The sequence below is a fragment of the Puma concolor genome, chromosome D2 (genome assembly GCF_028749965.1).
Source record: "Puma concolor isolate L17-30 chromosome D2, mPumCon1.1.hap2, whole genome shotgun sequence".
NCBI lineage: Eukaryota > Metazoa > Chordata > Mammalia > Carnivora > Felidae > Puma > Puma concolor.
Window position 1 is genome coordinate 76,975,623 of NC_141677.1, and position 71,144 is coordinate 77,046,766.

Sequence of the window (71,144 nt, forward strand, 5' to 3'; positions counted from 1 at the left end):
GTACGTATATCCTATGGAACTTGTTTCTCTGGAGAACCCTGACTGATACCCATCCCAGATGTCCTTAAACTTCTGAATGGATACACAAACTGGTGCATGATACAGTGGAATAATGCTTAGCAATGAAGAAGAAGTAGCTGGGCAGGCAACAACAGGAAGGAACCTCAAATGCATCTCGCTAAATGAAATACACCAGGTTCAAAAAGCCATATGCTATATGACTCCATCTGTATGAAATTCTGAAAAAGGCAAAACTATAGGAACGAAAAGCAGATCAGTGGTTGCCAGAGGCTAAGAAGGGCTGGTGGACGAGTACAGGGAGATTTTGAGGTGTGATTGAATTATTTTATAGCTTGATTCTGTGATGGTTACATGACTAAATTATACCTTCATAAAAATGTGCTAAAGAATGAATAGGAGGCAATCATGTAAAGAAAATTATTCTATTGAAAAGAAACTATATGACAACATGAAATTGCCTGCTTAACTACATTAAAGATACATAGAGATTGACAATAATTCTACAATATAGAATGTTATCTTTTTTTATTACGTTTTTTTATTTTAATTCCAGTACAGTTAACATAGAGTGTTATATTTGTTTTGGGTGCACAATATAGTAGTTATCTTTTTTTTAATGTTTATTTTTGAAGAGAGAGTGCACGCACACACAAATGGGGGAGGGGCAGAGAAAGAGAGGGAGACACAGAATCTGAAGCAGGCCCTAGGCTCCAAGCTGTCAGCACAGAGCCTGACACGGTGCTTGAACCCGTGAACGGTGAGATCATGACCTGAGCTAAAGTCAGACGCCCAACCGACTGAGCCACCCAGGTGCTCCCAATATAGTAGTTATCTTAAAAAATGATACGTCCATTAAATTTAGTTAAGATATGTATCCTACATAAAGTAAATATGCTTTGATTTTGTAATGTAAACACTGTTATTTAAGAAATCTATACAAAGAAACACTAATAAACTGAGACTGATAAAAACAACAAAAATCCCTGTTGTTGTGTGTGATTATAGTTGATTTTTTAATGCTGTATAACGTTCCCTGGTGTGACCATTACAATTTATTTATTCCTCTTGTAATGTGCATTTTATGCTACCATGTATAGTGTTGATATGAATATTAACTAAAGAATTATTTAATAAAATATTTGTCCTTTTCCTGAAAATCTTTTATTTCTGTTGCCTACAAAATAAAACTTAATAGGGACCTTTGTGGCTGCATCAGTAGATTGCTCTGGGTCCTGGCTTCTGTCTGGGTTTAGCCAAAGGGGGTACCGGCTAGGCTTGCCAGGTATAATTTGAGTTTCAGATAAGCAACAATACTTTTTTAGCTAAAGATTTCTCATGTAATCTGGCAACCCTTGTACCGGCAGGAAGGGGAAAAGAGAAATAGAATTGCATTTATCCCCCCAAATTTCCCACCTGCTGGGTCACTGCAGTGGGCTGGCTATATTCCCCAAATCATAACTCTTTGGCCGCCCTCATCACACAGCTCACCAGGTTCTAGTAATCGGTCCTTCCTCTTGCTTCGTCAGGCCTAAGGGTGGTAGTTAATAGCTCCTAGCTATTATTAGTACCAGGATACTATACCAATGTCTCCTTGCTATTACTAAATCCTGCCCACACTTTTGTAAGTAGATCCTGATTCAGTTCTTTTCAATTCTGCACTTTGAGTATGTTGTCTGTGCCCTGCTGGATGTAGACAAGACTGTTCCTAGCTTTTTGAGACCGAATACACAGATCTTTACCTTTTTTGGCACTCCCTCAGCAATTTGTGTATAACTCCTGGAAGAAATCGGCGTATGGGACCTCTCTCTCGGGCCAAACACACCAGATCCAGTTACCCCCCTCTGATTCTTTCTTCCCTGCTAGCTGGTCACTGTTATCTCCTTTGGGGTCGAGAAAAAAACTTCCTTTCCTCTCTGCACTTAAAAAAAAATTTTTTTTTAACTTTAAATTTTATTTTTATTTTAAAAGAATGTATCTTTTTATGTTTATTGATTTTTGAGAGAGAGAGAGAGAGAGCATGAGCAGGGGAGGGGCAGAGAGACAAGGGGACAGAGGATCCAAAGCAGGCTCTGTGCTGACAGCAGAGAGCTCTATGTGGGGCTTGAACTCACAAACCGTGAGGCCATGACATGAGCCAAAGTTGGACACTTAATTGATTGAGCCACCCAGGTGCCCCCTAATTTTATTTGAGAGAGAGCGCACCCATGAGCAGGGGAGGGGGCAGAGAGAGAGAGAATCTTAAGCAGGCTCAACAAAGCCGGGGGGGGGGGGGGGTGGGAGGGGGAAAGGGAGAGAGAGAGAGAGAGAGAGAGAGAGAGAGAGAGAGAGGATCTTAAGCAGGCTCCACACTCAGCATGGAGCCCAACCCCACAATGCTGGGATCATGACCTGAGCTGAAATCAAGAGCCAGTTGCTTAACCAACTGAGCCACCCAGGCACCCTCTCTTTGCACCTTTGGTATGAGCTCTGTACTCTGAGCTCTCCAGGGCCCCAGTCTCTAAGATCTCAAGAAACCTTTTCTGTCTGAATAAACCCAGATCTTGCAATGCAAAGGTGTGGCTTTCAAGGCCACTCTCTTGGTTAAAAGTTGGAAAAATCCACTCAGAAGCCCTATGAACTTCTATGACCTTCTAGGCCTTCAATGCCAGGCCCTGACACATTCTCCCCCTGAGATGAGAAACGTTACTCTCTTTATGGATGATGGCCACAGGGCAGTAAGAAAATACCAGTTATCTCCAAATGTTATGCCAGGTTGGGGCACCTGGGTGGCTCAGTCATTTGTGCATCCGACTTCGGCTCAGGTCATGATCTCACGGCTCGTGAGTTCGAGCCCTGTGTTGGGCTCTGTGCTGACAGCTGGGAGCCTGGAGCCTGCTTCAGATTCTGTGTCTCCCTCTCTCTCTGCCACTCCCCCACTTGTGCTCTGTCTCTCTCTGTCTCTCAAAAATGAATAAATGTAAAAAAAAAACTAAAACAAAAACATAAAACACAAATGTTATGCCAGGGCAATGTACCAAGTATAGTGATAGGTCAGCGCCATTGTGCTTAAGAAAGATTTTTAAAGAGGTAATAGAGAAACCTGGCTGACTGAGTTGATGGAGCCTGTGAATCTTGATCTCAGGGTCGTGGGTTCTAGCCCCACACTGGGTGTAGAGACGACTTAAAAATACAATCTTAAAAGAAAAGAGTTAATACAAATAGTTCCCCCTTATTGAACATTGCGTCTGGGCTGAGCACTGTGCCCGCACTAGCAGTTTTCAAAGAGCCTGCAACGCGGTGAAGTTGCGTTTCCGCTCGCAGCCTCTACCCTGCGCCCTGGGATGCCAGGGCTGGGGGTCGGCAAGCCACATTTCTCTTTTGTCCGCTGTCCCAAAGGGGGCCTTGGAGGGAGTTTGGAAGGGGCAGGAAGAGAGACTTGTTCCTTCCTATTTGCTTGCTGATCCCTCTGAAGCAGCAAACGGTTCCGGTTTCCGACGTTCGCATTCCCAGCATAGCCAGGGCGGGCCCAGCTCCATGAGACCCCTCCTCCAAGATCCCGAGGTAGCAGTTGCGGCTACACCACCCCCCCAACCCCTCCCCAACGCCCCCCCCCCCCGCCCCCGCCACAATCTCGTGGTCCATTTTTACACCAGTGACACCTGATGGATCCTACCTCCTGAAATCCAGGCCTTCGAGGAGTCCCCTCCGAGCGGGACTCAGGCTAGGTCAGGGAATCTGCTTGGGCGGATGGGAGCAGACAGGAAGCAGAGGGTGGATGAGAACGTGTGCCCTGAGATGACCTCTCGCGGACTGTTGCTGCCACTGTCCCATGAGGGAGTCTGGGGTGGCTTCCTTGAGGGTGAAGGACACAGAGTGAGCGAGGCCAACCCACACAGATGTCCCAGCCTACCTTCCAGCGCAAGACTGCAGCAGGAAGGAGTCCAGGTGGGACCAGTGGAAAAACTGTCAACCCCAGGATCGGTAAGTCTCTAAGCTTCGGGGTGATTTGTTGAGCAGCAACAGGTGACTGAAGCAGGACCGCCTGGGGGGCCCCATCAGTTAAGCGTCTGACTCTTGATTTCACTTCAGGTGATGGTCTCACGGTTTGTGAGTTCGAGCCCCGCATCGGGCTCTGTGCTGATAGCGCAGAACCTACTTGGGATTCTCTCTCTGCCCCTCCCCTGCTCTCACTCTCCCTCTCTCAAAATAAATAATCTTGTTTAAAAAGTATGAAAAAAACATTAAAAAAATGTTTTAAATGTTTTAAAATAGACAACTAAAGCAGTTCTGGTAATCCAAGCCTCTTCCCTCCACCAAAGGGATGGTCACTCCCCTTCTGCAGTTATTCCCCGTGACCTCTAAATACCTGCCTTATTCTTTTGGCCCTCTCACACACATTTAACAATTTCCTTGTGTTCTTTCTGTGATCTCCACTAGTGTTAATTACTGTTTTCCTGCCTGGACCCCAAATGACACAGTACTATTCTACCCATTTTACAGATGAGAAAACTGAGGTTCAGGGAAATTAAGAAATAGGCTACTCACGGCCCCAGCCTGACTCCAGAGCCCTTGCAATACTTCCTGTTAATGCTATTCATCTACAGCGATCGATGATTGTACTGCATAATAAACAGATTGTTTTAGATTATTGCGATGACAATTGAAGTTGGTGTCACTGTTCAAACATCCGGAAGGCTCCAGCTCGTGAGCCAGCAGAGGGAGCTCTGTCCCTAAGGACCCAGCCAGCTGCCCACAGACCCAGCAGGGAAGATGGGGGACATCCCTGTCGCAGTCACAAGGTTTGAAGGAGCACTTCACCATAGGAGGCTATAGGCTCCTTGAGGGGAAGGGACAAGAAGCAATGTGTCAGTTACAAAGCCCCAAGAACTGTGTCGATGTAAATTCTACAGTATTAAACTGGGGCTGCCAGAGGACTGTCCTCCAGGAGAAGGAGTTCAGGGTCCTTCCTGTCCTCGCTCCTGTGCCTGATTCCACACCAGAGTTCAGGGGACTTTCTCTGGGGGCGGCTGCATTTGCCAGTGACAGAGTAACTGAGTGAAAGGGACTTTGTCCTGGTCCCCATGTGACTCTTTCTTAAGTCTCTTCCTGCAAAATAACAGGAGTAAACAAAGGACAGGACTGCTCCCTCCTGGGAGCCGCTGCCTGTCCAGTCTCTCCTCCCTGCTCCCTCCTCTCCAGACCTGCACCAGTTCTGTGCTTGACTCTGGGGGTCTCCTCGCTCTCGCTCTCTGGGAATGTTCTCCCTGATGGCGATGCGTCCTTTGAACAGAGCCTTTCCTCCCATCACAGTGGCAAAATCTGTGACTCAAGTCTGAGCTCTGGGGTAATAAATTCTAGACCCCAAAACCTGTAAGCAGGCCTCACAGCCCAACCAACCTGGGAAAAGGGGGCAGCACTGGGCCAGCCCAGCTTACCTCCTCTCCCCGCACCGAGGTCTGCAGTGAGCAATGACTAAGTCCTTGGCCTCCCAGCTACCTGTCATTGCCTCCTGTTTTGGAACCAGGTCTAGGTAGAATAGGGTATTCTTGGCTTCCCCTAGACAAAATGTCATTTAAAAACATGATGTCACATGTAACACCTAGTAAGGAAATTTATCTTCTCACAATGCTGGAGGCTAGATGTCTGAGACCAAGGAATCAGCAGAATTGGTTTCTTCTGAACCTCACTCCTTGGCTTGCAGATAGCTTCTCCCTGTGTTTTCACATGGTCTTTCCCTGGGTGTACATGTGTCCTAATCCCCTCTCTCATAAGGATATCACAACCCACCCTAATGACCCCATTGAACTTAATCACTTCTTTAAAGATCCTATCCCCAAATCCAGTCATATTCTAAGACACTGGGGCTGAGGATTTCTTCAACACATGTGCTTTGTGGGAGGGATGCAATTCAGCTCTTAACAAGAGGAATAACAGGGTCTACCAGGTATGACAAATGAAAAGAAATCAACATCCCAACACAGTATCGGGAAATTGCCGAATGTCAAAGACAAGGAGAAGGTCTTAAAAGCAACCAGAGAGAAAAGCCACACCTTGCTACACTGGAGGATGGCTCCCCATCAGGCATCCTCAGATCCAGCTTCCAAAAGCTGTTTAAAGCTCAGCCACTGGCCTGTCTCTCAAGTGGTCTTGCCCTCCTGAGGTTTGCCTTCTCTGAACTTCCGTAGCATTCCACGTCTGTAATGAGGCTGTTCTGTTCACCCACAGCAGAAGGCTGCTGGCAAGGCCACCTGCTAGAACCAAACCTTAAATCTGTCTCCCACACAGTCCAAAACTTAAAAATCTATTTGGGTGGGGTACCTGGGTGGCTCAGTCGGTTAAGTGTTTGACGTCGGCTCAGGTCATGATCTCACGGTCCGTGAATTTTAGCCCCGCGTTGGGCTCTGTGCTGACAGCTCAGAGCCTGGAGCCTGCTTCTGATTCTGTGTCTCCCTCCCCCACTCATGCTCTGCCTCTTTCAAAAATAAGTATATAAAAAATAAAATAACAAAAATCCATTTGCGTTATAGGACTGCTTTAAAATCAGGTGTGTGTGTGGGGTGCCTGGGTGGCGCAGTCGGTTAAGCGTCCGACTTCAGCCAGGTCACGATCTCATGGTCCGGGAGTTCGAGCCCCGCATCAGGCTCTGGGCTGATGGCTCAGAGCCTGGAGCCTGTTTCCGATTCTGTGTCTCCCTCTCTCTCTGCCCCTCCCCCGTTCATGCTCTGTCTCTCTCTGTCCCAAAAATAAATAAACGTTGAAAAAAAAATCATTAAAATCAGGTGTGTGTAGGAGTAGCTAGAGTTGGCACATGGGGTCTGGATAATTGTCAGTGTGGGGGATGGGGTCAGTTGGTATTCCTGGTTGGAAAAAAGGAAGGCGGGGGGAGGGGGTGCCTGGGTGGCTCAGTCTGTTAAGTGTCGACTATGGCTCAGGTCATGATCTCAGGGTTCATGGGTTCAAGCCCTGTGTAGGGCTCTGTGCTGACAGCTCAGAACCTGGAGACTGCTTCGAATTCTGTGTCTCCTTCTCTCTCTGCCCCTCCCCTGCTCACTTGCGTGCGTGCACGCAAGCACGCACTCTTTCTCTCAAAAAATAAACATTAAAACAATTTAAAAAAAAATTAAAAAAAAAAAGAAAAAGAAAAGGAGGCATCATAGACAGTATATAGTTCACATTTTTGCCAAAGATCCCCCTATGGCGCGGGCGAAATGTTCCCTGGTGTCCCTGACCCTAGTGCTCATGGTCACCAGTGTCTGAGGCCTGGCATCTTACGATGTAGTTTGTCTTGGGGGTTTTTGGTCTTCCCAGTGAGACAGTGTCAGCCTTAACCCCTCTATTGCACCAATCATTTGTCTTCATGGTAGGCAAGTGCATCGGAGATGGTTGATGAGCTGGCTGATGGGAACCCCTGGAGAATCTTGGTCTCCCAGAGCCTACAGTGGACTCTGACCTACTGGAGGGGATTGAGAACGAAGCCATCCACCTACTGCTGTGGCCGCTGCCTCCGCCACTATCCCCTCTCGAGTGGCAAAAAGCCTCTGCCTTCTCCACTGGCTTCCTTGATTTTCCACATAGCAGGCAAACAATCTTTTTGAAAAGATAGAAATCAGACTACGTCACTGTTTTGCTTAAAATCTTCTGTGGCCTCTCATGGCACCAAGAATGAAATCTAAGCTCTTTGCTGTGGTCTGTGTGATCCTGCAAGATAATGGGCCCCCGGTGGTATGGTTTCTTCTCTTTCTCCTCCTATGATCCAGCCATCTGGACTTTCCTCAGTTCATCAAACATAGCCAACTCTTTCCCACCCCAGGGCCTTTGCCTTCTTTCTTCCTTTTGCTGCGAATGGTCTTTCTCAGCTCTTCCTGGTGCCATGCCCTTGTCATCTATCAAATCCTAGCTCATATATCCCCTCCCTCACCTCCTATGGGAAATGGATTCCCCCAGTTACTATTTCATCCCTGTTTCTTTCCTTCTTCGTGCCAGTAATAAGCTCTATTTATTTTGTTTGCTTCCTTATTTTTTTTTTAATGTTCCTTTATTTTTGAGAGACAGAGCATGAGTGGGGGAGGGACAGACAGTGACAGAGACACAGAATCTGAAGGAGGCTCCAGGCTCTGAGTTGTCAGCACGAGCCCGGCATGGGGCTTGAACCCACAAACTGTGAGATCATGACCTGAACTGAAGTCGGACACTCAACCGACTGAGCCACCTAGGCGCCCCTGCTTCCTTATTTTTTTTTAAGTGTGTTATTTTGGGAGAGAGAGCAAGAGCATGAAAGAGAAAGAGAGAGAGAGAGAGCACAAGCAGGGGAGGGACAGAGAGAGAGAGAAAGTGAGAGAATCCCAAGCAGGTTCTGAGCCATCAGCACAGAGCCCAACACGGGCTCCATCTCACCAACCATGAGATCATGACCTCAGCCGAAATCAAGAGTCGGAAGCTCAACTGACTAAGCCACCCAGGCGGACCTGCTTGCTTATTTTATATCCGTCTCCTTATCTGGAATCTGATGGGACAAGGGCCATCTCACCAGCACAGGGCTGGTGCATTCAATAGACTTCACATGCTAGGTGCTGTCCAGCTGGGGTCCCTGGACCCTTGTAGCAGAATTCTTACACTCCAAGGTAACCCAAAGCCCAGCAGAATGCCCAGAGCTGCACCTTGGTCCAGTCCAGCTCTCTTCCCAACCATCAGGTCTACTCTCAAAATTTAGATCGGCCCCAGGAGCCAAAAGTAATTGAAACACAGAGCCAACAACAGTTTACCTCCATAAATTCGACTCCCTGTTGCTCATGGTATTAACTCTTGTTTCAGGCACTTCCACTTCAATTAAGACTTGGCACACTTCAAAATACCTCTGAACAGCAGGACACTGATTGAATTTGAGGTGCCAGGAAACCAAATGAAAAAATAATAGTAAAACCACTGGTCCTTTCACATTGTAGTTTAAAGCTGGAACACACAACTATCACACCTCCCTTAATGTTCTGTTCTGTTCCAAATTGATCTGGAATAAGTACAGTAACTTGCACTGTTTTTAACCTGCCCCACCAGGCTTGACCAGTCTGGTCCACGCTGCCCTCACTGTGAGGCTCCATTTTGTCGTTCGGCAACGCTGTTGGCATGCAATGTGGGTCAAGTTTCTAAGATGTGTAAATGTTGAAAAGAGCGTTTACTTATTCCAATGACTTTTTGCATGTATTGCCAAATAAAACTTCTTAACAGATATGTAATTATGTAATTTAAATGTTTCTCCTTTGGTCATATACATAATGGTACATCCATTCAATGACCTACTGCCCAGTTATTTAAAAAGAATGTGGGAAATCAGTAGGCATTAAAATGGAAGCATGCCCAAGATTATTAAGTGAAAACAGCAAGTTGCAGAGCAATAAACGTAACATCTCTCTGTGTGCATGAATATGTAAATATATTTTCTTGTAAGCATAGGATAATTCCAGAAAGAGACCCTAAGTCATCTCTGGAAGTAGAATGGGGATAGTGATAATCGTTAGCATATGACAGGTGCTTGCTCTACGCCCGACGTTGCACGAAGCATTTTCCAAATGCCTACATTAATCTCCTCTACAGTGACCCTATCTCTCATTTACAGATGAAGAAGCTGGGCCAGAAGGAAAGTAACTTCAGCGTCCTATATTATTTGAGGTTGTGGTTTGTTTTTTTAACCTTCAATATGCATTATTACTTTTCCATCATAAAAAACAAACTCATTAATAATTTAAAATCTTTCCCTTTTGGATTCTTAAACTGGGAGGGACAGTGAAAACGCTCAGTTCTCCACGAGTTCTATAATGACAGCAAATGAAAACCCAGATCGCGTCATTCCTGGCCGGGTGCCCTTGTAGGGAGAAGGTGATGAGAAGCCGCTGGAGTCATAGGCAGGGCTCTGCAGAAGCAGGAGCGCAGGGATGAGGAAAGGCAGGCAGAGACCCTTTGGGAACAACCCACTCTGGTTTCCTAAGTGTGTGATTATGGAAGAGCTCATCTCACTGCTCACCATGGTGTCATTAAGGGAGGCCCCCAGACTGAAGGGTAGCACTGTCCCCCAAGTAGCCTAAACAATTCAAGATTAGCCACTAGCTGCAACCTTTTATCCAGCGGCACCTGGATAAAACCCATCATTGTTAAACACCCGTTGTGATGCCAGACCTCACAAGAACACTTCATCTGACACCCACGACAACCCAGAGCTCTGTTATCCCCACTTTAACAGCAAAGAATCTGGCACTTTGTGAAACTCAAAATGTCAGTCCCACATTAAACCGCAAGGTCAAGACTTGAATGCGGGTCTGTCTGACTCCCTGTTAACTCCCGCACTGGGGTTCCCACGGGAGAGCTGATGGCGGGCAGGTCTCATATGTCCAGTCCTCCCTTACCAAGCATTTTCACCCAATCATGTAGGATACAAAGTAATAAAGAAGCCAAGGCTCCTGCCTCGTGAGCCAGTCTGTCTGCTCCCAGGTCTCCCACATTGGAGGCCCATGGATAAAACAGCATCTGCTCTCAGATTGTCCTGTTGCCACCTGCCTGACAACCTCCCAAACTTTCCTGTTCTGCCACCCACCAAACCCTAATTCCAATCAATACTCAGCCCCACCACCTTCTGAAGATGGTGTCCGAAACCTCCAGGGCTTGGTCTCTGCTGAGAGAAGACCCATCATGCTCTGCATCTCACGTTCTAGAAATCTGATGTCTTGAAGGCAAGATCGTGGGGTGGGTCTTAAAGGAGTTTCTAATGCTAAAAATCACGGTGACGGACAAAGGTGTACCCGGCCGTCTCCTGCCACTCCCTTGCTTGCGCCTGAACGCTGGGCTGCCTGGAGTCACATGCACACACACGCACGCGTACGCACACACACGCACGCGCACGCACGCGCGCACAAGCCTTGTTTCAGACCTGCGGGTCTTGGCTCTTCGATTTGCCTGAAATGCCCTTACCATCTTCCTTCACACGACTGACTGGAGACTCAGGTTGGATATCCTAGCCTCAGCCCCAAGCTGGGCTGATGCTCACACACCGCCAGGGTTTGCTGCCCATCACAGGTTCCTAGCCTATTACACTGAACTGTGGCTCCCACTTTGGACTGCAAGTCTAAAGACGGGGCCCCGATCACTCAGGGTCTTAGATGACATCTGGCATGAGACGGGCGCTCAGAGCAGGTATGCCGCTCTGTCCACTGGTTGCGCTCTCAGCCTCCAGGTGGCCTCTTTGTTACGGCATGGCAAGGTTCCCATGGTGCAGCCTCCTTACATAACGCCAAGGCTTGTAAGTTTGCTGCTTATCCGAGGTTCATCTGCAAGAAGCTGTAATTGAAATAGCTTCCAGGATGGAAAAAATCACTTCTAGAATTTAATTTCCAAGCTTGTGGCCTGGATCGTTCAAGCTGATTACAGGAGGCGGTTGGAGCACTAAATGCTCCCTGTGCTGAATCCAGATGGGCGTGTTTCCTAGGCTGAGAAATGTTAATCCTGTCTTTGGCCCCAGAAATGTCTGGCATTCACTTTGGAGGAGAATAGGAAAATAGGGTAGTGCAGCCAGCTAGCCTCCATTATATTTCTCTGAAAGAATGTTTATCGAAAACAAAGTCGGGGGGTCGGGGATGGCCTGCCAGTTCGAACCCAGAGCTGCTGGGGACCTTTTGCCATTCGGAAGATGGAGTGTAACTCTCGTTGATTTTAAAAGTTCAGAAAAAAGAGTTCTGAATGGTTGTTCTTGAGCTCTGTTGAAAGCCTGGCAGGTGTCAGGAGGGCTGAACGTTGACAGATGGAGCACACCAGGAGAAAGGGGCAGAGATGTGAATCTGCTGTCCACCGAGGGCTGTAGGTAAGACTGTGCACGTGGTCCGATGCCAAGATGAATACTAGCTCCACATTTACTGAACCCTTGGCTTTTTGCCAAGGATTATGCTAAAAACTTCATTCTTTTTTTTTAATTTTTAAAAAGTTTATTTATTTATTTTGAGAGAGAGCGCGTGCGTGCAATCACGAGTGGGGGAGGCTCAGAGAGAAGGAGAGAGAGAATCCCAAGCAGACTGGGTACCATTGGTGCAGAGCCCCACGCAGGGCTTGAACTCCTGAAGCTCCCGATCGTGACCTGAGCCGAGATCAAGAGTTGGACGCTTAACTGACTGCGCCACCCAGGCCCTCCTGAAATCTTCACATTTTTCTTTTTATGTCAGTTCATCCAATAACTCTTTGAGACAGACATCGATGTTATTATCCCCATCCACAGGTGGGGAAACTGAGTTTCAGAAGGTGAGCGGTCCAAATGGTTCTTTGCAAACACTTTTACAACAATTGTTAAACTAGTTGCAGCGCAACTAGCCATGCCTCTGGTGGCCGCCCCTGTCTTGTGTAGTGGCAATTCTGGTTCCTGCAGCTGGAGGCTCAGCAGGTGTTCCCCAGGCAGTGGAACAGCAGGTGCCCTGTTGCCCCTAGCCAACATTCTTCCACACAGCACTCAAGATGATGAAGAGGACAGATTCATTAACTAAATGAGTTACCGGCCACCTGCCTGCCCAGTCCAAGCCCTCTTCGAGTCTGTCTTGGGTTACAAGTGCAGAGAGCAACCAGGGAGAGGAGTAGAGCTTTGTGATGCCCTGTGGGTCACCCAGGCGTGGGGCCATTTCTGGGCCTCCCAAGCATCTTCCCATTAACGCTTAGGGAGACAGCAAGAGAGGGAGGAGTCCCTCTGCATCAGTCAGCAATGCCTCCTGATGCTGGCGCCAGAGAGAGCAGTGAACCCACCCCCCCCTCCTCCGGCCCCAGAGCTCAGCCCTGTGACTCATCCCCACAGCCCCTGCCTTGCATGCGCTGTTTGTGGAGTGCTGTAATTAGTTAATGAACTAACTGAATGATATTCCTCTAGTCATTCAACCGGCCCCATCCTCAGGGTGCTAATTGTATTTGAGGTTATTTAAAAACATTATTGTATCCAAATAGAGTTTACATCAGCCGACAGCGTGATTAGTAATCCTGCTATCCCTGGTGTATCTAAATTGTGCTATAAACCGCCTGGTGAGTCGTGCAAACACGGCTGCCCCAAGGAGTTCCTCTCTCCCATCCCGGCGGGGCTCCTGTGCTAGAAACAACCCACCGACTAAGAGGGGAAGTGTAGCAACCTGCGGCCAGAATCCAATCGCCCTTGGCGTAGAACAGACTATTTTCAGAGGCGGTTCTCCCCTAATGTGATCCTTGCCTTTAGACGTGAACCAATTCTTCCTTATCTTTACAAGAAAATATTCTGACACTAATCTTGGTCTGCCTTCCTTTACCACCTTTTTGGGAAATATTTGAGGGGTACAGTTAAAAGCATGAGCGTGGCTTGCTAAGCATCTCTAAGCCCATTTCTTTGTCTGAAAAATAAGGATCATCACAGGAATGAGAGGTGATGTTTTAGTGCTTATCTCCCAAATGTTTTGCCCGAATTATTTCATATGATCCTCAGGATAACTCTGTGAGACATTATTAGGCACTGTAACTAGGTACTATTATTATCCTTACTTTTCATGGCAGGAAACTGAGTCACTAACTTCGCCTAGATCACTTCGACTAATGGCGCCGGGATCCAAATGGCAGAAGACTTATTCTAGAACCTATGGTGTAACCACTCTGTGCCTCTGCTTTTTTTTTTTTTTTAATAAGATTGTGAGGATTCAGTGAGATTCACTAAATAAATATTTAGTGTGTGCCAAGTTCTAACTGTGGGAGTTGAGGACAAAGCCCTGCCCTCAGGGATGTCACATCCTAGTAGGGAAAGATTATCCATGTAAAGGTTAGTGCAACACTCAGGACAAAGCCAGTACTCAGTTCCGGCTGTTAGGGCTTTACAAGTTTCTGCATATTTTAGGTATTTATGGACATGTTTTAATGCTCCTACTAGATTATAAATTCTCTGAAGGCAAATTAATTTCTGCTCCTTTTCTATGTCTTCCAACTCCTATTCCTCACACACGGTAGGAAGTCAGTAAACATTTGTTGAATAAGCAAACCTCCTGATCTTCTACATACTTGAGAGAATTGCAAAAAATGCTTTCTCCATGGATTAATGTGAAAGTTCCCAATATGAAGTCAATGTGGAACTGTAAGTGTATCTGAGATGTAGAATTACCTATCCATGTCAATTGCTAAGAGGATCAAATGAGATGTGTATGAAAAGCTCTTTGAAAACTGTAACGCACCAAACATTGATAATGTGTTATTGGGATATATAATACAGAGAGGGAGAGAAGGAGAAGGAGAGAGGCAGACAGAGAGAGAGGGGAGAGAGAGAGAGACTCTTCTATACTTCCATGGAGCAGATGTTCATCTCAGGGCAGAAATTGCCCCTCGTATGTGGATGGGAACCCACCAACCACACAAGGCAGCAGTGAGTAAATAGCCAGCGTTTACACACAAGCCAACACAAGGGATTTTTATTGTAAAGAAACAAAAAGGTTTATTAGTTGGCTTTTTGTTGCATAACTTATTACCCCCAAATTTAATGGCTCAAACCAACAGCAAACATTTATTATTTCACATGGTTTCTGTGGATTAAAAATTTGGGAACAATTTAGCTGGGTGGTGTTGGCTCAGGGTTTCATGCAGTCATTGGAAGGCTTGGCTGGGGCGGATGGAGCCACTTCCCAGGTGACTCACAAGTCGGTGCGAGGTGTTGACGGGAGGCCTCAGCTGCTCCCCATATGGGCCTCTCTACAAGGCTGCTTGTCTTCAAACAATGTCTTCAAACATGGCAAGTGGTTTCCTCCAGAGGGAGTGATTCAAGAGAATAAGGCAGAATGTACAATGTCTTTTTTTAATGTTTATTTATTTTTGAGAGAGAGAGAGAGGGAGAGGGAGAAAGGGAGAGGGAGAGGAAGAGAGAGATGGAGACAGGAGAATCCCAAGTAGGCTTTACGCTGTCAGCACAGAGCCCAGTGCAGGGCTTGAATTCACAAACCGCGAGATCATGACCCGAGCCGAAATCAAGAGTCTGATGCTCAACCGACTGAGCCATCCCCAGGTGCCCCTACAATGTCTTTTACGTTCTATCTTGGGAGTCACACACCCTCTCTTCTGCAGTATCCTATTGGTCCCACAAGTCAGCCTCATGCAATGTGGGAGGGGACTGTATATGGGAAGTACCAGGAGGTGCTGACCAGGGGGGTCATCTTGGAGGCTGGCTACCAAAAGGGGATCTGGGGCTCAGGAGTCCAGAATAGTGGCCACAGTTGGGCTTCTTAGAAACAGGATCTGGAGGGCACCCCGGAGCCAAGGCAGTTCTGGGCACTTTAGTGGCAGACATCCCTGTCTTCTTGTTCTCTCTCCTTCATGTCACACTCCTCCTGTCATCCGTCAGTTATTTCCATGTTTCTGCTCTCCATTCCTAAAAGCAGAGCCTGATGGCTCAGTTTATCTTTTACCCAGGTCATCACAGGTTACATGGCAGCCTATGGGTTAAAGTCTGGGGATCTGCTTCTACCCCAGACATTTTGGTGAGGGGGTCAGGGTTCACATGGCCCAAAACATGGACACTTGAGCACAGTGGCCAGGACAGTCTCTCTAAGATGACATAGTGAGGTGGGGGCTGGAGACAGAGGAAGCCCAGTCTGCCCAGCATGACTATTGCCCCACAGACATGGTGCCAGACAGAGGGGCAACAGCTGGGGAGAAGGAAGAAAAACGAGGACAAATGCGTTGATCCCTGGCCTCTCTGTTTAAAGAGGAAGATGCCCATAACCAGATTTATAATTTGTTTATGATAAGGCTGTACTAGAAGTACCTGGGGCAGGTGGGGAAGACTTTTTTTTTTTAATTTTTTAATGTTCATTTATTTTTGAGAGAGAGTGAGTGTGTGAGCAAGTGGGGGAGGGGAAGAGAGAGAGGGAGACACAGAATCCAAAGCAGGCTCCAGGCTCTGAGCTGTCAGCATAGAGCCTGATGCAGGGCTTGAACTCATGAACCGTGATATCATGACCTGAGCCAAGGTCAGACGCTTAATCGATTGAGCCACCCAGTCATCCCAGCTGGGGAAGACTTCTTAAGAAGACTCCTGCCAGGGTCTTGAAGGATGAGATGGAGAGGATCCAGACGAAGAGAAGGGAGGATGGCATTTCCGGCAGGAAGGAACCGCAGAGGTGATTTGGAGGGAATGTGGGACTCTAGGGTGAAATTGGAAGGCAGGGTGGGGTGGGAGAAAAGCAGGCAAGGTGGATGACACCGAGACAGAGTGAGGACTGCAGGTGGCTCAGGGCCCACCCGGCAGCAACCTTAGAAGGAAAGCCAGGTCCAAGGCTTCCTTTGAAGATTTGTTGAAACATGCACGCATCCTCCCCTTGAAGTTCTAGTTCACCAGGGGCTGTGTATGATTTGAGGAAGGTTGTAGTCTCCATTTAAAAAAGACCTCCATGTTTATGAAGAACTAATGACTTCTCCCCCTGATGACTGGTTCCCTTTAAAGTTTATTTGAGAGAAAAAAAAGAAAAGAAAAAACAAAAACAAAATGACAAGAAAAAAAGTTTATTTGAGAGAGAAAGGGAAGGGCAGAGAGAGAATCCCAAGCAAGTTCTATGCTGTCAGCACAAAACCTGATGCAGGGCTCGAACCCACGCACCATGGGATCATGACCTGAACCCAAACCAAGAGTCAGACACTTAACCAATGGAGCCACCCAGGCGCCCCTAACTGGTTCCCTTTAATAGCAACCCCTCCGAATATAATTCTGCAGGCATCCCAATTAAGCAAGGCTTTATTCAGCACCAAGAAGGCTACATCTGCATAACAAAAAGATTTCATCAGAAGTCCTAGAAAAGTCTCCCTGTAGGCTCCTCATCAAATAACTCCTCATCTTCCTACAAACAACCTCCTTAACTGATTCAGAAAATAATGTCTGGACAAGAAATCCCTTTTAGCAGTTCAGGTCCTGCCAATAAGCAGCTTACAGGGGACTCAAGATTCCTATACCAGTGAGCAAACTCCAGGCACACGAGTTGCAGGTTTTATCATTTAAATGGCCTAGGGTCAATTTTATGTCTCACGGACCATGTTCATAGTGTGACTTAAGAGGCAAAAGCAAGCTCCTGGGCTTTCACTCCGAGGAATGTGTTGCTTTGGTGAAGCCTGGCCTTGGGTCGGGGGACTGTTATGGTGCTGAAATTCCCGGAAGCTGCATGGCTCATGACTAAGAACCTGTCCCTCTGCAGCCAGTCCGCCTGGGCTTGTATCCCAGCTCTGACACTTTCTACTGTGTGACCTTGGCTACTTTGCTTGTGCTCTCTGCACCTCTATTTCTCATTTGTGAAGTAAGGATTGTCTTAGTCTGTTCAAGCTGCTGTAACAAGATAGCCACACGGGGTTGCTTATAATGAACAGAATTTTACTTCTCACAGTTCTGGAGCCTGCAAATCCAAGACCGAGGTGCCCACGCAGTCTCATTCTGGTAGAAGCCCTCTTTCTGGTTCACAACCAGAACCCTCCAGCCGTGTCCTCATGTCGTGGAAGAGGGCTAGGGAGCTCTCTGGAGTCTCTTATTGGGCAATTCATGAATTGATCACATCCCAAAGGCCCCATCTACTATTACCATCATCTCTGGGGGTTAAGATTTCAATATTATGAATTTTAGGGGGACACAAACATTCAGCAGACCATAGCAGGGATGAGGACGCTAACAGCTCCTTTTCAGGGTTCTTGTGAGGATTAAGCAAATTAATCCTTATAGAAGATTGTGAGCGCTTGGCACACAGAAAGCTGCACGTGCTTGCTGTTATTAGGATTATTTTAGCGCAAATCAGCTGATCTGCGACTTGTCTCCCATTAAGCTGCACCTATAACAAATTGTCATTTGCAGTCAGCTGTTCCAGCCATAATAAATGGCACCGATCACCCAGCTGTGGTCATGGAAGAACGCCTCCAATCAGTCCCTGAGATCCGCTGCCTCGTACTCCTAAGTACGCTCTCGATCTATCTGCTTTTCTCCAGTATGGATGGTAATCAGCCGCAGGCTCTGGACCCAGAGTGAGCAGGTTCAAATCCTGGCTCTCCACTCCCCAACTGGGTGACCTCAGGCAAGTTTCTTAACCTCTTTGAGCCTTAGTGCTATCTATAAAATAGTAATAACAATATCTACTCCACAGGTGTTTGTGGGAATTGAATGAAATCACACAGGTGCCTGGTGCTTAGTTATAAATTCCATCAAATTTAATCTTCATTACCATTATGCTTGTTTTAGCCCCAGCTACACCATCTCTCACTTAAATGTCTATTAGCCTCTCAACTAGCCTCCTGGCCTCTAATCTTGCCTTTCTGCAAGGCATTCTCCACGCGGCAACCAAATGATTTCCTAAAAACACACATCTGATGACCTCACTCCTTTCCTTAAAAAATTCTGCAAATGTGGGGCACCTGGGTGGCTCAGTCCATTGAGCGTCCTCCTTCAGCTCAGGTCATGATCTCACAGTTCAGGACTTCAAGCCCCACATTAGGCTCTTTTCGGATCCTCTGTCCTCCTCTCTCTCTCTCTCTCTCTCTCTCTCTCTCTGCTCCTCCCCTGTCATGCCCCACCCCCTCTCAAAAATGAATAAACTTTTTTTTTTTTTAATCTGGGGGCAGCTGGGTGGTTCAGTTGGTTAAGCATCTGACTCTTGATTTCGGCTCAGGTCATGCATGACTTTGCGGTTCAAGAGTTCAAGCCCCGAGTCGCGCTCCATGCTGATAGTGCAGAGGCTGCTTGGGATTCTCTCTCTCTCCCTGTCTCTCTCTCTGTCTCTCTCTCTCTCTCTCTCTGTCTCTCCCTCTCTTTCTGACCCTCACCTCTCTCTCTCCCTCTCTCTCTCTCTCTCAAAAATAAATGGATAAACTTTAAGAAAAAATTTTTTAAATAAAAAAAAAATTTTGCAAACAATTCCCGTTGCTCTTGGAGTAAGATCCCACAGCCCTAGACAGGCCTCCCTGGCCCTTCATGATCTGGCCCAGCCTCCTCCATCAGCCAGAGCCCTGCTTCACCGTGTTGCCGCAAAACACTGGTCTTGTTTCACTTCCTCAAGTTTCCCCAACACAGGCCTCCTCCTCACGCTCTTTCAGCTCAGAGAACTACTCATCCACCCAGGGTCAACTGGCATGTGACTTCCTCGGAGACGCCTTAGCCGACTTCTGGACCAGGAGGGCTGTTCCTTCTTGGTGTTCACTGCTGTGATTACAGTCTTGCTTGTATATTTTTAATGCCCATGTAGGAACCTGGTCTGGAGTTGGGGCTGTCCACAAAACATCCCCAGAGCTTGATGTTGGGCCCAGCCTGCAGCAGCCACTCAATAAATATTTAAAGAATTGCGAATGAATGAACGAACAAATGAACAAACGGATGTGGTGTTCCTTCCTCAGGACCTGACCCTCTTCTGCAAATGCTACTCTGCAGAGTCCCGCTTCCCTCTGCCCTCCCTTGCTCTGTGGGGGCAGGGTGGGGGTGATGGGGCATGCCGGTGAGACCCCAGCAGGCTGAGGACAGGCTGTCCTGTCCCCAAATCAGAGCAGGACGGCCCTTTGAGAGGCTGGCCATCTAGTCTCCCACTCTGTTAATACTGCCGGTGACTGGGAGCTTGCTCCTAATTGTTAGCAAGTTCTTCCCCGTTTCAACCTCAACTCTGTTTCCTTAAAAGTTCCCACCCGTTCGTGAGATTCTTGTTTTCTTCTATGACTTCTGTGTTTTCCGACTTTTATAGAGAGTATATAAAGTGCTTTTGTAATTGGAGAGAAAACAGTAAGTTTTTAAAATTCTGACCACAAAATCTAGTTCTGCCCTTTATATTAACAAGAAAACTGGGGGCATCTGGGTGGCTCAGTCGGTGAAGCGTCTGACTTCAGCTCAGGTCATGATCTTGTGGTTCATGAGTTTGGGCCCCATGTCAGGCTCTCTGCTGTCAGCAAAGAGCCCACTTTGGATCCTCTGTCTTCTCTCTCTCTGTCCCTCCCCTGTTTGTGCACATTCTCCATCTCTCTCAAAATAAATAAACTTAAAAAAAAAAAAAAAAAACAAAGAAGAAAACCTACTCGCTGGCCTCCTCTCCCACATTATTAGGTCGGTGACTGAACCCAGCACAAGCAAAGCTTGGCTTCTGTTGTCTTAGGACCCGCTTGCTGTTTGCACCACAGGCTGCCATTAATTAGCAAATGCTCTTCCCAACCTTCCAAGACACCTTTACCAGCCAAGAGCTGTGGGCCTGCAATACCGTACAGACTCCCAGGGGGCCACCCCTGTCCTAGAGGGCACAGTCTTCCCAACCAGCTCACGAGTCCATCTTGCCTTCTTGGGGCCCATCAACAGTATGGCATAGCTTCATGGACAATCCATAGGATCTGAATAAAATTAATCTGAGACACAGAGGGATTATGGCAAATCAGAACAGGTTTTTCCCAGGTCAAGTGGGTTAACCTCTAGCCTATGCCCTATTAGAACTACCCTAAAGAATGCAAAGAAAGGCCAGGTTAAGGCTTATGGGGTGCAATGTTCATTTATACATGAGTTTAAAATTTTAAACTTGTTCAGGGCACCTGGGTGGCTCAGTCAGTTAAGCATCCGACTTTGGCTCAGGTCATGATCTCACAGTTCATGAGTTGGAGCCCCAGCTCAGAGCCTGCAGCCTGCTTTGGATTCTGTGTCTCCCTCTCTCTCTGCCCCTCCCCTGCTCGTGCTTTCTCTCTCTCTCTCTCGCTCTCTCTCGCTCTCTCAAAAATAAACATTAAAAAATTGTTTGAAATGTTTAAAAAATTAAATTAAATTAAAAACATGTTTAAACAAGGATATGTAAATGCACATACTTAAAGATTACTAACATTAAGAAAAAATCAAACATAAAGGGAATGATCCTAATTATTTCTCTCTATTTACCAAGAATAATGCTTCTTTTTGTTAGTGAAAAGTGATAAAAAGTAAACCAGTTTGGCCTGTCAGAGTGAATAGTTACTGCCCAGTAGAAGGATGGAATCTTTAAATGCAAATAACAAGCAAAAAAAAAAAAAAAAGAGAACTTCATTAAACTAAGGAAGCCGAGCTTCCAGAGGGATCTAAGGAAGGAAATAAAAGGGCCCTTCCAACTTAACAACTTGTTTTTTAGAAAATGGAAATGGTTTCAGAGAAATGCTCTCAGAGATTTGTTCACCGCAGCCTTGGAAAGGGAAATAAAAACATGTATTCAAGTACAGCAACAACAAAAGAGCTTGTGTCCAGTAGCCAAGAGGTGGCAAAGAAACACTAAAGTGGGGAAAAGCTAGAGAACTTTCTCTAATCAGCTAGACACTCTGAGAAGGCAGGGATACCTGTGTCTGATTACTTTACCTTTGTACTTGAGTCCCTAACACATAATAGTAGGTGGTCAGTTAATACGAGAGTTCTGGTTCAAAAGCTAGGAAAGATCTGATAAGGTGGCAATAAAAATAAGGTGTCACATTTTACAGTGAACAGTGATTTAATGTTATTTCCTTCACATCTTGTCTCTGGGCAACAGAACTATAGATGTTCTATTTTCTGTTTTTCTGCGTTGTCTGAATTACGTATGAGTATGTTTTTGTTTTGGTGCTTTTTTCATTTATTTAGTTAGTTAGAGAGTGGGCACACACGCAAGAGGGAGAGGCAGAGAGAGACAGAGGGAGAGAGAGAGAATCCCAAGCAGGCTCTGTGCTGTCGGTGCTGAGCCTGACGTGGGGCTCGATCTCATGAGCTGTGAGATCATGACCTGAGTGGAAATCAGAAGTCAGGCTCTCAACGGACTGAGCCACCCAGGCACCCCTATCAGTATGTATTTTGAAATGGAAAGAAACAAAATAATTTCCCCACTTGGGAACAAAGTGATTCTTACAAGAGTCATTGCCATTTCTTGACCCCTTTTGGTACAAGGTAGGGAATTAATTCTGCCTTAGGTTATAATTCAATAGGAGTACAAGGTGATTTCATTCATTCCACAAATCTTTACTCAACATTGGCTTGTGTTAATGGATTTAGGTGGGCATGGGGAGACACCAGTTTATGGCCTGAGAGGGAGACAGGCATTAGATACATACTCCCACTAACAAGCGTGACCCTTGACAGCCCCATGGAGAAGGCACCCCGTGGTAGGAGCACCTGTGTCTCTGAGGTTGGTCCCCTGCTTGGGTCTATTTCCACACATTTCCCCTCCCACAGGCCCTTCCTCCTTTTTCTACCTATTCAAACTTGACCTTGCTTTAGAATCCTGCTCAAATAAATCTTCAGTTCTTGTTCAAGGCCTCCCTGATTGCAGGAGCCCTCACTTCCTCCCTCCTTTCAGCATCTCCCCCCACCTGTGTTGAGTCACACACCACCTTGAAGCTAATGCCACTCACTAGTCATTGGATTAGTCACAGTCCTCCTGAGAAATAGCACCAACAGTGTGTGTATGTGAGTGTGTGTGTGTGTGTGTGTGTGTGTGTGTGCATGTGTGTGTTGAGAGATTTATTCCATAATCATATGATTATGGAGGTGCGAGTCCAGAATCTGCAGGGGAGCAGTCTGGGGATGCAGAAAAGAGTTGCAGTCCCAGTCCAAAGGCAATCTGCTGGCAGAACTCCTTCTTGCTCAAGAGACATAAGTCTTTGTTTTCTTAAGTCCCTCAGCTGATTGGATAAGGCCCACCCACATTGTAGAGGGGAATCCGCTTTACTCAAAGTCCACTGGTTAAACCTTAATCTCATCCAGAAAACATCCTTACAGACACATCTGGAATAATGTTTGACCAAATGTCTGGGCACCATGGCCAAGTTGACACGTAAAACTAGCCATCACAGTAGTGTTATTTCCCTAACTAGAGTCTACCATCTTGGAAGGCACAGGTTAGCTCTTGTATGTCTGAATCCTCCCAGGACCTACTTCAGAGATTATTGTCAGGGAGCATTCAATAAATCCCCCAAGAGTGGAAGTTAGAACAATGAGACTCACTTGAACAAGTGAGACTTGACATGAGACCTCATGCATCTTCTGAGAACAACAGAGGATGTGTGACCAACATCTGCTTAATCCCCAGAGTGCAAATCACAGGGCAGCAGTCATCCCAAAGCACAGCACTGATCTGTTCTCTGCTCTGAAAATGACTCTTCAGCCAGACTCAGTCACACTTTCCAAGATAATAATAGATGTAGATAGAAGTGTCTGTTCAGGGGCACCTGGGTGGCTCAGTCAGTTAGGCGTCGGACATCGGCTCAGATCATGATCTTGTAGTTCGTAAGTTCTTGTGCTGCATCGGGCTCTGTGCTGACAGCTCGGAGCCTGGAGCCTGCTTTGGATTCTGTGTCTCCCTCTATCTCTGTCCCTCCCTCACTCGCACTCTGTCTCTCTCTCTCTCTCAAAAATAAACATTAAAAAAAAAAAAAAGAAACATTTATTCATTTGGATTTGAACTCAGCAGAGCCCCAGCAAGTGAAAGAAAGACAAAAGAACAACACAAAAGCTTATTGTGGCCTAGGAGAAATTTCTGACCCGCATCCTTGACCATCTTTTTATGACATATGTATGTGTTTCAAGCTTCATCTTCCTCTCGACCCTATTACTAATCCTATGCAAAAGTTCCACCTCTTACCTGTTCCCCCAACCCCAAAGCTTAGATCAGCCCCCCTGAGATCAAACAGGTTCAGAAGAAGGCTACTGCTTTCCCAGCCAGTTCATAGTTCAAGCTCAAATGTTCAAGTCTAAACCCAGAAACCAGCTCTCAGGCTTCCCGTTGGTTCCCAAGCAGGCTGCTGCTTACACTGGAAGAAGGAGGGAGGCCTGGGCCAGAAATCTCAAGCAGCTGGGGAGTGGGTAGGTCCTCAAGCCATTTTTTAATGCCAGCCCCCATCTGTGTATACTTGCAATTATCTGGTTCCCATTTAAAATTCCTTCTGCATGTGTAAAAATCTTTCTCATTCCTCCTCGGTCCCAGTAGAAAAATGGGCAAAAGATAGGTACAGACTGTTCAAAGAAAAGAAATTCCAAATGTCTCTTAAACACATGAGAAGATGCTCAATTACACTCACAATAATAGAAATGCAAATTAAAAGTACAAGGAGAATATATCAGACTGGTGAAGATCAGAACATTAGATGATGCAGTCTGGTAAGATCGTGGGGAGACAGACCCCGTGGACACTGCTGATACAAGGCTCACCTTCTCTGACCTCCTTGGAGAGCAATTTGGCAAAACATCTCAAATTTTAAAATGCACTGGTCCGATGACCAAGCACTTCCGCTTCCAGGTATTAATAGATAGATGTACATTCATGCAAAATGACGTGTGCCCAAGAATATGCATTGCGGCATTGTTAGTAAGAGCAGAAGACTGGGAACTATCTAAAAGTCTACGAATAGAGGACCAGTTAAATAAATGGACTACCATACAGCCACTTAAAGGAATAGGAAGGTCTGTATGGACTGACATGGAAAATTTTGAGTAAGGAGGGTGCCAGTGCACATGGTGTGCTAACATTTGTGAGTGGGAGAGCATATATGCACATGTATGTTGGTAAATGAATGGAGGAACCCTGGAAGAATGTCCAGGAACCTGGGAACACAGGCTGCTTCTAGGGCAGGAACCTGGGAGGCATCGGAAGGAAGGAGGTTTGTTTTTGACTCTGTACCTGCTATGGGTTGAATTGTGACCCATAAAATTGATATGTTGAAGTCCGAATCCTCAGTATCTCAAAATGTGACCTTCTTTGGAAATAGGGGCACTGCTGATGAAATGAGTTAAAATGAGGTCGTACAGGAGTAGGGTGGGTCTCTAATCCAATGTGACATGTATCCTTATACAAAGGGGAAATCTGCACAAAGACAGGCACACAGGGAGGACACCGTGTGACGATGAAGGCAGAGATTGAAGTGATTCTCAGCAAACCACGAGAAGCGGGAGAGAAGCATGGAACAGGTTTCCCCCTCCTGAGAAGCTACAAGCTCCGCAGATACCTCGGTCTTGGACTTCTAGTTTCCAGAACAGTGAGACAACAAATTTCCATTGTTCTAAACCACCCTGTTTGTAGTACTTTGCTACAGCAGCCTTGGCAAACTGGTACAGCATCCTTCGGTGCCTTGTGTGTTCTGTATCTTGCACGTGTGTTACCAATTTAAAAAACTGTTTTTTTCCCCATCACATAAATGTTTGTTCCTCCCAGAAACCTTGCCAGATTCACTGGGCTGGGTCAATTGCTCTGTCTTTTGGTCTCTACGAATATTTTATCTCTGCGACATCATTTACCACATTGTAATATAATTTAATATTCACAGGGTTCTCACGTCCACAAAAAGAGCCAAGTCTACATTTTATTCATTATTATACTCCTAGAGATTGGTCCTCAAATGTTTACTGGAGTGAATGACTAAATGGGTAACTAGACATTTTCCCCTGCCTCCCTACATTTCCATCACTATTTATTGATTTTTGGCTTGATAAGCTACTGATTCATTTATATTTTGTCAGGGGGATGTGACTGAAACCTGACCCTGAAATTTGGAGGGTTTTGATTGGTAGAAGGAAAACACATCATTTAAAAACACACATAAGCCTCGGGGCGCCTGGGTGGCTCAGTCGGTTGAGCATCTGACTTCAACTTAGGTCATGATCTCACGGTTCATGGGTTCAAACCCCACATCGGGCTCACTGCTGTCAGCCTGTCAGCACAGAGACTGCTTCAGATCATCTGCCCCCTCTCTCTGTCCCTGCCCTGCTTGCACTCTCCCAAAAAAGAAATAAATATTAAAAACTAAAAAATAAAAACATATAAGCCTCTGCACAGCCAAGGAAACAATCAACAAAACTAAGACAGCCTACGGAAGGGGAGAAGGTATATGCAAATCACATATCCGAGTAAAGGTTAGTATCCAAAATACATAAAGAACTTATACAACTCAACACCAAAAAAAGTGAATAATCTAATTTTAAAATGTGCAGAAGACATGAACAGATTTTTCTCCAAAAAAGACATCCAGATGGCCAACAGACACATGAAGAGATGCTCAACATCACCCATCATCAGGGAAATGCAAGCCCAAACCACAATGAGATATCACCTCGCACCTGTCAGAATGGCTAAAATAAAAAACACAAGAACAACAAGTGTTGGTGAGGATGTGGAGAAAAAGGAATCCTCGTGCACTGTTGATAGGAATGCAAACTGGCACAGCCACTGTGGAAAACAGTATGGAGGTTCCTCAGAAAATTAAATAGGACTATCATATGGTCCAGTAAGTCTACTACTGGGTATTTACTCAAAGAACGTGAAAAGAAATTTGAAAAGATATATGCACCCCTGTGTTTATTGCAGCATTATTTACAGTAGCCAAATTATAGCAGCAGACCAAGTGTTCATCGATAGATGAAGAGATAAAGAAAATGGGGTATATATACACAATGGAATATTACTCAGCCACTCAGCCATAAAAAAGAATGAAATCTTGCCATTTGCAACAACATGGATGGATCTAGAGTACACTATGCTAAGTGAGATAAGTCAGTCAGAGAAAGACAAATACCGTATGATTCACTCCTATGTGGAACTTAAGAAACAAAACAAACAAAAGCAAAAAAGAGACAAACTAAAAACAGACTCTTAACTCTAGAGAACAAGCAGGTGGTTACCAGCAGTGAGGTGGTGGGAGGGATGGGTGAAATAGGTATAGGGCATTCAGAGCACACTTATCATGGGGCACCTGGGTGGCTCAGTTGGTTAAGTGTCTAACTCTTGAGCTCAGCTCAGGTCATGATCTCACAGTTTGTGAGTTCGAGCCCCACATTGGGCTATGCGCTGATGGCCTGGAAACTGCTTGGGAATTCTCTTTCTCCCTCTCTCTGCCCCTCCCCAGCTTGTGCTAAACAAACAAACAAACAAACTTAAAAAAAAGAGTATACTTATCATATGAACACTGAGTGATATGTATACAATTATTGAATCACTACATTGTATACCTGAAACAAATATAACACTGCATGTTAACTATACTGAAATTAAAATTTTAAAATAAATACATAAGTAAATAAAAATAAAACCATATATAAGAAGTTCACTTCCAATGAGTTGAGAGTTTAATACCCTCCTGGGGAGATAGTAGTTCCTCAAACAGGAAGAGGGTTGATTTTTGCTTGGTGGGGAGACGAACAATCGAGAAAGGCTTCCTCCCTGCACCACTGTGCTTGATGAGGGGCAAATGAAACAATTTTTTGGTCACGCTCCAAAGGGTGCTTCTCCAAAGGAAGCTACCTTTGAGTTGGGTGACAAAGACTGATGGTACGGCTGCTGTATGTGTTTTCCAGGGCTGCCTTAACAAAGTACCACAGGGGCGCCTGGGTGGCTCAGTTGGTTAAACGTCCGACTTCACCTCAGGTCGTGATCTCACGGTTTGTGAGTTCGAGCTCAGAGCCTGGGGCTTACTTCGTTCGGATTCTGTGTCTCCCTCTCTCTCTGCCCCTACCCCACTCACACACTCTCTCTCTCTGTCTCTCAAAAATAAATAAACATTAAAAAAAATAAAAAACAAAGTACCACCAAGTGGGTGGCTTAAAACAACAGAAATGTATTGTCTCACCATGTTCCAGAGGCTACAAGTTGGAAATTGAGGTTTGGGGAGGGCCATGCTCCCTCCGGAAGACTCTAGGGGAGGACCCTTCCTCTTCCATCTTCTGGTGTTTGCTGGAAGTCCGCGGTTCATAGACACAGCTCTCCAATCTTGACTTCATCTTTACCAGGCCTTCTCCCCATATGTCTCTGTGAACAAATTTTCCTCTTATAAGGATACTGGTCATCATATTAGGGCCTGCCTAATCCAGTATGATGTCATCTTGAGCCCACCTACAAACTGTAAGGTCACATTCTGAGGTTCCTGGTGGATATGAATTTTGGGGGGAACACTATCCAACCTAGTACAGCCGTTCAGCTTGGGCTCGCCAAGAATGGAGAAGAAGCAAATGGTAAAGGAGGGCTTAACCTTACGGTTATGCACAGGCCTTGGGATCAGACAGACTTGGTTTCAAACCCTGGCTCTCCCTGCTGGTCAGCTGTGTAAATGGGGGCCAGTTAGTCAACATCTCTAAGCCTACTTCTCATCTGTGCAATGGGTTTAATGGCTGTTAGGTTTGCTGGGCAAAATAAATAAGATCAGATCCTGACCTGCTTAGCACAGCACCTGATATGTTAAAAATTCAGCTTTCGGGGTACCTGGCTGGCTTAGTCAGTGGAGCATGTGAGTCTTTTTTTTTTTTTTTAAGTTTATTTATTTATCTTGAGAGAGACAGAGACAGCGCAAGTAGGGGAGGGGCAGAGAGAGAGAGGGAGAGAGAGAGAGAGGGAGAGAGAGAGAGAATCCCAAGCTCAGGGCTTAAACTCATGAAACTGTGAGATCATGACCTGAACTGAAGCCAGAGAAGGAAGCTCAACTGACGGAGCCACACAAGCGCCCCGATCACGTGACTCTTGATCTTGGAGTTGTAAGTTTCGGCCCCACATTGGGTGTAAAGAGTACTTAAAAAATAAAATCTGGGGCGCCTGGGTGGCTCAGTCGGTTGAGCGTCTGGCTTCGGCTCAGGTCATGAGCTCACAGTTTGTGGGTTCAAGCCCCATATTGGGCTCTGTGCTGACAGCTTAGAGCCTGGAGCCTGCTTCGGATTCTGTGACTCCCTCTCTCTCTGCTCCTCTCCCGCTCATGCTCTGTCTCCCTCTCTCCTTCAAAAATAAATAAAAACATTACAACAATAAAATAAAATAAAATAAAATAAAAAAATAAAATAAAATAAAATAAAATAAAATAAAATAAAATAAAATAAAATAAAATAAAATAAAATCTGGGGGCTCCTGGGTGGCTCAATCAGTTAAGTGTCCGACTTTTGATTTGGGCTCAGGTCATGATCTCGCAGTCGTGGGATTGAGCCCCAGCTCTGGCTCCACTCTGCGTGCAGTGTGCTTGGGATTCTTTCTCTCCTTCTGCCCCCCTCCCCCACCCATGTTCTCTCTCTCTCTCTCTCTCTCTCTCTCGCAAATAAAATAAATTCAAAATTTTTTAATCTATTTATTTTTTAAAGTTTATTTATTTGAGAAGGAAGGAGAGAAAGAGAGAGAACAAGTGAGAGAGGGGCAGAGAGAGAAGGGGATAGAGGATCCCAAGCGGGCTCTGTGCTGTCAGCAGAGAGCCCAATGTGGGGCTCGAATTCATGAACTGCGAGCTCATGACCTGAGCTGAAATAGGACATGTAACTGACCGAGCCACCCAGGCTTATTTTTTAAAAAATGAAGTCTTTTTTTGTTTGTTAAGTTTATTGATTTATTTTGAGAGAGAGAATGTGTGTGCATGAGTGAGGGAGGGGCAGAGAAAGAGAGGGAGAGAAAGAATCTCAAGCAGGTTCCACATTGTCAGCACAGAGCCTGATGTGGGGCTTGGTCCCACGACCCTGGGATTGTGACCTGAGCCAAAATCAAGAGTCAGATGATTAGCTGACTGAGCCACCCAGGCACCCCCAAAATAACATCTTTTAAAAAGTTTAGCTTTTGATGCTCGAGTCCCCATTTCCATGGCTTCTCCAATCCTTTCAGGAGAGTATGAAGATAAAGAGCAGAACAGCATGGTTTATGATGAAAGGCCCAGACCCCTGGTACAGAACGTACTCGCCACAGGAGGTCAGAGGGCACAGGGCAGCTGGACTTGAGCAGGTGGACTTTAACTTTTAATAACAAACAGATGCAAGGTTAGTGCTGAAATTTAAAATTCTCCGGCTAAGCCATACAGTTGGCCCTTGAACAACATGGGAGTTCGGGGTAGTGCCCCTGTGCGGTATGTAACTGTGTATAACTTTTGACTCCCCCAAAACGTAGCTATGAATAGCCTACTGTTGACCGGAAGCCTTACTGATAAGATAAACAGTCGATTAACACGTATTTTTATGTTGTATGTATTCCATACTATAATTCTTACAATGCAGTGAGCTAGAGAAAAGAAAATGTTAAGAAAATCATAAGAGAAAATACATATACAATCCTGTACTGTGTCTACTGAAAAAAATCCATGTCTAACTAGACCCACGCAGTTCAAACCCATGCTGTTCAAGAGCCAACTGTATCCATTTTTTCCCCTCCCCCTCCGCCCAGGTATATTTTTAGAGCTTGCCATCAAGGCCTTTATAGCGTCTTCTATTCCCTCTCTGCTCTAACACCTACTGCCTGTGGCTTCTCTCCCCTGATGCACTTGGCCATCAGGACATTTGAGAGAGGTCACAGCTTCCATCCAGGTGTCCCTGGCTTTCCTCGTCTAGGCTGCCCACAGCAGAAGGGTCACACTGGGAGGGGTTGACTGGTGAAGCTGTGCGTGGCTGCATGAGTTGATTTCTGATAACATCCCAACAGCCAACAAAAATGATCTGGGATGATCAGCACTGCACAGATCAGGGAGAACTGGCTGTTCTCTTATGCCGGCCCATGTGTTCCATTAGAAATGGATTAAATTGTTCAGACACTGAAATCTTCTAGGTGACATTTGCATTTGGAACTCACCCTTATAGCCAGCCGTGAGTCTACCCTCTGTGACCTGTGCCGTGAGTCAGGCAGGCCCGGCCCGGCCCGGTCATCCGGGGGCCTGACTTGTGCTCTGCCACAGCAGGCTGGTTGCTGTTCTTGTTTTCTCAGCACTGAGAAAAACTTTGTTTCTGAATTGTAGCTTTTTAAATGTTTTCCTTGGTGACTGGTAGGTCTAAGCCATGATCCACTTATATTTACTGAGTGTCTGGTTAGTAGCTTGGGCTCTAGAATCAACTGCCTGAATTCAAACCCCACCTTTACAAATCATGAGCTTTGTGACACTGAGCAACTTACATAAGCAGCTCTAAACCTTAACTGCTTCATCTGCAAAGGGGAGAATCATAATAATACCCTCCCGTAGGGCTGTGGAGAGGCCTGTTCCAGGTTTGGTTCCTCTGAAGCAGACTGAGACAGAAGGTAGCAAGCAGGGCTTCTTGAGGGAGTCCTTTTAAGAGCAACCCCTGTAAAAGGGAGAGTGGGAAGCAGGAATGGGCAGAGAGAGCTGAGCTCTGATGCAGTCCCAAGGAAAGTGGCAAGAAACCCAGAGAACACTCTGGAAATGGGAGAGCTTGTTAGCCCTACCCTGAGTTGAACCAAAAAGGGCAGGGACCTACAGCCCCTCAGTAGATCAGTCCCTGGATGCAGTTTTCGTCAGCTAAGCCAGTCCCCAAAGGACAAATGAGATCCGTCTTCCTGTAGTATTCTCAGCATCTGGGGGAATACATTCTTCATTCCTGAAAGGGGACCGCAGCCTCCCCAACAAACGTTAGATGAGATGACCCACACGAAGCTCGTAACGCCACGACCGGCCCGCAGTAAATACTTAGTAAGTGGCAGCCATTACATTTACTGTTGTTCTTGTAACTGTTATTTGCCAGGCACTGTACCAGAGGCTGGGACACAGTGGCTATTAGGATTCTGCTTCTGCCCTCCAGAAACTCAATCCACAGGCAGACCAGACCAGCAAATAAGCATTTGCGGCACAGTGCGCTTGGTAGGGCAGCACAGGACTCGTAGAAGAGCATGTGGAAGGGACACGTGACCCAGACAGGGAGAGGGAAGGAAGAGTGATGCCAAAGGTGATACCTGGAGACGAAGAGGAGTCAGCCAGGCAAGGGACTTGCAGGTGCTGGGGGTGGGGAAGAAGGTGGAGCAAGCAGCGTGTGCAGATGAGGGAAGCGTGTGCCTGGTACAGTTCAGCTCGGCCAGAGGTCTGTGTGTACCAGGCCAAGGAATGTGGACGTGGATACAGAGATGGCAATGGGAGCCATGCGATCATGCTAATCAGAGGAAGCACATGGTCCATTCGTGCTTGAACAAGATCGCCCCGGCTGCCATGTGGGCAAGGGATTGGGCCTGGACAAAATGAGAGGCCACCGCCTGGGTCCAGATGAGAGATTAGGGTGACCTGGGCCATACTGGTGGTACTGAGGAAATATTGCACAGAGTCAAGGGATATTGAGGAGGTGGAATCTACAGGTTTGGTGATGACCGGGTGGTAAGAGAGCAAGAGGACCATTGCTTACGCTTCTGACCTGGGCAATCCACAGAAGCCCTGGTGTCTTAGTCCATTCAGGCTGCTATAACAGAATACCAGAGACTGGGTGGCTTATAAGGAACAGAAAATTTATTTCTCACCGTTCTGGAGGATGAGAAGTCTAAGATCAAGGCGTCAGCAGAGCTGGTGCCTGGTTCATAGACAGCCACCTTCTCACTCGGTCCTTTTGTGCTGACAGAGGAGCAGGGAGCTCTCTAGGGTCTTTCTCTCTCTCTCTTTAAAGTTTATTTATTTGTTTTGAGAGAGAGAGAGAGAAAGCGTGAGTTGGGGAGGGGCGGGGGGGGGGGAGAGAGAGAGAGAGAGAGAGAGAGAGAGAGAAATACCAAGCAGGCTCCATACCGTCAGTGCAGAGCCTGATGCGGGGCTCAAACCCACGAACCGTGATATCATAACCTGAGCCAAAGTTGGATGCATAACTGACTGAGCCACCAAGGTGCGCCTCTGGGGTCTCCTTTATAAGTGTACTAACCTACTAACCCCATCTATGAGAGTTTCCCCTTCATGACCTAATCATTTCCCAAAGGCCCACCTCCAAATAGCATCACATTGGGAAATAGGTTTCAACATATGAATTTTGGAGGAACACAAAGATTCAGTCTATAGAAACTGGGGAACTAATGTCCTAACTTCTAGGGGAAAAAACCGCCACCATGGACAAACTCCTTGTTATTTGGAATGATTCGGGAGCTTCTTTGAGCCGGCTCACCAAGACCTATGGCTCCATTTTAGACAAACCCATTTGAAGCCCCTGATGGAGTACAAGTCTCAGAAACAACTAAATTAATCCCAGAGGAAAACTGCTTCCTCTCTGCTTCTTGCTTAACAACAACAACAACAACAACAACAAAGCCAGTAAATAATGCTCTCAGTGTTTAAACTGTCACTGTAATGGAAAGCAAATTGAGCCAAGGAAAAGGAAATACAAACTCACTTTAAATTCACTTTGGATTCAATCTTCAATAAACATCAATATTTATTAAACTCTGAGCCCAGCCCTGTGCTGAAAGCTTCGAATATAAGGATAAAGTAGACACTGACCAGTAAACTTGAGGGTCCAGCTCCTTCAATAGTAATATTTCGTACGGTAAACTGATGCACTGGCATTTGGGTTTATACATTCATCTCTATGTGTTTGGTGACTTGAGTCAGTCCCTGGGCCTTACTCACTTCGGAGTTTTCACAAAACTGGGTTTTGGATTTCAAAGCTGCCAACCAGACCCATGCAAGTGGGAATCATTCCATTGGAAATGATCAGGAGGCCTCTCTTGACTTTGTCCCAAAAGGAGTAATTTGAGGCAGGGAGAGAGATTCCAGGATCTTCTCTGAATTCGAGTTGAAAAATTAGGCCCGAAAAAAAAAAGAAAAGAAAAGAAAAAGAAAAATTAGGCCCAATATTAGCCCAAAGTGATAAAAAACAAAACTCAACCAAGTAAATTTGAAGAGCTGATTGACTTTATTAAAAGATTCATGAATCAGGCAACATCCCATCTAGCAAATATAGAGATGCTTTGAGGAGTTGTACAAAATGGAAAGTTTTTATAAGAAGGAGGGTGGGGCAAGAAAGAAGCCAAAAAAAAAAAAGACTATTTCAGACATGATCATCTTCCCATAGGAGGAAAGGCAGGGGGGGGGGGGTCTTATGATTCAGATGACTTCATCTTTGAGGGACAGAGAAGCCCCAAGTGACAGATTGCTTCATTGTGCTTATCAGAAAATTCCTGATTGACAGGTTTAGGCTTATATTTCTGGGGGAACGTTGAAACTGAAATTAGGTTAGGCATTAAACCCTGGTTTGGTGACTTGGCCCAAACAATGTCATTTTGCGCCTGTGGTTTTCTTTTTAATGAGAGCGACTTCTCCAAATATTTCTGGGGAGGGGGATGAGTCTGCCTAAGAATCTGAAACGGGGTCGCCTAGGTGGCTCAGTTGGTTGAGTGTCAGACTTCCACTCAGGTCATAGTGCCACGGTTTGTGGGTTCGAACTCTGTGACCAGCTCTGTGCTGACGGCTCAGAGCCTGAAGTCTGCTTTGGACTCTGTGTCTACCTCTCTCTCTCTCTGCCCCTCCCCCGCTTGCGTGAGTGCACTGTCTCTCTCTCTTTCAAAACTAAATAAACATTTAAAAAATTAAAAAAAAAAAAAAAAGAATCTGAAACGGAACTTTCCCCAAATTCTCCCTCTGGGAGCACATTCCCTCCCAGGGAATTGCTTGGTTTAGTTCACAAAAGCCGCCAGCACTGAAGCAACCAAATGATTTTTCATGATTGGATTTGGTCCCTACCTCCCAAATGAAAGGTGAAGATTGAAGATAGCAAGAACCAAACTCTACCATAAAAAAGATCCACGCCCAAAACAATGTGATTTTTCTTTAACGTTGTTCATTGCAATAATAGTTTGTACATTTGAGATGCAAGGTTTGGGAGCATAAAACCACAGTTGATGCAATCTTTCTTTAGGCTTCAAAAGAAGCCAGGTGAGTTTCTGTTTGCACTTCTATTTTCTCCCAGGCTTTGTTATGGTGTCAGATCTACATTCCAGAGCTCCTTAAGCCCTTGGAAAAAAAGTGATTAAAACGTAATTGAGACGCCAGTGTCCCCGAGTATCAGCATATAAGGGAGCAAAGCAGGGGGTGGGCGAGACTCTAGTTTAAAACAACTTTAAAGGCCCACGATGACTTTGTTTTTATAGGAAGGAGCGGCAGCAGGCACCCAGCAAGGCGAGTCCCAGTCCAGGGAACACCCACTCGGCTCCAGGCTGAGAGAGAGAGTCTGAAAACCGAAACCAGCCCAGCGCACACCGACGACGCCCCTGAGGCTGCCTGCCCCGCCGGCCAGTCTCTGCCCGGGGACACCCGCGCGGGCGGCAGGGCCAGGGTGGAGGGGGAGGAGGAGGGGACGGAGGAGGGAGAGGAAGGGGAGGAGGAGGAAGGAGTGGGGGAGGGGCGGCCGGCAGAGGCCCCGCCCACGCCCCGCCCCGCCCCGATTATAGCCGATGACTCAGGGCGGAGCTCCGCATCCAACCCGCTCGCCGCCAACTTCTCTGGATGGGACCAGAAGTTTCTAGCCGGCCAGTTGCTACCTCCCTTTATCTCCTTCCCCGTTGGCAGCGAGGAGGCTATTTCCAGACACTTCCACCCCTCTCGGGCCACGTCACCCCCTCCTTTAATTCATAAAGGTGCCCGGCGCCGGCTTCCCGGACACGTCGGCGGCGCGCACCGCTCTCGAGCCGGCCGCAGTCAGCGAGCGACTCCGCGCCTGGAGGCCCGGCACCCCACGACCAGGCACCCCGCGACCCGACACCCCGGCGGCCGCCCCTTCGGGCCGACCCCAACCCAACATGAGCGCTGCCACCCACTCGCCCATGGTGCAGATGGCGTCCGGCAGCGGCGCCGGCGACCGCGACCCCCTGCCCCCCGGCTGGGAAATCAAGATCGATCCACAGACCGGCTGGCCCTTCTTCGTGGACCACAACAGCCGCACCACGACGTGGAACGACCCGCGCGTGCCCCCCGAGGGCCCCAAGGTGAGCCGGCCCGCTCGGCGCCCCGGCCGGCGCCCCCCCTCGACGGCGAGCGACGGGGACCGCTGCACCCGGCCGGGTTGCGGGGTCCCGGAGCGCACCTGCGGGTGGACGCCCGCGCCCGGGCTCGGCCTGCTGTGCCCCGACGAGCCCCCGCTCCGGCCCGCCCTTGGCCGGCGTCGGGGCAAGAGGGAGGCCCCGGAGGGGAGGAAATGTTTCCCCCCTCCGCTGCGTCAGGTTCCCGGGAAGTGCGACCCGCGCAGTGGCGCCAGGTGCCGTCCACCGGCCGGATCCGAGGGACCGAGGACCGGGTGGCTGGAGCGGGCCCGGGCTCCGGAGGGGCGGCCGGCCTGGTCACCTCTGGAGGCCCGGGCCAGGCCCCGCCGCCTCCTCTGCCGCCGCCCGCCGGGGCGGAGGTCCCGGTTTCCCTGCGGTCCGCGCTGCGGCGGACGCCGGCGAGGGGGCCCACTCGCCAGCTTGGGGGTGGTCTCGCAGGTGTTTTGTCTCCTAAAATTCCTCAACTTGCTCGAGGGGCATCTTAACTGGCTCAGGCACAGAGTGACTCAGGGAACTGATGTAAATATACTCCCCCGTTTTTATATCTGAAATTAAAATTGTTTTCTTCTTTGAAACGATTTTCAATAATATATTTTAGTATGATTTGTTGAAAAACAAGGCGTTCTTCTGCCAGGCAATTTCTGAACTAAAGATGTGAGACTGTCCCATGGTTGACCATTGCCTTAGGACATTGCCTCACGCTGGCGTGAAAGAGAATGGTTTTTGTTTTTGTTTTTTTTAATGGCATACATTCCCTTCCTTGTTATGGTATTAAAATACTTAGGATTTGTTTCCAGTAGATACACAACAAATACAGAAATACTTTCGTGAATGCAGCATACCTTATTTACATATATGCAGAAATATAAACTCTTTAGTCCTTAGGAGCATGAAAATTTGGAAATAGAAAGTTGGGATCAATCTGTTAACTTAAAAAATTACAACTAAGTGTGTTACTCTTCCAATATTCCACAGATTTGTGCTTTTTCAAAATAAAAGTCTTGGCAAAAAGAAATACACTTAAAGAAAGGGTAATGATATACTGTCTGGGCAAAATTTTAAAAAGCCATAAAGAGCTGGTCAGTTGTTTTGAAGATTTAAAAATTCACAAAATTAAAAATGCTTTATAATTATTTTAGAAGAAATATTTGCATCATCAACTTTCATTTCTAAATGACAAACATTGATAAAAATCTGGTGCCCAACAGTGAGACGTAGGGACATTCAGCAACTTCCATTTATAAGAGTTGAATTGTATATTTATATCTGGAAAATTAGTACAAGAGTATATAATTAGCTGGGATGGGTATAATCATATATACTTTTTTATATGCCTGCTCAGCCCATTATTGGGTGAAACTAAAGCACATTTCAAACCAGCCCTGTTACTGCAGTCTACATGGATGTCGACCTTTGGTGTGGTGTAAAACTATCAGTTTGAGGCCTCCTTCCTATAGAGACGGGGACTGTCAGAATCTGCCATACCCTTTGTTGTAAGTGAAGGTCAAGTTTGAACATAGCCACTGTTAAGTGCAGTGTAAACCCAGAATGCCAACACTTTGTTTTTAGCATGAGACTCACCCAGCAAGTTGAGATCTTTGTGTACCCATCCAGTGAGTTGGTTAGGCTGTGGTTTCATAAACTCTTTTTAAAGGGGAAAAAACAGGTTAAGTAACTTTCTTTCTTTCTTTTTTTTAAAGATTTTGTTTTTAAGTAATCTATACCCAACATAGGGTTCAAACACACAACCTTGAGATCAAAAGTCACATGCTCTACCGACTGAACCTGCTAGGCACCCCGGAATTACTAGAATTCTTTTTTTTTTCTTAAGTTTACTTATTTATAAATAAATAAGAGAGACAGAGACAGAGTCTCTGAGACTCTCAGACAGAGAGGAAGACAGAGAATCCCAAGCGAACCCATGAAACCACGAGATCATGACCTGAGCCGAAACCAAGAGTCAGACGCTTAACCGACTGAGCCACCCAGGCGCCCCTATCATTCTTAACAAATAGAAAATACGGCTACTAAATCAGAAGTCTGACCCTGGAAAAGGGGATTTGAAAATTAAGTCAGAATTTTAAAGTTTGAAAGGCCCATGAAGATCTCTTAGCTCAATCTCTTTGTTTTACTGACAAAGAAACCTAGACAATTAAAGTGTGTCTCCAAAGGTCACTCAGTACCAATAGCAAAGAGAACTACACCAGAAAGTCCTAAGAGGCAGGGTATCTGTTCAGAAGAAGGTAGAAGTGTCTTGAATTTTTATGAAACTGTGAAGCGTGCAGGCTGGACTACTTCATTGTCTTTGTGTCCTCTAGGCCACCACGTACTGGGTGGCTGACCTCTGTGCTGTGATTATTTGGATGGTGATGACTGGATATGATAACTCAAGAAATGAGTTCTCTTTACCAAATTAACTACTCGAGATTTGTCCGCATGGCACAAAACTTGAGAAAACTGACATTCAGTTTCTTAGCTCCTTGACCTTCATTGTTCTCATACCTGTGCTTTGATAATACACAGAACATCTGGGTGATTAATTCAGATTCTCTTACACGAATGACACTTTTTCTCCAGACTAAATACAACGGAAAATCTTCAGTACTGTTTCATATTAGAAATTGGCTTCTTACTTTGTAGTAAAAAGGGTCCTGGTGTAAAACAAAGGGCGTTTGGGGGGGGAGATGAGCTAAGAGGACCTTTCAAGCATCCTTATTTTCAGGAGGAGATGCCATCAGTTGATAAAGAGGAAGCCCTTTTTTGGGGACGGCAGCTTCTGGGTGTTTATGGTCTAACCTTGCTGGGAAAGGAGTGGCTTTCATGGAAAGGAAGTGACTACAACTCTGTTTCATTGAGTCTTGTACTCTGTCATTTTAGAGTTGATCCTCCCACATTGCTCTGAAGTAGTGAGAGTGACTGTTTGTCCCTAGTTTTACAGAGGAGGCAAGTGAGAGCAAGCGTCTTGCCCTTCATCAAAGAGGCAGGGCAGCCTACAGGCTAAGACATTGGGCTTTACCTGACTCCACTCCATGCACCCGGACCTCCCCACCTGCAGTCTTCCTGGATGTCAATTTTCTGCACTCACGGGCTTGCCACTAATCTTCTGGCAAGTTCATTCTGGTCCAGGCCCCTTCCCTGGCAGAGAGGTTGGTGCTCACTCTGGAGTCTGAAGGTGCACAGCCGCCCCTCGCCTGCTCTCCCCTGATTAAACAGAGACCAGATGCTTTGGAGTACTGTGCTGTGCTGCTCTGTCAGAAACCTTCCTGGGACAAGGGGGGAGACCCTTCTCCCTCAGTGAGCAGAGCTTTCTAGCTCTGTAGACCTTAGAGGTCACCAGCACAGAATCCCGAGGCCGGCAGTCTCCTGGGAAGCCTTTTAAGAGCACAGATTACCAGCGGCCTCATCCCTCTATCTGTCCCCTGCCCCCGCCCCCCATGTTTAGTCCACATTGCCCAGAAATCTGTATGTCTGAAAGGTTTCCCTGATCCTTCTGATTTTGCCACACTGGCATTTGGGAGCCCCTGGTGGATGGTGATCCCATTTTGTAGGGGGAGGGGAGCTGTGATTTACTGTACCCTTTCCTGCATATGAGCCCTGGAATCCCTCAAGCTGTGCCTGTCTAACATCTAACCTGCATAGCCTTTGCCTGAGGCCCCATTTTCCTTCTTGGTGAAACTCCCTGGTGCCGACTTGCATGAGTATGAACATGGGGATGGCAGTGCCCTGAGTCAGATCCAGGGCAGTCCCAAGACCCTTCTGTACCCCAGAAAGATGTGAGCCAGAGCATTTTCTTCCTGTTTGGCCCTCCCAGCAGAAGCTCACCAGAATAATCTGACAGATTACATTCAGGCCCTGGAAGAGAGATGTAGAAACATCCTCTCAGAGGAAATTGGAAATGTTTGTAGTTACGATTGAAGTGGAGAGACCCACTTATTCTGCTTCATGTTTAGCAGAGCCTCCTGAATTTTCTTACAGATGAGATCATTTTGCTCTTTGCAGATCGATTAGAAGCTCGTGGGCCTCTTAGCAGAATCAGAGCACAATCAGGAAATGAGTGGTCCTTCTCCCCTTTGTATTTCCAGCAAGTTGCAGTGATGGAGGAGCAAATTCCTTTGCGACTGATGAGCAGGGATTTGTTGGCGGGGAGGATGAAGAACGTGGGCCACATGCCTTAATGCCCAGCTCATCCAGGACCTCCATTTTACCCTCCAGAGAACAGGCTGTGTTTGGCAAGAACTGAACATAATTCGTCCCCTGTTTTGCAGCGTAGCTTTGCCCTTTACGAGGGGAAAGCCGGTACACGGGAACTGTGGCGGCATTTGACATTAGCCAGGGCCGAGGAAGGCTTAGCTGTTTGATGCTGTTGGGGCCGGTTGTGAGTCAGAAAGCTCCATACCACCGGTGAGGCTTGATTAGCACTGTCCTCCTGTCCCCATTTCTGGAATGACACACAGTTGCCTTATATAAGGCACTCTACATATCTATTACTTCCTATTGGCATTTATAAACGGTCTGATGCTTATCATCAAAGGTAGGAAACCGTGCATAACCCAAACCTACTCTTCCTCCTTTGCATTTTTGCTGTTGTAATGCTGCTCTTAAATATTTAAGACACCTTACGTAGGAAAACTGGGAGCAAAAGACAAAGGCCTTGCTTATTAGGAACCTCTGAGGACCCATTAATGCTGATGAACGCTGAAGAAACCTCTAGCAACCTGATTATGGAATTCTTGAGCCCCTCCCTGCTCCCCATTTCTGGCTCATCAAGTCTTCACTGGGTCTCCTCTTGTGCCTCTGATCTCAGACTCACGGCTTGACTTTTGAAGCTAAGCACTAAATCCCATCCTTTGCAAATGTGGACATTGATTCCCACTGCTTGCTTGGCATTGTGTGACTGCGTGAGATATGTGATGTTACTAAGTCATCACTTATTTCTGTGTAGATTTCTTTGGGGGCCTTAGAAGCCAGGCAGCTTGTGACAGCTTCATTAGGGAGAATTTCTTTAGGATAGAATGAATCTAATATTTTTTCGTCTGCCAACATGTTTGTATAAGTATGTGTATATGCACACACGCGTTTATATTAACATGTCAAACACTGGTTAGGGGATTACAAACCTTATTTCTTTAAATCCTCAAAACAGGTCTCTAAGATAGAAACTACTAGGTGCTTCTGAGGCCTGTCAGCTGTGATAAAGCGGAAAGACTGTTGTGGCCAGAGGTTTACCCTCACCTTGCCCCCTCTGAGCCTGGCTGCTTCTCAGAACTCCTTTATACTCAGAGCTCACCAGGCACAGCCCCCGTTGATTAGAAACCACTTGTGTCTTGAGTCTGGATCTGACTTAGGAGATGGGCCCAAATTCTTCATTCATTCGTTCCGTCCGAAATTGACAGAGTGCCTATTCTCTGAAAGTCACAGTGTTCAATGCCATATGGAGGACAGTTCTGTCTCCTTCCGTAGCTTTCTCTGTGCAGAGTTTCTTACGTGTAGATGTCTCCAGTTGGAAGCAGGCTCTCCCTGCCCTGGACTCCACATCACTTTGATTCAAATCTTTCTTCCAAAAGGCGGCACTTTTCTGCTTTGCCTTAGGGTCATGTCCCTGTGGGCCGAGAGTTCCAGGGGCAGGCTGTGTCTGTCATCTTTCTGTTTCTCAGTGCCTGGCAGGATCCACAGTCTCAGTAAATGATTCTGTGCGGGGAAGGGTAAAACACGGGCTGGGTTCCGGAGTGGACAGGCTGGTAAAAGAAAAGCCACCCTTACTGAAGTACAGTCTTAAGCCCAGAGTGAATGTAAGTTGCCGAAAGCTCTATCTGTTCGTTCCAAAGTACTGCAGTGTTGTCCTGGGCTCCCAAATGTCCCCCAGGAGCCAGTTCCTTTTTACTGTATTTCTAAATGGGCTTTTCTCCACAAAGGACTTAAGTATTGATTCCCTGACTTCATCCTTATGAGTCTGGAGAAGCTCTTTTTTGTCCCTACCAGCAACACAGCATCTTGGAACAGACCTGCTGGAGAGGCTGGGAGCTCACAGCAGCCAGACACTGCTGATGCCCAGCTGCACAGAGAGCAGCCTCAGCACTGTCAAAGGAATCTCTCTCTCTCTCTTTTTTTTTCTCCTTGTGGCTGGCAATAAGACCAGATACTGCACAGTGAAGCTTCTTATTCACTGTCAATTCAGAAAAGCCCAGAATTTCAGATTGCTCACTGCCTACGTCAAGAGCCTGTAAACAGTGTGGCTGCCCAAGAACTCCTAGCACAGAGCTGTGTCCCCAGTGACTAAGGTGAGACTTGCCACTGAAAATTCCCTCGCATCCTGTTGGAGAACAACCATTTCCTATCTTGAAATAACTTCCTCAGTGTTCCTTAGGGTAGAATTGTAGACTTTTGGTTATTTAATTTAATTTAATTTTTTATTTTATTGTTAAATATTTATTTTTGAGAGAGAGACAGCGTGCGAGCAGGGGAGGGGCAGAGAGAGAGAGGGAGACACAGAATTTGAAGCAGGCTCCAGGCTCTGAGCCATCAGCACAGAGCCTGACTCGGGGCTTGAACTCACAAATCTCAAGACCATGATATCTGAGCTGAAGTTGCACACTTAACCAACTGAGCCGCCCAGGTGCTCCGATTTTTTGTCAGTTATCTTAAAGATTCTTCTTGGACACTGAATGGATGAATAAATAATTTAAAAAATCCAGGGGTGTCTGGGTGTCTCAGTCAGTTGAGCGTCTGACTTTGGCTCAGGTCACGATCTCACGGTTGGTGGGTTTGAGCCCCATGTTGGGCTCTGCGCTGACAGCGTGCAGTCTGCTTCGGATTCTCTGTCTCCTTACTCAGCCCCTCCCGCACACATTCTCGCTCTCTCTTTCTCTCTCAAAATAATGAACATTTTAAAAAAACCTTTTTTTTTTTTTAATCCAAACATCGGGAGGCTAGGGAAGAATATGTGTGTGCAGAAGACAAGGCAGCTGCATCACTTTTTGACACTTCCAAATTAGTCCCACAGACCCTGAGTGTCAGAGTGGGACCAGCTCTCCTGCCCAGATGGAGCTGGGTTTTCTCCCTCCTGAGGCCCCATGCTGGATGCACAGGGCCGTGGTGACTCAGAACTGAGCGGAGTGCCCTCCCTCTCGCCTGCCGTGCCTCGGCCAGGCAGTGACTCAGCACCAAGCACTGGCTCCCTGGCCCAGAGCACACTTGAACTGAATGTTCCAGGTCTTGAGCCCCAGCCCGGCTCGACTGGGCAAAATGAAATGCTTTCTCCCCTGCTGCGTTTTACCCTGGGAAGATGAAGGGTTTGAAGACAGCCACAGTTATTATCAGAGTGCACGGTGTGGCAGGAATAGTGAAAGGGTTAATACATCTCTGGTCTTGATGTCAGACACACCTGGGTTGTAGTGATCTCAGATAGACCACTCACTCTCTCCAAGCCTCAGTCTGCCCTTCTGTAAAATGGGAACACAACATTCCCTGTCCAGCAGGATTGTGACGATTAGGGGGATAGTGCATGGAGAGTGATGAGTCAGGGCCTGACTGGACATGTGTGTATAACCCGTGGAAATAGTCACAGCCTCCACTAAGAAGTGGGAGAGGACTCACCACATGGCAGACAGATGTGGCCAGACATGGGTCTGTTGGCTCCCAGGTGGGGCTCCAGTCTTGTTTCTCAGAAGCAAAGGCCTCTTATCCCCCTTGTACCACCTCAGCCAACTCTCTTTCGACCAGTGTCTGGATGCCCTCAGTACCCTCCCCAGGGTTCCCATGCCCTTCATAACTCAGGTACACGTCAGGGGAGTCAAATGAAGGCCGCAGGGCCTTCTGGGGCCTCACCCAAACCTACAAACCACAGCCCCAACCAGCTTCACTCCTGATTCATCCCTGATTCCTCAGCCGAGACAGGCCAGGAGGAATTGTGTTTCCTGCACTCTGCTGCATGGGGTGGTGTCTTAACTCTGAATCTCGACTCCTTAAGGGGAGTGTCTCCCTCTGCATCTCTGCACAGGCCCCAAGACAGTTGCTAGGCAGGAACTAGGTGCCCGGTCAAGTGTTGTGGGGAAACTGAGCCACGTTAAAGAGGATCCGGCCATTTCCATTTGCACAGCTGTTCTGGACCCAGCTCTACGGGGTGGAAATGGCACTGCAGGTGGAAGGAGAGAGGGCAGTTTTCTAATTGCCACCACCCTCTTGGGGGGGAGTGTGACTGTTGGAGGAATGCTTTGAGCAGCTGTTCAGGGTGGGGAGGAGAGTCCCCAGGAATTCCCCTCAAGGAATCATTGAACCAGCTACCCTTGGTTAAAGGGGCCCTTGCCCTAGCTGCTTTGGTGAATTGGAGGCTGGGGTAGGGGACTGTGTTTTGTACAACATGCAGGTCTAGTGAAGCCCTGCACCCTGATACCAACAAACACTTGCATAGTTGGTGTCTAGCAGACGGTAGAGCCAAGTGATTGATCCGTGTTCCACCACAGCATGAGACAAGTCCTCGAGAAACGCATGGAAATGGACCACGAGGGAGTCTCTTTATCTAATTCAGACAGTTTGCTTCCTGCTGTGGAAATTTCAGGTACTTTTCCATCTGTGATTCGTGATTGCAGATTGATTAGAGCAGGTGTTCCCTACCCCTTTTTTTTTGGAAGAGGAACTAGCTAGTGCTTTTCATTCCCTGAAGCTGTGAACTTCAGGAGCTGGGCATTCAGTGACTGGGGTTCCTGGCTTGGTAACTGCCCCTGTGACCTTGGGCCACATCTGCTACGTGGAATCCTTGAGGAGGGCTCCAGGGGGTGGGGGAAACGGGAAAGCTGGAGGCTGACGCCAAACTGGCCAGCTGTGGCCCATGGTGCCTGGCCCCTGCCCTGGTGGGGGACACACTGACTGTTGGTGTGATACCAGCAGATGAATTCTGCTCCCGGCCAGGTCCTCCTGTCCCAGCCTGGCCTGGTTTTTCTCACTAGGTCTTGGGCGGGAGTGCAAGGAGCCCCAATCAGTGTAAGTTGGGTGTGGATTTGTCCTCAGGGCAGGCCCCCTCAGAGTCACTGGACTAGGGCTTTTTGGGGGTGGGGGGGGGCCCAGGGGGGTGGTGGTTAGGGCTCAGGCCCTAGAGTGTTGGGCTGTGATTGCTTCCAGGTTGGAAAACATAGATACAGTTCCCAGCAGAGAAAATGGCACCCTTGCTAATTAGTGTTCTTAAGACGCTCAGATAAAGGAGCTTCTAACTCTTAGCAGGTTTATTCCTAACTGGTGAGACCACTGAGGTTTTAGGCTTTGTAAACTATGGGCCCAACCAACTGTTTCTCAGAAAAGCTGCATCTACCGATAACTATTTGTGGAATGAAGGAACGTGATTGTGTAGGGCTTGGAGCACTTAGCTTACAAAGACTTTCTTGTGCCTTATTTTACTTCTATCTTGCAAAAATCCCTGGGAGATGTGGGGACTTTTACTGCCTGAGAAACTGAGTCTTGGTAGCAAGGAATCCTGTCTGAGGGCACATAGCTGGTGAGCAGCAGGGTGGGATTGGAGTTCAGGGTGGCAGCTTGGAGCCCAAGGCTCATGCCGGTTCACTCCTGCTTGTTTGGACACAGCCACAAAGAGAAGAGGTGTTAAGTTTCATCCCTATAGAAAGTTTTCCCCAGTGGGGACACATAGGGACACCCAGCTCAGCGATCCCAGGAGAAAATAATATGTGCTTTGATAACAGGCAGTCAGATAAAGCCTGCAGTCACCTGTGGCTGAGTTGCATCTAGAATTTGTGGTCAGCACAGACTCTTGTCTTACCAGGAGTGTTGTATGGGGATTTCTATGGAGGTGGATTTTGCTTACTGTTCACAATTTACCCGCTATCCATTATGTGCCCCAAACGGGGTTTAGGCGGAGGGAGAGACCCTTTATCACAATCCAGTGGGAACTGGAGGAATTTTGAGTTGGTTGTGGGATATATTAAATTGGCAGTGATAATTTCTATGACCTGAAATGCCAAACAGAAAGTCTTGGAAGAATGTTGAAGCTCAGCTATGTGCTCTAGAAGGAGGTTTTTTCTTCTGCTCTGTTTCCTGGCTGCTAGAAGTGAGCCAAGCTACTCAGTTTTGATCCAGGTCCTGCATATATGGGGAGGTCAGGATTCCTGTTTTCCTCCATCTTTTTTTATCTTTGTTTTAGAAGTTTTGAAGTATCATTAGTAAAATTCAAACCCTGACCGTTGTGAAGGCTCTTCTGGCCTAAAAACCCAGTTAATGGATCTGTGTCCTACTTAAGACTCCAGGCCTGTCTAGGCGGAAGTGCTGTGGGGCAGCCCTAAGAGTTACCTTTGTTACTCTTCCCCTTCATTCAGACGTGCTGATGGGAGCTGTAACTTGTAGGTACCAATAACACTTTGAAGAGGGCTGTGCCGTGGAGTTGAGTTTAGGGGTTTTCAGGGATCAGAGGCGACTCAGTGTACAGGGAACTGACTGTGGATGGGTCAAGGCAAACCCTGCTCCCCGGCTGTCCCCAAAGCAGCTGAGGCCATGAAAGTGCAATGCCCCAGCACAGTGGTTGGCATATGCCTTGTAGGTACGCAAGAATGTTGTTCTTGCCCTGCTTTTAAGGCACAAGACGTCCTTCTTGGGGGTTGGGGGGTCAGCAGCCTCCTCTTCATTTAGGACATGAAACGTTAGGGCACTTTGAATCCCAGTGACTTCTGTTATGATTTATGTTTATTCATTTCTTGAGAGAGAGAGAGAGTCCGAGCAGGGGAGGGACAGAGAGAGAGGGAGACACAGAATCTGAAGCAGGCTCCAGGCTCTAAGCTGTCAGCACAGAGCCCGATGCAGGGCTCGAACCCACAGGTCATGTGAGAGCATGACCTGAGCTGAAGTCAGATGCTTCACCGACTGAGCCACCCAGGTGCCCTTGTTATGATTTAAGTGAACACAGTTAAGAGTGGTCATTTTTAGATTTCCGTGACACCAACTTCTCTTTGTTTTTGAGCTTTATGTAAACGTTTAGAGGTAGAGGGGACCTTGCAATAAGAGCCATGGAGAATGTCAGGGCTGAAAGGAACTTCACTAGATCAGTGTTTCTCAATGCAGTCCTGGTTAGCTTCACCACACACCTACTGAATCAGACTTCTTGGAGTTGGGCTTGGGGTCTGCATTTTTGTGCATTTTCTGGGTGCTCCTGATGCCCCCTAGAGTCTGAGAACCACTGCTTTACAGAGCATCTGGGTCTCCCCTTCAATTTTAATAGCTGAGAAAACTAAGGTCCAGAGAGGGGATGTGGGCTGCTTGCATAACAAACATATTTAGGGGCAGATCCAGGATTAGAACCAAGTGCAGTCTCTTTCCACATCTCTTAGCTGCCCCCTTAGCGTACATTGTTATTAAAAACCAGCAAAGTTTAGACGTGCTCTTAAGCAAACAAGACTTGCGGAAGTCCAAGGGCTCACCCAAGCTCAGAATCTGATCCCAGGCTTCTCTGATAATAATACCTTGTACTTAACAGGGCAAATTTTGACTCATCTGGGGTAATTTTTCCTGCTTTTTATCCTGGCCATCTCCTGGAGTTGTTTAGTGCCCTGAGATATGCCTCAAGATTTTCCTGCAGTGCAAAGCAAGGGAGAAAAATTAACCAATTCATTTTATAAATGAATGCAGTGCGGTTCCTAATTGGATCTTGTATATAGGGTTCCTGATGTCTTTGCCCAAGATATAGATGGTGAGCAGAGCTACACTGGTCCTTACTCCTTAAGAAGCTACACACACAGAACCTTGGAGGGCAGGACCTCTAGTGGCCTGCCTGGTCACATGATCACAGCTCACCCTTCCCTCCCCGGAAGACTAACCCCAAGGCAGGGGCGATCCCTGGTCCCCACTGAGGTCAGAAGTGGGGCAAGTAGCAAGTGCTATGTCGAGGATGCTGGCATAACCAATAGGCTTTTTCTGGACGTGCTTGAACTGTGAAAAGACTTCTTAGGAGACTAAGGAGGCATGTTCTAATATTCTAGGAGAATCATAACTGTTATACATTTGTTTCTTTTACTTTTGTCATTTTAAATTTTTATACTTTGAGGCGCCTGAGTGGCTCATCAGGTTAAGCATCCAACTTCGGCTCAGGTCATGATCTCACGGTTTGTGGGTTCAAACCCTGCATCGGGTTCCGCACTGACAGTGCAGAGCTTGCTTGGGATTCTCTCTCTTCCTCTGTCTCTCTGCCTCATGCTTTCTTTCTCTCTCAAAATAAGTAAACTTGAAAAATTTTTTAAGTTTTATCTTTTTTTTTTTTACACTCGGTGAAAAACACCATAGAAGTACAGGAAGGGCAATTTAATTCTTTTATGTGGTGCTTTTTTAGTTAGTAAAAACTGAAGCATCTGCTACTGACAAGACTCTAATGATAGAGTAGACATGTGAGAAGATGGGTTGGGCTCAGTATTCCTGGTGTGGACCTTACTCTAGGCGGGAGCCTCATTTCTGGTTTATTTTTTTTTTTCTTTTTTTTTTTTTTTTCTATTTTTTTCTTTTCTTTCTTTTTTTTTTTTTTAATTTTTTTTTTTTCAACGTTTATTTATTTTTGGGACAGAGAGAGACAGAGCATGAACGGGGGAGGGGCAGAGAGAGAGGGAGACACAGAATCGGAAACAGGCTCCAGGCTCTGAGCCATCAGCCCAGAGTGTGACGCGGGGCTCGAACTCACGGACCGCGAGATCGTGACCTGGCTGAAGTCGGATGCTTAACCGACTGCGCCACCCAGGCGCCCCTCATTTCTGGTTTAAATTATGCATTCATGTAGAAGCATTTAGTTTTCTATTCTGTAAAGCTGGTATGGTTTTTCTGCTTACCTAAACCTAGTGTTTTCCTAAACAATACCCCAATCAAAGTGGAAGGGGAACGTTCCTTTATTTATTTATTTTTAGAATGTTTGTTTATTTTTGAGAGGGAGAATGAGCAGAGGAGGGGCAGAGAGAGAGGAAGAGAGGACCCAAAGTAGGCTCTGCACTGACAGCAGAGAGCCCGATGTGGGGCTTGATCCCACGAACCACGAGATCACGGATCATAACCTGAGCCGGAATCAAGAGTTGGAGCCTTAACCAGCTGAGCCACCCGGGTGCCATGGGGAAGCAGTCTTTTAGATGTGAGGCTCATGAAGAGACATGTGGTTTGTTACTGAATGGCATAGATGGGCCAACTCAGACAGAACCCAGAGTGCAGAACCTCAGGGTCCCCAGGCCACCCTTCCTGTCGCGGCCTCCCTGCTCAAGCCAGCAGGCACCGACACCTGCCAGGCCAGCCCCAGGCTCAGAACGGGAGTCTCGGTAGCGGCCCCTTTCCCCTCGCTCCTACTGTCTTGCCAGCCTTTCCCTGCACTCTCCTGCTCGCCCTTCTGGGTCACCCTTCATTTCCATGCCCTCAGCTCTGCTTTGCCCACACTTCCTTGCTCTCGTCCCTGACTCTTCCCCTCATTTCCTGCGGCGTCCTGGTTTTTCCTTCTGGCTCCTCCCGTCTTGCCGAGGCATCTCTCGTCAGCAGCTCTCGGGATGGTCAGGCCTCTGGGCCTCCAGCCTTACCTTCTTCAGCTCAGCACTCACCTTCATGCGCTGTCCCCTTCCCCTCTGCTGCTCGAACGAACGCCGCATCCTGCCTACAGTGACCACAGCTTTCCTTTACCGACCAAACATGGCACTTCTTCCCAGACCCAGGTGGAAGGAATATTGGCTCCAGGAGGTGGTCTCTGCTGTCACCTCCTCTGGGCAGGCAGAAATACTCTTCCTCCCCTCCCTCCTTCCTTTGTCTTCCCTTTTCTCTTTTAGTTGTACAGAAGATATTCAGCGAGATGCATAAAATGCACAGCTCTTGGCAGGCGGCTGCAGTGCCGTCTGGATCCAGGGGCTTCCCCCAGGAGGCGCCAAGCCTCAGCCAGGCCTATCTTAGGTTTCCAGGCCCTGGAAGGGGCTGAGTTGGAGGCACAGCTAACAGCCGGCTCTGTGGGGGCGGTGGGGTTGGCGGCCCTCACCTGTTGAAGCCGGATAGTGCGGGTGGAGTGTGACAGGGGATGGGCAGTAGGGCAGGGGGAGGTTCAGGGAAGTGTGTATTTCGATAGATCTGTACACAGGCATATACCTGTTTACCAGCATGCAGAAAAAGAGCATTTCCATCCTCATGGAAAGGCTCAAGACCCTCCCAGTTACTCCCGTTTCCTACGGGGCAGTCACTACTCTGAATCTTCTATCAGTTAACTTTGCTCTTCAGTTTTGATTCCTTTGACACTTTGGGGTCTGTGCAGCATGACCGTGTGCCTGTTTGGGGAGGGAACTTGCATGTGTTGCTGCCTTCTGGGCATCCCCCCCCTTGGATGTGCCCTCCCAAAACCTCACAGCAGTCCTGCCAGATAGATGGGTGTCGCTAGCCCCGTTTTCTAGGTACTACGGGCATCAAAGCTCACAGGCTAAGAGAATTCCCCCAGATCACAGAACTGTTACTAACAGAGGTCGGACCGAACTGGCATCCTAGCTAAGACAGCCCCATCCTAGCTAGAAAAGCCCATGCGTTTCCCCCACCCCCTTCCCAGAGCCTCCCAGGCTTTCCCTGTAGTTTTGCTTCCTGTTTGTTTTGTGCCGTAAACTGTCTCGAAAGCCCCCAGTCGGCAGGAATGGAGCTTTGCCAGTTTGGTGACCCCCATAGTACCCAGCGCCCAGGTAGCGAGATGGTCACTGGGAGATGGTCGGTGGATGAGGGCTTCCTAACTGCCCTGCTCGAGGATTGTGCAGGCAGCTGAGGCTTGTGTGCATGGCTGGGAGGGAACGGTGAGGCCCCCAGGCAGCCAGCACAGAAAATGCCCAGGACTTGTCCAGGCCCCGGCTTCAGGCTGGAAGGAGGGGTGTCCCAGCGAGGGGATAAGATGCTTAGATGGCGCGTTATGAGTCAGCACTGAGTAGCACTGGGTTTCTACGGCGTCTCTTGGTGCCTTGTCTCAGGCAGGGATCGGGTTTTGAATGTGAGGCCTGGACCCACTCCCTGCTCTTGGGTGACCTGAGAGCTAAACAGGCTGAAGTAATGTCGCCACCCTGAGCACGTGGGTATTCTAATCTGAGAGCGCCTGTCTGCTGGCGTCCCCAAGGACACAGCGACACCCTTGTCTCTTCTGTGTGCAGGAGGCCCTCCCCGGGGCAGGGGCTCAGCAGGAAGGAAGCAGTTGATGGGCCTGAAAGAGCGAAGTTTCAGGGTCCACCACCACTGACTCTTGTGCAGGAACACAAACACAAGGCAAAAATCACAGTGGTCCATCACTCAGAATGCAAATCAGCCCTCAGCTTTCCTTCCTTGTGACTGGTTTTGCAGCAGTGAGAATTCTACCCTGCAAACTCCTGGACCCTCTGTCTTTGCCTCTGTTTGCAGCTCGGCCTTCTTAAGGAAGGGGAGCTCTCCTCCTTAATAGTCAACCTACCCAGATGTGCGTCAGGGGTGCAGTTCTGTAGCTGCCTTCTCTGTAAAGGCCCTTCTCGTGTTCCAGGAGATGGTCCAGACTGGAAATCCTGGGGGTCCCTGACTCTGGTTGCCCAGCCTGTGTTTGGTGAGAAAGGACATTGCCCCGTGAGTGACTGACCGGCCTTGTTGTTTGAAACCAGATCTTCCTCTGTGGTACATCTGGAACTTGGCCTTCTCAAAGGGTCCCAAAATAGCCAGGCCGCTGAAGGGACAGCTTCATGCGAGAACATGAGAGGGACCCCGGCCACTCCTCGCCGGAGCAGAGCAGGCTTTGTTGGCCTCCTCAGACCAGCATAATTAATCGTTGGCTTTCATTCTCCCCCTGTGCTGCCCCCACACTCCTCATCATCTCCCTTTCTTGCAGCTTGTTCTGAAAACGTCCCCGAGTAGGCAGCCTCGTCCCACAGCCGCTTCTCTGCAGAGGTGTGCCGACTGTGTCCTGTGTTTGGGTCCAGCACAAGTCCGTGTTAGGAAACGCTAGGACCTTTGAGGAAGCGGAGAAGCCGGCTGTGGTGTAGTGAGTTGGACTTGAGTCATCCTCGCACCTTCTGATCTGGGTCTCTGATTTGGGGGACAGTCAGTGGTTCTCCTACGTAACTGCTGCCGCTTGTCACCCATAAAAGGAACCTGTCTGACCAGTTTGGGAAATTGGGACCTCTTGGTGCTCAACGGGTACCTTGGCCCAACTGCTTTCTCTTGAGGCCCCTAATTCTTAAACTGCTGGCCATAAACAGCCGTGTAGGGGACGGGATGTGTGATAGAAACGGGGTGCCTGTGAGCTGTCTGTGCTCAGCCGTCTTGGCTGCTGCTGGGGGGCCCAGAATCACTCTGGGAGATGGGGACCCTTAGCACCACGCTTTTGCCACTTCGGGGTGCTTTCTTCCCAGTTCCTAACCAGTCTGTTTCTCCTTTTTTGTGTTTTAGGAAACACCGTCTTCTGCCAACGGCCCTTCCCAGGAGGGCTCCAAGCTGCTGCCCACGAGGGAAGGCCACGCTGTGTACCCCCAGCTCCGACCAGGCTACATTGCCATTCCTGTCCACCACGAGGGTGTGGACAGCCGGCAGCCGCGCCCTTCCTTTGTCTGTTCCCAGCCCGGCACACAGCGATTCCGAACTGAGGCGGCCACAGAGGCTCCTCAGAGGTCCCAGTCACCTCTGCGGGGTGTGGTGGAAGCCACCCAGCCAGATAAACAGTGTGGACAGGCGGTGGCAGCAGCTGCGGCGACCCAGCCCCCAGGCTCCCACAGACCTGAGGTAAGGAGAGCGGGCTGTTGTGTTTTGGGGGCAGGCCCCGGACCCTGGGGCTAAAGTGCAGGGCATCCGGGCCTGGCCTGCAGCGGCAGAGGTCACCCAGCAAAGACAGCACTACGGCCACACGGTGTCCCCCCCGCATTTCACAGCTGTGTTGTTTCAAGTGGGCAGGGGTCACGGCTTGTCTTTGGGGTTAAGGAATTGGGCTTCACAAGGGTAAACAGCTTGGTCCAAATGCATAAAGGTACAAGTGTGGCATTTCTGGGACCGGAAGCCTGGCCTTCTGGCTCCTAGTCCGGTGCTTCTTCCTCCTACTGGGCTTTCTGCGTCAGCACCACAGGGATAGCAATGTGTTCTTTCACTCAGTTCCCTACTTAGGGGTGAGTATTAACTGCGTGGAGCTCTGTTGATGGGAAAATGAGGTGGCATGCCTGCCCTCACCGTGTCCCATGGTTTCAAAGGAAACCGAAAATAAAGAGTCCGGAAGTCAGCTGCTTGATGATAGGGTTTTATTTTTAAGCCTGAGGCCAGTGCTTCAGTGCCCTAAACTCTAAAGGGTTCTTAATCTAGTTCTTAGCCAGGGATTTGAGGGCCGGTGGACCCCAGTAAGATTCCTGAGCAGTAAGTAAGCCGTTCTGGGTTTTCTGTCTGCAGATTATCCGGCTGTATCCACTGGCACTGTTTTTGAGCACAAATCCTCTGCTCCGTGTCTGTGCCCAGAGTTGGCATTGCCTCCCTCAGCCCTACTCTTTTCCCTTTTCAGAGTAGTACCTATGTATGTAATATTTTTGTTGTCAAAATCAAAAGTGACGCGTCCATCAGAGAAATCTTACCAAATTTGAGCTGACAGGACCCTTTGGAGCCAGCTGAGGAAATACGCGCCTGACTTTCTAGGTGGTCCAGGGGCTGGCCACGTGGGATGTGCTGCTTCCGGTGCTTAGCTCGTTCTCTGTAGATGAGCAGAGAAAGGGTTAAGGAAAGACGTGGCCTGCAGTGACCACAGGTGCGGCAGCAGTCAGAACCAGCAGGTTGAGCACCACCGCGTGCAGCCCAGGTGCCGAAGCATATCCACAGACGGTCTTACCGAATCTTCTAGTCACCTCGGGGAGGGAAGGGGCATCTGCTCCATACTGTAGATGGGGCTCAGAAGGCGATGGAGCTGGTAAGAATTGGAACACTCCAGACTCTAGAGCCCTGAGTCCTAGCACCACAGTTTGGCAATGGAAGGTTTACAGGTGGAAGGTCCTGTTAAACATGTTACCCTGAGGAGGCACGTGATAGAGACGAGGTTAGAGCACCTGGGTAGAGGGTCACTCATGGAGCCATGCCTCTACCCTTTGTGTCTCGTAGCGATCTCAGTCTCCAGCTGCTTCGGACTGCTCGTCCTCGTCCTCCTCGGCCAGCCTGCCCTCCTCCTCCAGCAGGAGCGGCCTGGGCAGCCACCAGCTCCCCCGGGGCTACATCCCCATCCCCGTGATACACGAGCAGAATGTCACCCGGCCGGCAGCCCAGCCTTCCTTCCACCAAGCCCAGAAGACCCACTACCCAGCGCAGCAGGGTGAATACCAGACCTACCAGCCCATGTACCACAGGGCCCCGGGGGATGACTGGGAGCCGCGGCCCATGCCGGCAGCGTCCCCGTTTCGGTCTCCCGTCCGGGGTGCATCCAGCCGGGAGGGCTCCCCGGCCAGAAGCGGCACACCTGTGCACTCCCCTTCGCCTCACCGTGTACACACCATGGTCGACAGGCCTCAGGTATGGAGTTGGTGTCAGCAGACTGACTATGGCAGCCCCTCTCCAGGGGCTGAGGAGCTCTTTGCAGGGGCCCTGGTTCCTCCACTGGTCGTGACCAGTTCACACACGTGTTATTGGGGGAAAGGGAGATCCTGGAAATGGCTGATCACCAGCAGAAGTGCAGGACAAGTGCTGGGAACTCTCAGTACTGTCTGTAGCTTTTGCTCATTTTTCAGTGCGGCTGCCTTTGGGGCAGAACTTCAGCCACCGTGAAATGGCTGGACAGCAAGTAGAGTGTCACCCACACACGCTGTCTCAGTGTTTCAGTGCCCACCACGCTTTGTTAAGGCACTTCATAACCCTTCCGCATCCTAGCCGCAGCCTCGTCTCCAGTGCTCCAGACGGCTTGTCTCCTCCTCACGGGTACCCCTTCTCCACTCTTTCCATTCTTGTCGCCTCTGTGCCTTTGCTCATGCTGAACCAGCCCCCTGCGATGCCATCGCGATCCAGGTTTTCCCCATCCTGCAGGGGACAAGCCAGTGTTGCCTCTTCCATGAAGCCTACTCCTCTTTCTCATGGCACCTCATCACAGTCCCTTACAGCTCTGCCCGTGAGCACTCTCTGCATTTCGGAAGTGCTCATCTTACCTGTTTAGCTCAGCTCGGAGCTTGATGACAAGGACACGTCTTCCACCTCTCTCCCTGATGGCAAAGGACCGAGTTGCCTGACTGATGATGAGCCGGCTGGCTGGCTGGGAAACATTCCAGTCTGGTGAAAGTTGCAGGCACAGACCTGCTCATTCTTCAGGGGCAACTCGTGGGCACGTCCTGGAGGAGGGGGTCGCTGGTGTCAGTAAGCTTGGAGCTTAGCAGAGCCTTGAGCAGCCCTGGGACCCCACCTTGAGCAGCCGAGTTCGTTTTCTGCCACAGTTTTTAGAGGGAAAGCCCCTTGTAGACAAATGCGGGGTGTCTTACTATAAATGGTGACAGCACCGTCGTGTGGTTCTTTTTTTAGCTTCTTTGTATAGGAAAGAATTTCAGCCTTACAGAGGAGTTACAAGAATCATACAAAGAAACCCAGTCTACCCTTCATCCATATTCACTGTTAACATCTTGCTGTATTTGCTTTGCCATTTCTTCTCTCTGTATGTATCGTCCACGTGGTTTCTTTGTTGGAGATTTAATTGTAGATATCATGCTCTTTTACCCATGAATAATTCAGCAAATATTGCCCTAAGAAAGACCTTTTAATTCATAACCACAGTACAGTTACCAGAATCGGGACACTTAACCTCCTTACGTTGTTAGCTGATACACAGTCCACTTTCAGATCTCCTTGAAAGCAGTTTCTCCTGCTCCAGGATCTAATCTAGGATCACGAGCGCTGCATTTAGGTATCATTTCTCTTCAGTCTGCTTCAATCTGGAACAGTTCTTCGGCCTTCCTTTGCTTTCATGACCTTGACATTTTCAAAGAGGACACGCCATAGAGCAGTCCCTCTTTGGAGTTTCTAAAGTCATTTTTCTCAGGGCGCCTGGGTGGCTCAGTCAGGTAAGCGTCTGACTCTTGATCTCAGCTCAGGTCATGATCTCACAGTTCATGAATTTGAGCCCCGTGTCGGGCTCTGCGCTGACAGTGTGGAGCCTGCTTGGGATTCTGTTTCTTCTTTTTACCCCTCCCCTGCTCTCTCGTTCTCTCAAATAAATTTGAAAAAATAATAAGAGTCATTTTTCATACCCAGCCCTTTTAAGCCCAAAGAGGGGTATGTGGCTGGTTCCTGAATGGTAAGGGCCAGATTTGAGGTCATGTGCATTGGCAAAAGAATCTGATGGAAAAGGATGTTGCTGGCGTTCAGATGGCTAAGTAGCCACCAGGTCCTTCCTTGGGCTCAGGAATCCCAGGAAAGAAGTGCCCATCTGCAGTGCTAGAAAAGCTTCCCCTCATGTCTTTCCCATATATTTCCCATAGTCGGTGAAATAATATTTAATCCTGTTTCTGCTTCCCATAACCTTGTTTATGGTGCCCTCCTTTTTAGTGCTTGTTCAGATTTCTTTTTGAACATGTACAAAGATTTGACCTAACTGAACATTATAGTGGAATTTAGTATTTTAGTATTAGTATCTCTTATTTCCCAGTTCATGGAATTAGGATGTCAGTTTTTTTTTTTTTAAGTTTATTTATTTTGAGAGAGAGAGCCAGTGGGGGATGGGGCAGAGAGAGAGGGAGAGAGAGGGAGAATCTCAAGCAGGCTCTGCACTGTCAGTGCAGAGTCCGACATGGGGTTCAAACCCACGAACCGTGAGATCATGACCTGAGCTGAAATCAAGAGTCAGACACTTAACCGACTGAGCCACCCAGACACCCTAGGGTATGTGAGATTTTTAAAGGGTTTTGGCAAAAAGACTAATTCAAAACAGTATACAACTCTATGTGTATTGAAACATTATTTACGATAGCCAAGATACGGAAGCAGCCCAAGTGTCCATTATGAAGAAAATGTGGCATGCACGCACGCGCACACACACACACACTGGACTATTACTCAGCCGTGAAAAGGAATGGAATCTTGCCATTTGTAACAACGTGGATGAACTTAGAGGGTATTATGCTAAGTGAAATAAGTCAAATGGAGAAAGGGAAATATCATACGATTTCACTACTGTGTGGAATCTGAAAAACAAAACAAAAGCACAAGCAAAGAGCCAAACGGGCTGTTAAATGCAGAGCACAATCTGATGGTTGTCAGAGGGGAGGTGGATGGGGGGATGGGCAAAATAGGTGAAGGCCATTAAGAGGTATAAACTTCCAGTTATAAGATAAGCTACAGAGATGAAAAGTACAGCGTAGGGAATATTGTGGCGACGTGTGGTGACAGCTGGGGAGTGCACTTACTGTGGTGAGCACCTGTAATGTGTGGAAGTGTCAAATCACTGTGCGGTACACCAGAAACCGTGTAACACTGTGTGTCAGCGACACACGCATAATAAAGAAGCGGGGTGAGGTATTCACCTAGATGCTAGGAAAGCTAAGATACTTGCTTGAAGCATAGCCCTTTTTAAAAAATACCGCTTGTGGTCACATTAAAAAGTATGGGCGGCCAGGAGTCCGTGCAGAGATGCGCGGCTGAGTGTTGGCTCTGGGCATAAATGTGCGCGGCAAAATCCTCAGAGTTAACTATTTTAGGCACCTTGCTTATTCTCAAAAAATAGATCAGTCTGGGCAGAAACTGCTAGGCTGTCATAGCTTTAAAAAAAAAAAAAAAAGATTAGGGAAGCCTGGGTGGCTCAGTCAGTTGAGTGTCCGACTTCGGCTCAGGTCATGATCTCGCGGTCCGTGAGTTCAAGCCCCACGTTGGGCTCTGTGCTGACAGCTCAGAGCCTGCAGCCTGCTTCAGATTCTATGTCTTCCTCTCTCTCTGCTTCTCCCCTGCTCATGCTCTGCCTCTCTTTCAAAATAATAAATATACATTAAAAAAAAAAAAAAAGATTACAACTCTTCTGAAATGGGAGATGAGACTGTCACACCCTGAACAGAACTGTCCACACAGTGTAAGGAAGGGCACATGTGGCAATCATTCCTCCATGGCTGTGCCACCGAGATTCTGAGTCACCCAGGACTTTGCTTTGGGCTAAACTAGCTCAGCAGTCAGCGAGTTTTTTGATATTTTCATTTTGAATACTACATTGGTTTTCTTTTCGTTGCCCTAAGAATACCATCTACAGAAAAATTCAGTGAATGGTGACAGACCCACACAGTCCAAGGTGATGGGTGATGAATGGAAACAAATGGTTTGGTCACCTTACAGGATCAATATGTTTTTATTTTGTGACAGTATTTGGTCGACTTTGAAAATCTCTTTTATACGTTAAAGCCATTCCCCAGTTTTCTTTATGGTCTGTACTCACTACAAACAACTGCCTGTGACTCTCAGCCAGTTATTAAAAATATCTCTGTGTCCTTGCCTCCTCTCAGCAGCCCATGACTCATCGAGAATCTTCACCTGTTCCCCAACCTGAAAACAAACCCGAAAGCAAGCCAGGCCCAGTTGGACCAGATCTCCTTCCTGGACACGTCCCGATTCAGGTGATCCGCAAGGAGGCAGATTCCCAACCTGTTTCCCAGAAGCCCCCACCCGCCTCTGAGAGGGTGGAAGTAAAGGTTCCCGCTGCTCCGGTTCCCCATCCTCCCAGCCCCGCCCCTTCTGCTGTCCCCTCGTCCCCCAAGAATGTGGCTGCAGAAGAGAGGGCAGCCCCCAGCCCCGCCCCTGCAGAGGCTGCACATCCCAAGTCAGGAGAAGCTGAGGCGCCCCCAAAACATCCAGGCGTGCTGAAAGTGGAAGCCATCCTGCAGAACGTGCAAGGGCTGGAGCAGGCCGTGGACAACTTTGAAGGCAAGAAGACAGACAAAAAGTACCTAATGATCGAAGAGTATTTGACCAAAGAGCTACTGGCCCTGGATTCAGTAGACCCTGAAGGACGAGCTGATGTCCGTCAGGCCAGGAGAGATGGTGTCAGGAAGGTTCAGACCATCCTGGAAAAACTTGAACAGAAAGCGATAGATGTCCCAGGTCAAGTCCAGGTTTATGAACTCCAGCCTAGCTCCCTTGAATCCGATCGGCCGCTGCAGGAAATCATGGAGATGGGTGCCACGGCCACAGACAAGAGTAAGAAAAGTGCGGGAAACGGAGAAGATCCCAAAACTGAAACCCAGCAGCCGCCAGAAGCCAAAGAAGCAGCGACGGCAAACCCCGGCAGCACGACGGACACAGCTGGTAACGTGGCGGCACCGTAGTCTCCACTGGACACAGATCAGACCCGGGGACTGGGCGCTGGCGGTGTGCTTTAGGGAATTTTAAGTTGCATGCATTTCAGGGACTTTGAATCCGTTTGTTTTTACTTTTCATAGGCGCTTGGTACGCAGTAACTTGGGTGGAGGCCACACACGCTAATTAAAGGGCTAAAAGGAAAATGATGCTCTTCTGTATTCTTACTCTGTACAAATGCAGCAGTTGCTCGTTTCAGAACTTTCACCCCATTGCTTGGTGGCGGGGCCCCATCTGTGCGCGGGCACCATGTGTGAGCCACGCTTGTACTCTGTCTTTGCACAGCTCTGGACCGAGGGAGGCGTTTGGCTGGTGGATGGGCTGTTGATTTCCCATCACACAAACACGAAACCCATTTTTCGGAATTGTTGCTCTTTTGTTGGGATGATCTTCATCTCCTAGCTAAAATACCTAACCTCAGATAGAATAAAATGTGCAAGGAGCCCAGGAATATCTGTATGCTGGATGACTTTAATGCAACATTTAAGAAAAGTAAAATAAAGTAATAATCAAACTCACAGTGTTTTTTGGTGATTTCTGAAGTGCTGAGGAGTGTCAGCATCAAGATTGTGTCTCCCTGGCTTCAGTGACAGCGACAGACACATTTACTAGCTGGCTCTGGGATCCACATGGATCCTGGCCCACATCGTGAGAATGAGGGTCCATCACTTTTGCATCCTCAGATGGCAGCTGTTTCCTGGGAAGACTCCGGGCTGTGCACCCAGGTGATGGGACTGGACCGGCCACACCTCTCAGGATTGGCCCAGCCCTGGGATCACTCGGGCAGCATCTCTGCTCACCCGGGCCACCCTCAGGCCTCGGGGAAGGGCTGGGCTGGTTCAAAAGCGCAGGAGAAAATCAGACCCTGGTGTTGCCGGAGGCTGACCAAAGTGTTCTGTGGAGTCCAGGTCACTGGAGGGTGGGGAATGTGTTCTGTGAGAGCCTTGGGGTCATCTTTATCTGACACTTCTCTGAGTCATCTAACCAGCCTGGGTTTATCGTCCCAGATTGGGTTCCTAGAAGCCATTGGGGTTAAGATCAGATTTACTCAAGCCGCTGGGTAGAAGATCCCTCTTTGTATGCCCGTGTGTTTTGAAAGCTTGGGAAGGACCACAGCCCCTGAATGGGCTAGATTTTGGTGTTTTAATTGCTTTCACATAAACCAAAAATGGAAGAGAAGGATAGTCCTGAGACCTTGGAACTCCCGTCGCATGCTGACTTAGAGCCCCCGTGCCGAATTCCTCACGACTGTATTGAGTTTAATATTGGTGCCTGACGATACTGCACAAAAATACATGCTGGTGTCGTTGCCACTCTTAGCTCGCTGAGAAAGGCTGAAGTCATTCTGATGGGAACCTGCCAGCATCATTCCTGGGTGAACTAGTTTGGGGAGTACAAACTGCTGATGACACACCATTGATTCTAGAAACTTGAAAATGTGCAAATAGGAAAACAGGCCTCCTGGGCTGTTTTTAAAATGAACCAAAGATAAAGAATGGGACCATTTCTTTTTGGTACTTGGGCGTCTGTTCTCAGTGGACCTTAACATTAAGTTTCCCTGGGTGATTATGAATTGGACTGATGTTATTTTTATCACTAAACACCTGTAGACCTTCGCTGTAGTTAGAATATATTTTCAATCATCCAAATTAGATGGTACCTGGGTATCAGGGCAGGAATTATCTGGCATGTGTTGGTCGTCCCTGGGTCCTGGATGGAGGCAACAGGCCCTGTAGAGCTGGCTGCAGGGTTCTTGCCAACATAACTGTCTTGGCCTCTGTAGGAGTCAGGGGACAGATACCCACTAAGTATCTGTTTGGTGTCAGGGGGTTTCTGCTTATGCACCCATCCAAGTGCCCTTTAGAGAACATCATTTTCAGAACACAGGGTTGAATCAGAACTCTTGGGTTCGGGGCGCCTGGGTGGCTCAGTTGGTTGAGCAGCCGACTCCGGCTCAGGTCACGATCTCGTGGTTCATGAGTTCGAGCCCCGTGTTGGGCTCTGTGCTGACAGCTCAGAGCCTGGAGCCTGCTTCAGATTCTGTGTCCCCCTCTCTTTCCACCCACTCCTGCTTGTGCTCTGTCTCTCTCTGTCTTTCAAAAATGAATAAACATTAAAAAAATAATAAAAAGAACTCTTGGGTTCAATTACAGCTTCTTGTAACAGTCCTGGGACAATGGGCAAGTCACATAGCCTTTTCCTTCCTTGCTTTCTCACTTGTAAAATGGGGGAGTGGGGGATGATTAAATTGAATTCAGACATGTGAGGCAGTGGAAGCTGTTCCTGGCATGTAACAACCGTAGGCTATTCTCAACATTCTCACGCGGTGGGTGAGGAGACCAGAAGTGACTTGCCCGCAGAGCCAGCAGCAGAGGCAGGATTTGAATCCAGTCCCAGCAGACAGGCCACGTTAGTCTCACTACAGTGTGCCGTCTTCTGTAGCACCAAGTGGGCAGTGGTGGCCAAGAGGAGCAGGACTATTTAAGGACCACAGAAATTTGAAAATAACCTCTCGCCTCTTCCTAGGACAGAGCGTTTAAAATTACATATATTGTGTCAAAATACTGTGAAATTATTCTTGTCGCCTGGGTGAAGCAAATGACTTGGAAATAGCAAGTAATGGCGTCCGCAACAAAAGCCACTTGCAGCCTCAATGCTGGCAGCCCAGGTACCTGGGTTTGGTGTCCAGAGCTTTCTAGAGCACCCCCCATTTCCTCTCGTCTCAGGGTCTGCATCCCTCCAGCCCCTTCCCACCTTTGAGATTGTCCTTGCCTCTTGTCCAGATCTTGCTGGACACCCGTGAGCACCCTTGAGCCCGCCATTTTGTGAACCCTTCCCTACTTGGACAGAACTTTCCTTCTCAGACTTTCCTTCCTCCAAACTGCGTGCCTTCTGCTTGTTTGCCAGGGCCCAGTTGTCTTCCAGCTGTTTGAATGCCTCCAGCCATTTCCTGAGCAAGACTGTAAATCCCCTGAGGCAGTCCATTTTGAAACCTCCTAATTCCCACATTGTTGTCCAGACCTGGGCACGGAGGCACCCTTGATGGGCCCGGAGACCCTGAAAGTCCCTTTGACTTAAGAGCTTATGATTCCAAGGCTAAGCTGACATTTCAAAATAAGCATCAGTATTAGTTGATGGGTGTGTAGGGTCCCCAGATGCGTCAAGTGTGGGCAAGTTTCCTTTCTCCTTTCCTTTCTCTCCCCCTATGAAAGGTGGACATTGACCAGAGCCCCTCGTGGTGACCTGGTTGGTTCTGGTGAGTCTATACTTCTTACTCTCATGGTCTCTATGCTTATATTTCTGTCTCTGCAGCATGGATCTCCACTTGGGGCTGTGCATTCCTGCAGCTCCTGTGTGAGTGTGGCCACTTTGCCCACTGTTCTGTAACATTATACAAATGTAATCATATGCCAAGGAACAGGATCCAGAGTTGCAGTTATTTTGGGATATGCAGGAGCCTGTGGGAAAATGCTGGAACATATCTGAGTCACTCAGGCAAATACCTTTCTTTTCCGTGTTCCAGCATGTTTTGAACTTCCAGTCGGCACAAAAAAGCAGGCGCACACGCCCCTTGTGTTGGGCCTGCCCTTCCTGACCAGCACTCCCTGTTTCTCGGCTGTGCTATCACATTCTCTGAGCTCTGAAAAGTTAGTGCAGAGGGGTGAGGGGCAGGGCTTGATTAAGCCCTTGGAGGCCTTAAGGGTGGAAAAAACTGTGGTGACTCTCTCCATAAGTGATTCAAAATAGGGACACCCTGGTGGCTTGGTTAAGCGTCCACAACTTGGGCTCAGGTCATGGTCTCACAGTCTGTGGGTTCGAACCCCGCATCAGACTCTGTGCTGACAGCTCGGAGCCTGGAGCCTGCTTTGGATTCTGTGTCTCCCTCTCTCTCTGCCCCTCCCCCACTCGTTCTCTGTCTCTTTCCCTCTCTCAAAAATGAATAAACATTAAAACAAATTTTTAAAAAAGTGATTCAAAATAAAAACAAGCCCCAACGTAAGTATAGGGATGATCTGAATTTGCCACGTTATATATTCCGTTGCTTTTTTAAAAACGGGAGATTAAGTTCTCCCAGTGTGTGTGTGTGTGTGTGTGTGTGTGTGTGTGTGTGTGTGCGAGCACGCGTGTGCACGCCCTTGAGTGTGGTCTTGCTTTCCTGGTACTCAGTCTGCCTGCTGTCCAGCACTGCCCACTAGGAACCAGTGCAGATGAGAAGGAGCCGCTTCCATCGCAGGGGAGGGCTCTGGGCAGGGAGAGCAGGGACCCGGAGCAGGGAAAGCCAGCGATTCTCCCATCCTGCTTTCAGGGAAAGGGAGAGGAAGCAGCCACAGGTTCTGTAGACGGGTCCTCCCCAACCTCAGGAGCCCAGAACAATGGGGCCAGAGCTCTGGGTGCATGGAAGCCAGCCTCAAGCGGTGCAGGGAGGTCGAGAGGGGGTTGGAAATGCTTTCCAGGTAGAACTCTCCTCTTCCTGCCCCTGCCTGCTGTAGCCAGAGCTTGCCCTGATGTCCTCGGTTGCCCGTGTGAAGGCTGGGCTTTGTCTACAGCCCTGTTACTGAGGAAGGAGCTCTTCTGTTGTCCAATCAGGAGTCCAACCATCCGTCTCTCCCTGGTTTTCTTCCGCTTCATCTCTCTTTCTCATGACAGGCTCCTTCCTCCGCCTTGGCCTACAAAAAGCACAAACCAGAAGGAAACCTTTCCTCCTTGCTCCTCAGTTTTACCCTCTTTATTATGAAACATCTTGAACGAACCAAAGTCACCACCTGGTCTCCCATACACTGCATTCCCCCCTGCATTCGCCTGCCCCCACCCCCCACCACCCTGCGGGCCCAGAGCTGCACACAGTCATTGGAGCCACACCTCCCCATGCTCCTCTGCCGGACTCCCCTTCCTCCCCTCCCTACCCCCCACTCCTGAACAGGGAGGTCTCCTGCACCCCCTTCCTCCACCTGCTCTTATCACTGTGTGATGGTTGCCTTGGTGTCAACCAGGCTAGCTGATAGCACCAAGATACTTAATCAAACGCTAGTCAAAGAGTCACTGTGGAGGAGTTTTGTAGATGGGGTTAATATCTACAGTCAGTTGACTTAAAGGAGATTACCTATGGTAATGGGGGTGGGCCTCATACAATCAGTTGAAGGCCTTAAGAGCAAAAGCAGTTTTTGTAGGGGCGCCTGGGTGGCGCAGTCGGTTAAGCGACCGACTTCAGCCAGGTCACGATCTCGTGGTCCGTGAGTTCGAGCCCCGCGTCAGGCTCTGGGCTGATGGCTCAGAGCCTGGAGCCTGTTTCCGATTCTGTGTCTCCCTCTCTCTCTGCCCCTCCCCCGTTCATGCTCTGTCTCTCTCTATCCCAAAAATAAATAAACGTTGAAAAAAAAAAAAAATGAAAAAAAAAAAAAAAAAAAAAGCAGTTTTTGTGGAAACAAAGAATTCTGCCTCCAAACTGCAGCATCAGCTCCCTCCTGGGTTTCCAGGCTGCCTGCCTGCCCCACAGTCGTGTGAGCCAAGTCCTTAAAATAAATCTCTTTAAAACACACACGCACACACACACTGTATTTGCTCTGGACAACCCTGACTGAAATACAGTTTACGCTCTCACTGGGTCACTGGCTTCCACTTTCCAGACCCCAGTCACTTCTGGGTGTAAGTTTCTGATACTCTCTTTGTCCTGTACACCAAACTTACATGATAGTTGCCTACAGGATACACAGGCGAGATGAATAGAAGTCAAGTTCCAGGGTTCCCTTAGCACCAAATCAGATCCGTTCCAGCACACGCCCTCCTTGGGGTGTGATCTCAAATACTCGCAGAGGTCACCAGGTGGAGGAATGACAGAGCCAGCTGTCACAGTTGGGGGGGTGGGGGGTAGACAGAGGCTGCTGCTCAGCCCCAGCCAGTAGTTGTGTAGGAACATGGGTCTGGTGTTGTGAGGGTTTTCCAATGTTCAAGAAAGGCCAGAAATCTGTTCATGTGAAATCTCTCAATTTTAAAATATTTTTAAATGTTTTTTTAAAACCCAGCAGGCCCAACAAACCCATCTGCAGGCCAGATCTGGCCTTTGGGCTGCCAATTAGCAAGTTCCAAGTCCCACTGTGCTGTAAATACTTAATTCTTTTTATTTATTTATTTAAAAAAAATTTTTTATTTTATTTTAAGTAGGCTCCACACCTAGCATGGGGCTTGAACTCACAACCCTGAGATCACGAGTCACATGCTCTACTGACTGAGCCAGCCAGGTGTCCCTGTTAAATACTTAATTCTGTCCACAGTCCCTTCTGTGCCTCCCTCTTCTTTGAAGTGAGTGAGGACTGAGGCCCAGGGCCCTTTGACCCCATTGTAGCCCACTTGGGATGAAGTAAGTCAACAGGAGAAGTGGTGGCCAAGGGAGGGGACTTGGTTCCCTTCTCCCTTTCCTCCGCCTTGGTGACATCATTTTCATCCACCCCCCCCCCCCCCCCCGCCCCGCACCCATCCAAGGCTTTCATCCTGTCACTCAAAGACCGCCAAAGGCACCTTGTTGAGTCTAGTTCAGAGTTGGCCTGCCTTCAAGGTACCCATTCCAGAGAAGTCAGTGGATGCCTCCAGGCCCCCTGTGTAAACAAACCTCAAACTCATCCCAGTCACTCCCGCTGTCTTACTGGCCTGCACTGGTCACAGGCATGTTGAGGGCAGTGGTGTCAGGCTGGGAGTTCCAATCCCAGCCTCATCACTCAGTACCTCTGCGAATTCGGCAGGCTCCTCGCCTTTTTGAGGCTCAGTTTTTCTCTTAGTTAGTGGTGACAGTGAGAGTGCCAGACTCCACTTGAGTAACACGTTCCGTCCTGAGGACAACAACTCACTCGAGATGGTCAGTGACTGGGCGCACTGTCCCCAGCATTCTTCCCTCCATACCACCCGATGCCAAAGGGAAAGGGGCAGGGACAGGTCCACGATGTTGGTCCTTCTGGTCTCCAATCTCAAGATGGTATTTGAACAGAGTCCAGGGGAGGGGCCATTACACCCCATGCCAGTTTCTTCCCTCCCTCTCCACCTGTGTAACCTCCCAGTTCAAGTGTGGATGACCTCTCTACAGTGCATTCCAGGCAGGGAATTTATGGTTGCAAGAAATAGGGAACAGAGACAACCCCCTGCCCCCGCGCCAAAGGACCTCAAGCAACAGGGTTTACAGCCAAGATCTCTGAGCCCCGGAACCTAGGAAATACCCAGGCCAGGCCTCGAGAGGAGCAGGCGCTGAAGGAAGGCAGAGATCCGGGGCCCCAGGGTCTGCCGTTGAACTAAACCACCAGCTCTTCCTGAAGTGCCCTGCTCTTCTCTCCCTACCAATGATTAGGACATCAGAGTCAGGGCACGTGATGCCATCAGGGGAGCGCTCAAGTTGGTAACCACTGGCCGTTCCAGAGGTGGGCCTTCAGGGAGAATGGCCTCAGCAAAGGGAGATCAGGAGGCAGCGTGGTTCCCAGGAGCTGGAACCACTGTGGGGAAACACAAAAGAATATAGAAATAGGGCTGTAAGAGCCGACTGGCAGTTAATGCTCCTGGCGGTTGGTGCCCAACATGACAGTCACCCTTCAGGGCCCGTCAGCAGGGTGTCATGTTTGAGGAGGACAGTCCAACTCCAAAACTGAGACACAAAAAGAACGCCCCTTTCTACATCTATAAATAAAATGGAAGCAAATTCACCCCTAGGCGGTGGGATGTTGAGCTAGACAGAGCAGATGTGAGGGCCGGCCCCTGACCTGGAGCCTTGAAGGCGTCCGTGCTCAGCTGCGCATAATCCACATGGCTGCCCTCCTACCAGCCCTCCACTGACACAGGAAGGGTGGGGCATAGTAGACAAACTTCCGGCAAAAAGGACTGGGTTGAGAATCAGTCATGTGGAAATTCACAGTGGACAAGCTCCAGGAATGTGGCCCTAAATTTATGAGCTACAGATTCTTGAAACTTCTTAGTTTCAAATGACCACTGCAGTGTGGGAACGATATGAACAGTGGAGTTGACGCTCAAGGCTGTGTTGGAGCTGACGTATTGCATCCTGGAAGACACGGCTGTGCTTCTGTGTGCTTCTGTCAGCGTATAGCTGTGTGAGGCAGAGGGTTCTGGAAAGTTGTAGACGAGTCTTCAGAGGTGGTGGCAACTGCATTGGTAGCAGTGAAATCATCTAGCTTTGGAAGGGCTTCTGATCCCCAACGTCGTCCTTCAATCCCTCCCCGGGACACAGCTTCTGTATACATGGAACTCTGGCTTACATGGCCTCTCCACCACCACGTGGCCTCTCTTTATATCTGAACCTTTTCGTTTTCTCTCCCACTGCTCACTGTTTCATTCTCTGTTTTTTGTTTTTAATTTCAGCCCCCTTGAGATAAAATTCACATACCAAACAATTAGCCCATTTAAAGTATACGATTTAACATTTTTTAGTATATTCATAGAGCTGTGCACCCAAAACCACGTCAGCTTTAAAGCATTTTCATCATCCCAAGAGGAAACCCCATACTCATGAGCATTTATTCCCCAGTCCCCCTAACCCTCCCCATACTCCCAGACCCTGGCAACCAGTAAGGTACTTTTGGTCTTTATAGGCTGGACTCTATTCCAGTCATTTTGTGTAAATTATATAATATGTGGTCTTGTGTGACTGGCTTCTTTCACTTAGCACAATGTATCCAAGGTTCATCCCTGTTACAGCATGTGTTAGTACTTGGCTCCTTTTTTTTTTAATATGAAATTTATTGTCAAATTGGTTTCCATACAACACCCAGTGCTCATCCCAACAGGTGCCCTCTTCAATACCCTTCACCCACCCACCCCTGCCTCCCACCCCCCATCAACCCTCAGTTTGTTCTCAGTTTTTAAGAGTCTCTTATGGTTTGGCTGTCTCCCTCTCTAACTTTTTTTCCCCTTTCCCTCCCCCTTGGTCTTCTGCTAAGCTTCTCAGGATCCACATAAGAGTGAAAACACGTGGTATCTGTCTTTCTCTGTATGACTTATTTCACTGAGCATAACACTCTCTGGTTCCATCCACATTGCTACAAAAGGCCATATTTTGTTCTTTCTCATTGCCACGTAGTATTCCATTGTGTATATAAACCACAATTTCTTTATCCATTCATCAGTTGATGGACGTTTAGGCTCTTTCCATAATTTGGCTATTGTTGAAAGTGCTGCTGTAAACATTGGGGTACAAGTGCCCCGATGCATCAGCACTCCTGTATCCCTTGGGGAAATTCCTAGCAGTGCTATTGCTGGGGCGTAGGGTAGATCTATTTTTAATTTTTTGAGGAACCTCCACACTGTTTTCCAGAGCGGCTGCACCAGTTTGCATTCCCACCAACAGTGCAAGAGGGTTCCCGTTTCTCCACATCCTTCCAGCATCTATAGTCTCCTGATTTGTTCATTTTACCCACTCTAACCAGTGTGAGGTGGTATCTCAGTGTGGTTTTGATTTGTATTTCCCTGATGAGGAGCGACACTGAGCATCTTTTCATGTGCCTAGTACTTCACTCCTTTTTATGGCTGAAAAATATCTATTGTGTGGATGGACCACATTTTATTTATCCATTCATCAGCTGATGGACTGATTATATACAAATTATGCTGCTATGAACATTCATGTACAAATTTTTGCGTGGACGTATGTTTTTCTTTCACTGGAGAACATACCTAGGAGTGGAATTGCTGGGTCACGTGGTAACTCTATGCTTAACTTTCTGAGGAACTGCCAGACCATTTTCCAAAGTGTCCGCACCGTCTTCCATTCCTGCCAGCAGTGTGGGAAGGTTCTAATTACTCCCCATCTCATCCTTGACCTATCTCAGTTAAAATGTTTGGCAGCATAGATTCGACTGACTGCTCATCTCTTAGCACCAGGTGATACAGTTCACTGACTAGGTCATGGGTTGTCTGCCTCGTGCCGGGTACTCTGCACTGGGCAGATCAGCTAGGGCCAGAGTGATGAAGCAGAGAAACACAGTTCAGCACACGGCTACTGAACGCCCATCCCTGCCGCAGAGTCTCTGGGAAAGAGAAGAGGTCTGAACAACATGATTTCCTGAAGACGCAGTACTTGAGGGTGGTACCAGCTTCATCCAAGTCCCAGGGCCATGTGCGTGAAGAGGGCAGTGGACTGAGAAAGAGATAGGTATTGCTTTTCTTGGGTCTTGAAATGAGGCAACTTAGAGGAGACCTTGTAACTAGTTTGATCTGCTTCAACCAACACTTTGGGGCTACAAGAGTCAGTTCTAATTTTTCCAAGTAGTTGCTTGAGTGCCTGCATCCTCTTAGAAGCAGGAAGTCTAGGGTCTTCTTTTTTTTTTTTTTTTTTTTTTTTAACTGGGGAGTCCCAGGGACTGCTACTGGGGGCCTGAGGGGTCAAGAGGCATAGGAGGGGATCTGAGCCCCGGTACCTGGAGGTCTGAGGACCAAAGACCAGGGTTTTCTTCCTTCCTCCCTGAGTTGTCCAAGGACCTCAGGGGTGTACTCACTCAGGTCAGTGGGAGTCAATCCTGCTACAGGTGCAGGGAGACAGAGAGAACAGGAGGTGTGATTTGTTCACCAGCTAGTGCCTCAGAGGTACCCTCAGGTTTGCTGTTGAAAGGGGGCCTTTCCTTGTTGGATAGACACTTGCTCCTTTTGCAGAGACCTGGCCTGGATCCCTAAGGCCTCCACTTAAGGCTGCTCCAGGCATCAAGTTCAAAGATTTCTTGGATCACAACGATACACCCAGCAGTTGGATCCAGAGCTTCCTCCTTGACTTACCCTGTGCAAGAACCAGCATGTGATCTTCATGAAGACTCCTCCCAGGCTCGAGGCCCAGGAGGAACGGATATGGACCTTTCCAGTTCATTGAATTGCAAACTCACATACCTGTTAGTATAAGCACGTAAACAGTTTACTTAGCGTAAACAATATGGCTGCTCAGAGGGGGAATAAGATGTGTAAAAGATGTAGGGGTAAGAGTGGAGTCTATAAATCCATGTTATCAGTCAAGTGGCAAAACCAGGAGGGGCCCTGAGAAGCCCTTCACTGGGCGGCACGTTGACCTTTTACATCCCCTCTATGTGTGATGCTGAGGAGGTACTGGTCACCATAACAAGACTCTTCTGAAACCTTCACCTGAACAAGAGTCTAAGTCAACTTTAACAGAACACAACCAAATACTGTCAACCAATTTTTACCTGTGGCCTCCAAGTATGACCTCCCACAAACCCTCACTCGGCTCCCTTCCAGCCTCCCATCCTCACACCCCAACCCCCTGGTCTCCATTTTGGATTTCTCCCATAGAGTTTCCTTGGGCTGGGCAGGGTGTGCTTCGGTATTCCTTTCTGTCAGTGACCTTACATCTATCCCAAACAGCTTTTCTGATCTTTGAATCTCAGAGAGAAAGGGCTGGGATCTGGAGATTTTGCCTCCAGAAGGTTCCATGACTGTTGGACACTTTTCCACTCTTTCTCCCTGGCAACCAGATTTATGTGGCAAGAGGTATGAAGGGTAGGGGCAGGCTTCCTCAACTCTTTAAAAAGCTTTCTACCACTTTCCACTCAGGGCAACGAAGGCCTACTTGCCCTACATTTTCGTAATCAAAAGAATCCACCCAAAGATTCTTACCTGAATAATGAAAGTTCTGAGATGGCTTTGGGCCTACCCTCTGACATAGAAACAGCTGGCGTCATTTAGAAATTTCTCCCAACAAGTATCTAGTTATATTAACATTTTTGGAGATAATTTTGACAAATTATTGGATCATAAAGTTCTTTCAGACAAAAAAGATCATTATCTAAAAACATGTTTAAACCCTCAGGATTTAAAAATATTAAAACTATGGTAACTCTTCCATTTTGAGTTTTTGTTCATTACATTGCACCCTAATGATCAACATATCAGAAAATATATACTTTAAAAATAAAATGACACTTCATGGGGCGCCTGGGTGGCTCAGTTAAGCGACTGATGCTTGGTTTCCACTCAGGTCATGATCTCATAGTTCGTGAGATCAAGCCTCACGTCAGGGTCTGTGCTGACAACTCAGAACCTGCTTGGGATTCTCTCTCTCCCTCTCTCTCTACCCCTCCCTCACTCACTTAGGAGTGCATACATGCTCACACTCTGGCTCTCAAAATAAATAAGTAAACTTAAAAAAAAGATATTTCATAATTATTTCATGAACGGTTTTAAGGATAAATTTTCTTAGAATGACAGGAGAGAGAGAGAGAGAGAGGACAGGAGAGGATAGGTAGAAAG

At 47.9% G+C, this 71,144-nt stretch overlaps 1 protein-coding gene across 2 annotated transcripts; it reads left to right on the plus strand.

Annotated features, from left to right (window-relative positions):
- Positions 1–35,267: 35,267 nt before the first annotated feature.
- BAG3 (BAG cochaperone 3) lies at positions 35,268–59,425 on the plus strand. 2 transcript variants are annotated; one of them, XM_025918226.2, is made up of 4 exons: positions 35,268–35,600; positions 52,026–52,355; positions 53,703–54,107; positions 58,058–59,425. In XM_025918226.2, exons 1-4 carry the CDS (start codon positions 35,415–35,417, stop codon positions 58,874–58,876), a joined length of 1,740 nt encoding a protein of 579 aa, XP_025774011.1. In that variant the 5' UTR covers positions 35,268–35,414; the 3' UTR covers positions 58,877–59,425. The 2 variants fall into 2 exon arrangements, with proteins under 2 accessions (XP_025774011.1, XP_086537135.1); XM_086681009.1 differs by having other exon boundaries at positions 58,061–59,425.
- Positions 59,426–71,144: the final 11,719 nt, after the last annotated feature.

Excerpts from the sequence above, each read along its gene's own strand:
- BAG3 (XM_025918226.2), top strand. The coding sequence starts at position 35,415 with ATGAGCGCTGCCACCCACTCGCCCATGGTGCAGATGGCGTCCGGCAGC. Across the intron at positions 35,601-52,025 it reads TGCCCCCCGAGGGCCCCAAG|GAAACACCGTCTTCTGCCAA; the intron begins GTGAGCCGGCCC and ends TTTGTGTTTTAG. Across the intron at positions 52,356-53,702 it reads CAGGCTCCCACAGACCTGAG|CGATCTCAGTCTCCAGCTGC; the intron begins GTAAGGAGAGCG and ends TGTGTCTCGTAG.